This window comes from Dendrobium catenatum, unplaced genomic scaffold, assembly GCF_001605985.2.
Source record: "Dendrobium catenatum unplaced genomic scaffold, ASM160598v2 fragScaff_scaffold_915, whole genome shotgun sequence".
Lineage (NCBI taxonomy): Eukaryota > Viridiplantae > Streptophyta > Magnoliopsida > Asparagales > Orchidaceae > Dendrobium > Dendrobium catenatum.
In genome coordinates, this window is record NW_021319377.1 from 396,565 (window position 1) to 468,653 (window position 72,089).

Below are 72,089 nucleotides of genomic sequence, written 5' to 3' on the forward strand. Positions count from 1 at the left end.
TTTTAAGCTAAAAATGTACATCATTCAAATGGTACAAATCCTCAATTTTGGAGAACCACTATAGAGCATCCCAATTGCATATAACTAATTTCTTTGAGATTGGAGCAACATTCATGTATAATGGGGTTTTTGATGATGCTATTAGACTTATAAGATTTTTCATTCTTATTAAGGGATACAACTAAGATGTGGTTGAACTTTTTAGCTCCAAGTTTGATTACCATATTGAATGATTTAGCTCATAAGTTCCTAGCCAAATACTTCTCTCCATCCAAAACTATAAAACTTAGGAATATCATCACTTTATTCACTTAATTAGATGGAGAATCAATATATGAAGCTTGGGAGAGATTTAAGAAATTCTTAAGAAATGTCCACATCATGTCTTGTCTGATTGGCTTATTATCCAAACCTTCTATAATAGACTCATAGGATCTCTCAATTCAATTATTAAAGCTGCTATTGTAGATTCTTTGATGAACAAACCGTTCGATGAAGCATAGACTTTGATTAAAGAAATGAACACTAATAATTTCCAATGTCCTTTGAAGAGATTGAACCCTAAAAAAGTTGCTAGCATATATGAATCTAATTCTTTATCAAATAATAATAATAATAATAATAATAATAATTTAACTATTTTAACTAGTCAAGTAGTTGCAATATCAAGGAAATTACATAATATTTGTATTAGTAAATCCCAAAGAACACCCATGTCATTAGAGGAGAGTGTTTATAAACATCTACTGACTAAAATGCCTTGAGGATATAATCTTTAAATGTCATTAATAATAGAAAAAACAACTTTATTCCAACACTTATAATCTAAGTTAGAATAGTCATTCCAACTTTCAATATAATAATAATCCTAATAGGGGAATCATTGGAATCTTAACCAAACCATCCTTACAGGAAATTTTAGCCCACTTTAATAGAATTATAGAAACCTAAAGCCTAATTAACCTCCTGAATTTAAAATAAAAAATAAAATTAAAAATAAGAAAACTTTTGTATAAGACCTAGTTTTACGAATGATAACCCAATTACAAAGTAATGCTAATGGAATAAGGAGAATGGAAAATCAATTATGGCAATTTGATAGTTCTTTCCTAGCAATTGTGAGGTAAACCCCAAGGAAAAAGGTAAGGAGCATTACAAAGCTATTCGAGGTTTCTGTGAGAGTTAGAAGAAATGATTAGTAATAAGGATCAATCTGAGGAGGAGACACCTGTAGAACCCACCAAGCTTGAAGAACAATCTCAACTTGATATAGTAGTAAGGAAACCCATTATAAAGATTATTGAGAATTGCCACCATCATTTCCCTAAAGGTTGTTGAAGTAGAATTTAGATACACAATTCTCTTGATTTTTGAAAGTGTTTAAAAAGTTGATTAGTAATATTCCATTTATTAAAGCCCTAAAGTAGATGTATACCTATGCTAAGTACATGAAAGACATCTTGAGCACGAAGGGAAAGATAAGAGACTTTGAAACTATTGCCTTGATTGAGAAATGTAGTGTGATTGTATAAAAGAAACTCCAATAAAATCTTAAGGATCTTCATAATTTTACTATTCTTATTTCTTCAAAGGATAAACTTTATAGGAAAGCATTATGTGACTTAAGAGTTAGCATAAATTTCATTCACTTGTCCATATTTAAGAGACTTAACCTAGGAAAAGTCCAACTCACCATTGTTACCCTTTAATTAGTAGAATGTTCATTCACTTATCTAAGGGGGCTGTTAGATAATATGTTAGTCAAGGTAAACAATTTATTTTCTTAGTTGACTTCATTATCTTAGACATAGAAGAAAATAGAAAGATACATATTATCTTAGATAGACCTTTCTTATCCAATTGTAGGGCTATGATTGAGGTGTAGAAGGGAGAGTTAACTATGAGGGTTTAGGACTAGAAAGTGACCTTTAATATTCTAAAGTATATGAAGATTCCTAAGGATCATAATGAGGAATTTCATAGATTAGATTTAGTTGATGTTTGTAATAGCCTAAACTCTTAACAATCAAGATATTATCTATTTTGGCCTAAGAGATTCATGATTTTATCTTGTTGGTGTAACTTCCCAAGAGGTCATCCATATCAAGATTTCTTTGGGATGAACATGCTTAACTGTGGTGTTTCTTAATAAAATTTCAACAATTACACCAAAAGGCATATCAATATTTAAGAGTTTAGTCTCCTTTTACTTCATAAGGTTCAAGAGCTGGCTACCATAATGTAGCACTTTGTCTTGTATGGTACTTAATTCTCATCTTTTGGGTGGCATATTGCTCTATTACCATTTGTAAAAGTCCAAACTCTTAACTATTGAGATATTGTATGCTTTAGCCTAAGGGCGTCACAATTTTTTCCTTTTGGTATAACTTCCCAGGAGGTCACCCATCTTAAGATTTCTTTGGGATGATCACGCTTTGTTACAGAGTTTTTAAATAAAATTTCAACCATTACACAAAAATATGCCTCGATTTTTAAGAGTTTAGCTTCTTTTTACTTAAGTGATTTTGCAATGAGATGTAGAGTATCTTATGGAAGAAGTGTTAATTGATTATTCTTCAAAGAGTTTATTATGCAAGGATGATATAGGGGAAGTAGAAGAAGATTCTATTCATATGGTTAGTGAAGCCTCTAAATTATTTAGGAAGAGATATAAAGTTCTAGATTCATCATCTCTAGGGAAACCATAAAACCATTATTATAGTTGTACCTATTTTAGAGTTAAAATCATTACTTGCCCACTTAAAGTATGACTTTTTAGGAGAAGAGTTAATCTTACCTATCATTATTTTTATTAAGTTAAGATAATATTAAGTTAAGTTGATCAGGATCTCAACATATATAAGAAAGCTTTTGGTTGGACCATTATTAATATTAAGGGAATCAATTAATCCTTATGCATATAAGATTATAATGGTAGAGAACACTCCTCTAAAAGTTAACCCAAAAAAAAGAGTTTACCCTATAATGAAGGAAGTTGCGAAGAAGGATATTTTAAAATGGTTGAATGCATGTATCATTTATCCTGTTTTAGATAGTGCTTGGGTGAGTCCAATTCATTGTGTCACGAAGAAAGGATGCCTAACTATTATGGTTAATGAGATAAATAAGTTGATACCCACTAGGATTTTTACTGGTTGGAGGATATGCATAAATAATAAGAATCTAAATAAAGTTATTATGATGGATCATTTTTCTTTGTCTTTTATTGATTATATTTTAGATAGGTTAGCAGGGCACCCCTTTTACTAATTTTTAGATGGATATTATGGTTACCACCAGATTCTTATAGCACTTGAAGACCAAAAAAGAACTACATTCACTAGTCATTACGGTACATTTGCATTTAGGAGGATGTATTTTATATTGTTTAATATCCCTCTAAAATTTCAACAATGTGTGATGTTTATCATCTTGATTTAAAAGAGAAGGGCATTAAAATCTTTATGGATGACTTTTCTATCTTTGGAACAACATTTGAAGTGTGTTTAAAATAATTTGAATTTATTTTGAAAAGATGCAAGAAAACTAAAATTGTGCTTAATTTGGAAAAATGCTAGTTTAGGGTTAAGGAAGGCATTATCCTTGAACTTAAAATCTTTGAAAGGGGCATGGAGGTTGATATGGAAAAGATCCAAGTGATTAAGAATTTTCCACCTTCTATTCTTGTAAAGGAGTCTGTAGTTAAATTTTATTAAAGATTTTTAAATGATTTTTTTTTTAAATTATAAAGCTCTTGTGCCATTTACTTGAAAAGGATATTCTATTTGAATTCAATTCATATTATTTAAATGCATTTAAAAAACTTAAGAGGTGCTTAGTTATTGTACCTATCATCATCTCACCTCAATGGTATTTAAATTTTGAATTGATGTGTGATGCTCGTGACTATTTAATTGGAGAAGTTCGAGGACAAAGGCTAGATAAAAAATTTTATGCTATAAATTATGCTAATAAAATATTGAATGAAACATAAATTAATTATACATCTACTGAGAAATAGTTGCTTGTGATAGTTTTTTGCATTTGATAAATTTAAATCATGCTTACTTGGCACCAAAGTTATTATTCTCTCTGATCACTCAACTTTTAAACACCTTTTAACCAAAAAAAGATGCTAAACATTGATTGATTAGATGAATTTTATTACTCTAGGAGTTTGATGTATAGATATTAAATAACAAAGGTTCTAAGAATCAAATGGCTGATCATTTGTCAAGATTAGATAAGGGGGAATTTGTGCATAATGATGTTATCATTAATATTTTTTTCCCCTGATGAAAAGTTGTTCACATTATATTCATTGTGTGTGCCTTGGTATGCTAACATTGTTAACTACATTATGAGTGGAGTGATCCCATTTTATTTGACATATACTTAAAGAAACAAATTTATCTTTTGCCAAATTCTATTTTTCGAATGAGTCATATTTATTTTGGATATGCAAATATCAAATTACTAGAAGATGTATCTTAGAAGAGGAGTTTGAAATCATTAAATAATGTTGTGATTTAGAGGATGTAGAACTACTTCTAAGATCCTTCAATCAAGATTTTACAAGTTTAGTATATTTATGAATGTGAATGAATACATAAAAAATATGATAAGTATTAGAGGGTAGGTAATATGTCAAAAAGACATGAAATTCTCCGAAATTACATGTTAGAATTTAAGATATTTGATGATTGGTGACTTGACTTCATGGGTCCTCATATTTATTCTTTGGGGAATCAATATATATTAATAGCAGTTGACTATATATTCAAGTAGATTGAGAGGGTTAAACACCCAAAATTGATGCTCAAATAGTGACTAATTAAAAAAAATCAAGATTTTGAGTACCTCGAGTCATTATTGATGAGGGAAGTTATTTTTGTAATAAAAGAGCGGATAATCTAATTCCAAAACAGGAAATAAAAATGTCCAACCTAGACTGCTTAAGGAATAATCTAACCATATGGTTGAAGTATTCATCAAAGTATAAACAGACCTATTATTCAAGCCAATAATTTTTAATTCAAAACCTTATATAATTCAAATGGTGCAAAACTATTAATTAGGGGGACACATTTAGAAGATCCTAATTTATACATAGCTAGTTTCCTGACCATTTATGCAACCTTTAAATATAATAGTATTAGTGATGATGCTATTAGACTTAAGTTGTTTCTATTTTCTCTTAGAGATAAAGCTAAAATATTGTTAAATTACTTTCTTCCAAGCTCAATCACCACTTGGAATGATCTTGTAAATAAATAATTAGCCAAATACTTCTCGACATCTAAAATTGTCAAACTTAGAAATAACACCACTTAAATTACCCACCAATTTAGTTGGGGAATTTATCTTAGAATCGTGAGAAATATTTAAGGAACTACTTAAAAAATATCCTCATAATGCTCTTCCTGATTAATTAATAGTTCAAACTTTTTATGATAGCCTTATTGGCTCCCTTCGATAAATTTCTATCTATTTATTAATTTTAAATATCATACATGAATGATTTATAGATGCAAAATCGTAATGTGAATTTAATATATTATTTATGATTATATGAAAATTTAAAGTGATAACATAAATTAACAATAATTTATATTAAATTTAACATAAATTAGTAAGAATTTATATTAAATTTAAAATGTATATAAACTAAATTTTTAAGCCACAAATTTATATTATTATATAATTATTATATTTTTTATTTTTATTTAAATAATCATAATATTTATTATATCATCTAATTCAACCTTTTGCTCAACCCAAGTCAAATCATTGAAATTTGAACCTCATATTTTTGGTTTGATGTTTGATTAAATTTAAACAACTTTGCTCTTTTCTTTTGGGTAAAGTTGGTGGCAATGCGCAATTTTTTACTCTATGAAAATATAATTACAACAAAGCTAAAACTAAAATTTACAACTCAATACTATAACAAATAAAAAAAAATAGTAATGCTCAATTAAAAGACCAATTTGACAAATGAAATTTGAAGGTATCTCAAAATGTGGATTAATAATAATATAGAATATCATAACCCAACATACATAATCCTAATCATTCCAAAGAATAGTCCAACATCCCTTGGCTAACTAGGGACCTCCCTTGGGGATGAGTGAGGAAACAATATATTCATTATAGTCCACCAAAACTCCATATAGAAGCAAGAAAGAAATCCAAACAATTTGGAATCAGTAAAGCCCATAAAAAAACATGAACAAGCCACCCAAATAGGCATCAACACGAAGAATAAATGTATCAAGAGAACCATAACCAAAATTAGGAAATAAGCTGTTGAATAGCTCTAGAATTGTTTTAGGAGTGTCTTATAAAATAGTACTTTTTATATTTTAGTACCAGTAGTATATTAGCTTTCAATAATACCACCATACCTCCTAGCATTTTTTTCTCTCCAAATATAGTAAAGATAACAAGAACTAATAAAAAATATTAATTATTTTTCATCCTTCTCATATTGCACCATTTCAGATATGCTAGTTCACTGTTGAAGTATAGTGGGCCTAAAAAGAAAATTTAATGCCCATGGGAGAAAGTAGCAAATAATGCTAAAAGAATGGTGACTTTAAGAAAATAAGTGATATGATGATTCTTGAAACTCCAAGCATAATGAACATAAAGTCTTAGAAGGTATATGTTTAAGCAAAACATCAGCTATTTTTAATGCCCCTAACCAAGGACAATCATGAATTTGAAGAAAATCTATGCAAAAACTTTCTGTGCTAAATAAACGTATGCCTGGAGTTGAATTGGCATGATAGTAATCCTCTAGAAACTTTTTAATATTAGGGTTTGGATTATCTTTCAAGGCAATAACACTTTCATTATTATCAATTATGGCATTTTAAGAAATTATTGCTTTGATGTCTTAGGGAAGATCATAAGGAAGACACTAGTGTGGACAAGATAAATGATTATTGTACCACTAATTTTACTTTTAGTGTTTCTTTAAATAAATCTACAAAGTCAACATTAGCTACCTTGAAAGATAGACTAATGCCGCATAATTAACTTGAGAAGAAACAATTTATTTTCATAATCAAATTCAACATAAGGAATGTGGAATTCATTTCAAACGATAAAATTCATATTCACCTATCATTTTAATTATGAATTAACCAAGGGATAAGATTTAATCTACACCAAGAAGATTTTTCCCCTATCATAGCGAACTAAGATAGATTTTATTTTATACTTGAATTATAAGTTCCTGTAGAGGAAAGACCCTATATTCAATTACATCTCTATAGAGACAACTTTTGATTAAAGGGGATATTAGACTCATTTGAGTTTTAAATAGATAAAAGTTTCCTTATGTACTTTAAAAATACCAATCATTCCCTAAAAAATATTATTAAATTATATAGAAAATACAATTGAATTCCTTATACTTTTTCTACAAGGAATGTGAGGTGTGCAAATACCTTTAGGCTTAAGCTTAGTTGGAAGGCACTTCCAGCTAACAACCTAATACACAATTAATCATCTTAGATGTAGTGTATGATACGGTCAGCTCTATCCTAAAAGATCGAAGGATTAAATCCGACAATGAATTGATGTCTCATACTAAATAATTTACATTATATGCTTAAATTACACTAATGAGATGACTCACTAAAAATTATATACTTTATCTTATCTAATTGTCTTAACTAAATTTTCTAACTCCAAAAAATTCTTAGAAATTTTGGTTGTATAATGGACCTATACTAATAGAAAAAGTGTAGCATCCTCGAACATAATTGGGATGCTGCTACTTTACCAAAGATGGGAATAAAAGCCCTAGTATCTAACGTGCATAGCAAACATAAAAATAAATATGTATGAATTTATGAATAAGTATAGCGGTTGGTGTCTACAATACCTAACACTTTATCATCCTAGAACTAGTATACATGTTCCTTCAAAGTCCTGAACATGCACACTAAAAAAAATCTAGGAAAATAGCTACCCACTAATGTAAGTTACTACCCATATGAAAGTAATGTATGAAATTATATAAATAAAAGAGACTGTGTATGTAAAGTAAATTTTATTCATTTATTAATTTGAATGCTTATTGTTGCGAATCTATGGTTTATGATTTTGATGATAGCAAATATTCCTTATTTCTCTACGATTACCTTATGTGCTAACGTTTCAGGTCCACACGATCAGACTACAATTTGGAACCAGCTCAAGATTGGGTAGACGAGGTCTGTGTCAGTTTGTAATATTTTTCCTTTCTTGAGTCTGTTGTATTTGATGTGGCATCTAATGGTTTGTAACTTGGAAGATTTTCTATTATGCCCTAAAAGATTTCTATTTTTGGTAACATCGTCCGGGACGATATTTATATCGTCCTGGACGATCTGACAAAAGTAGAAACCCTAATTAGGGCATCCTCATTAAAGCAGCTGTCATTATGCAAAACACATCATCCTGGATGATTTTGTATCAGCCAGGACGATAGGCTCAATTCATCAAGAATCTGCCGCCAGATCTATTTAAAAATAACCTATTTTTGGACATCGTCTAGAGGATCGTCCAGGACTATAAAATATCGTCTAGGATGATCCAGGTCAATTTTTCCAAAATTTCTCTGGAATTTAAGGAAAGCAATTACATGGTCAAATCTTCCTGGATGATATCCAGATCATCCGGGCCGATTAGACATCGTCCAGCTTCATTTCAGGATGATTTTTCTAATATTTGAACTAATCGGCCAAGACGATATGCCTATCGTCCTGGACGATAATGTCGGAAACTTGCATTAATGAGCTCGTTTTGAGAGCTTCTATTTAAGCTATAGCATGGCAACTTTTGTAAGAGTCTTTGGCAGCCATTGTAGCTTTGTTCTTGTGGGGGAAACTTGAAGAGAGAGCTTGAAAGGGAGAGAGAAAAGGTTGGAGTTTAAGAGAGAGAAGATCCTGTGAGGGGGGGAACTCAAGGGAGTATGGAGGGGATTCCACACGGTTGCTCCGGCGAACTCGCACCTTAGTACCATCGGATTCAAGGCTTGTCTCGAGGTAAGTTCACCAAAGAAGAAGATCTCCTTGGTGTCAAAGGACCCGGCGACTCCGCCGCACCGGGGAAGGTGGAAGTGATTTTGTAAGGGCTTCTCCGCCTAGCTGTGGGGGCTAAAGGAGAGTCACGATTTTAGTGCAATACTTGGAGGGTGCCTCCAAGGAGTGGACGTAGGTCAAGGTTTGACCGAACCACTATAAATCTGGTGTATTCTTTCTTTATTACTTACGCACTTTAATTTCTGCATCATTGATTTTCTATGTGGTGATATTGGTTTTTAGCTTGAGTTTTGGTTTAAAGATTCTTCTTTTCGAATTCACTTCTCTCTTTGTTAGCCTTGGGCCAGTTCTATAGGGCTTAACATCCCTAACGAACTTTCAAGTGGTATAAGAGCAGAATTCATAAAATAAGTTTTTAAAAGCTTTTGAATTTTTCAATCCATGGCTAATCGTAATGTTGCGGAAGGTTATTCAATCACCAGACCTCCTTTATTTGAAAATATGTCATTTGATTTTTGGAAAACTAGCATGTCTATTTTCTTGCAATCGATAGATTTTCGTATGTGGCATATGATTTTAATTGGTTATTCATCACCATCACGTATTGTTAATGGAATTAAAATTGACATTTCTTTTAGTCAATGGATTAGAGAAGAAGAATTGATGCTCAATTGAATGCAAAATCTTTAAATTGCTTTTTCTGTGCTTTAAATTCCGAAGATTTTATGTTAGTATCCACGTGCACTACTGGTAAGGAAATTTGGGATAAACTACACACCATATACGAAGGCACTAGGGAAATCAAGCAATCCAAGTTGAATATGTTAATGCATGATTTTGAACTATTTTCCATGAAACCTTATGAGACGATCTTAGACATGTATACTAGGTTTATTCAAATTGTGACACCATTGCACGCTTTAGGAAAGACTTTTCAAATTTTGAAAAAGTTAATAAAATTCTTCGTTGTTTACTTGAAAGATTTACTTGCATACCTCACCCCAGCTTTTGTACCAAGCACCTTTTAGACAACTGACGTACCTAAGGATGACATTATTGTGGAGGAATATTATGTGTTACATGAAAGTCCTCTCTGACCACCGCAGCATTACACTCTCAACAATGATGCATTGCCCTAGATGCCACATAGGTCACGTTAGCTAAGAATGTGATTATACTACATATGATGTATTTCATTATGCTTTTGTTATGGATCATGAATTTAATTGTGCTTTTATTATGGATGACTGTCATGAATCATGTATTTCATTATGCTTTTGTTATGCTATGGACTTTAGGTTTTAAATTTTAATTGATAAAAATCTAACTTTAAAGTCAATGCAACATAAATAAAACTTACTAACAATACCATACAAATATGTATACAAATCTCCATAGGAGAACTTTTACAACACATAATAAAAACAAACGGTAATAATAATAAAATAAGGTTTTAACAATTGCAGATAAAACAAACCTAAAGAATTAAAAAAACATCATTACAAAAACATTTAGTTAGACATTTCATATTATCATACGTAGGTGAGATTAGAGTTATGTCTAAGTTGGATAGCATTTGAAGTTGAACTCAAACTCTTGCTGAATATACTACCAGTCTGCTGCATTCAAAAACTCCTTTTCTTTGAACACGAGAACTCCCATTAGGGTCTTGCATGACTCTAACAGGAATTGATCCTCTCTATGACACCACGTGTGATAAAGAATATAGTGATATTCATCGATAGTTGACATTTTAATGATCACCTCAACACAACCTTCTATGTCGCATCTGATCTCACGAATAAGGCCCTTGAGGAAGTGCAACGGAGCCCAATACTGACTATTCTCCTCGAACATCTATTTTAGATATCTCCGTCCCACATCTCTGAGATCATCGGCCGTCCTGTACAGCTTAATTTTATAATCTCATCATGCACATGCTACAATGCGCAATCTTCATCTTTGCTCCAAAAATACATACAACACCAAAAGTATTCATTAGCTTTGGCCTTCGCTTCAAGAATTTAATTAGTAGGTAGCTCCAAACTCTCTTTCAAATGAATGCATCCATATTGAATCATCTGCTTCATGGGAGTTATCCAAATCAAACCCATAACTAATGAATACAATGTGAAGTGTTGTATAAGAAGTTGCATAAAATATTTTCAAACTACTTTAACCCTTGGGGGGGGGGGGGGGGGGGGGCTTGCACTACATTTTATATTGAAATAAAACATTACTGAGTAACATATCAGAAATGTCATAAATGTAATGACAAAAAATAATAAAGATGACGCTGACAAGACTACCTGATGGAACAACACATCTTTATAACTCAAGTCACATGCCTTCAATTATACCTGGTACATATACTTAAGTATCCAATGGCACCAAAATGCCATTTTCTCCATTTTTTTTAAAAAGATCATTGAGGTAAGTCGTCCTTTTAACATGCGACTTACTTCAGTAACAAATGTTACAAAATAATTAGGTTTTTTTTCCTTTTTTTTAAGATAATAGATGTAAGTCACAAGTTCAACGGGCGGCTTATATAAGTTGCCAGTTAATCTGATGACTTCTTGTTGGTCCTAATTTTCTCTATGGATAATGGCTAGCTGACTTAGGTATGCCTAGTCAGCATAAGTCACCCTTCAAAGGGGCGGCTTTGCCCAGTTTTAATTTTTTTTTAAATCATACTTATACGTATAATATAATCATTAAACATGCTCAAACCAAAACATTTTCATGTCACTCATTTTACTTGTATAATTTAATTTAGTTGATAAAATTTTCACCTTGTTCATTTTACTCCTAGCCAAATTTAAAGATTGGAAAGGGCGATGATCTAAGCTAGGGTTTTTCCTTCCTACTGTGCTTGCACTGCCCTTACTTCTCTTCCTGCTTCGGCTCTGCCAGAGGTCCTCATCTCCTCATAAACTTATTTCTCTTCTTTCCCCTATGGATCATTTCCCCCTCTCAGATTTCCCCCCTTTGGTGCCTGCTGGCAGGGTTTCTCCTCCTCCAGCTCGCAACTGGAAGTCTATTTTTGGTCTGGAGGAATTTGACTCTTCTGCTCTTCATCTTTCTCATTTTCCCCTTGAACCAAACGTTGTTCCCTTTTCCGGGGAAAAACTCTCTCTTGGAGCTGGAGACTGGTGCCATTTCTTGGTAGGTTACTCTATCGATCGACGGCCATTTTATGAAGCTTTGCTTGCAACTGTCAACAAAACGTGGAACCTAAAAGGTGCACTGCAAATGTTATCCCTTAGTGAAGGCTTTTTTCTATTTTGCTTTGCCTGTGCCGAAGACCTGGAAGCAGTTTGGTCTAGAGGAGTTTGGTTTTTATTGGGTAAACCGTTTATACTTCAAAAGTGGTATCCTAAATTCAAACCAAAGAGGGAACATTTCTCCTCTGTCCCAATATGGATAAAAATCCATGACCTTCCCTTGGCTTGCTGGAACTCTGAAGGCATTTCTAGGATTGCTAGTAAGGTCGGTATTCCTATTGCAGCTGATGCCCTTACTACCAAGAAAACTTGCCTCACATATGCTCGCATTTGTATGTTGGTTGATAACAATGCTAAATACCCAGAGGAAATTTTTGTTTCCTTGGACGGGAAGTTGTCAGCTTGAAGGTTCAGTACAAATGGAGGCCCACTCCATGTGATCATTGTAAGTCTCTTGTGCACTTATCTTCTTTTTGCCCTTCAAGCCTCCTTTGACTGAACTCGCTTCTACGGCTCCTAATCCTCTGAGGGGACGTAGTCGCAGTCGTTTTAGGATGCAAAAGCCCTCTTCCCAACCTGTAAGACCCTCCCCTCCCTCATCTTCTTCCTTCAAAGCCTAATCGGGAGTCCCTTCCCACTCTATGCATTCCTCCTTCCTCCTATCCTATCACTTCCCCACTAGCCCCTGCTACCAATTGCATTGGTACGCCCCTTCACTACGAGCCCCATTCTCCTTCTCCACTGATCTACTCTCATAACCTAAACCAAAACCCTCCTTTATCATACAAACCTATTCAACCCTTACCATCCGACATCCCAGATCTTTCCGATGCTCTGGAACCAGCCCAATCCAACATCCCTAACCTTAACTCTCCTATGGATGAGGCTTCAACATCCACTTCTAGCTCCTCCCGTGTCCCCTCTACTATAGTTGTTGCTTCACCAGTTGGAGTCATTTCTCCTAACAGGTTCGATATTTTACAATCTCAGGAGGAGGTGGTCAGACCTCCTGACAGCAAAGCCAACATTGAAATAAATAATAAATTGAGTGAGGCTAAGGATCAGTCTTCATTTTCAATAGTGACAAAAAAATCTACTCGGGGTAAGCAGAACAAAAAGGCCCTGTGAAAGCCTTCGTTTTTCTTTTCTTTTATGTTTTTGTTTAATTTGAGATTTCCTTCCAGGTTTGTTCGGATGAAGTTGGGATCGTCCGGGACGGATAGTTGAAACATTGGCAACCCGAGAGCATTATCCCAGGATGAAAATAATTATAGTTTGTACAAAGGCAACCCAAGGGCACTGTCCAGGGACAAAATTAATTATTGTCTGTAAGATCAGCCTACCGAGGAGATCATCCCAGGACGAACCATGGAAATCATCCGGATGAATCGAGTTCTTTAAGGATCTGAAAATAGAGTTCTTTAAGTATCCGAAAGAAGAAATTTTGAAGAGAGAGAAAGGGCAGGAAGGAGAAAATGAAGGAAGAGGAAGAAAAGTTGGATTTTAGGTGACTTTGGTTTGTTTTCGTCCGTCGTCGCAGTTGGGGAAGTTAATTGAGGTAAGGCACATTATGCCTTTCTCAATTTTCATAAATATGATTTTTGACGGATTTTCTGTTTATGATTTTGTTTCCGTTAGTGAAAAACGAGTATAACTTTGCACCGGAAAAACTTTTACCACGCAACTTTTGGTATGTTGTATAGATGATATTTTTGCACATTTTGAGTATTTTCTGGAAGTTTTTCACCAGGTATTTTGAATTTTGTGGAGTTTTTATCGAATAGAAAATTATCAGGATGTTGGAAAATATTGCTTCAGTATAATGGAAGTCTTAAAATGATATTTTACACTATCTATGCTAATTTGGTAATTTTCTGAAACTGTGATATTTTGATCCGTTGAATTTCTGTTGTCTGCCGTTATACTCTCTGACGATTTTTGATACGAATCTGATTTCTCTGAAACTGATATGATTTGATGTTTGATGTGATTTGAATGATATCAAAAGGGAGTTATAATGGGCTAGAATTCTTTGAGCTTCTGTCTGTGTCAGGGAAGGGAGGCATAAGGGTCCAGAATCCTTTGAGATTCTAAGGATTTTGTCTGTGTTAGGGAATATGAAAATGAATTCTGATCTGATAATTCTATATATCTGATATGTTATGGTGTTGTAAGCACAAAGGGAGGCATAAGGGGCCAAAATCCTTTGAGATTCTATCTGTGTCAGGGAAGGGAGGCATAATAGGCCAGAATCCTTTGAGATTCTGTTTGTGTCAGGGATTTGTGAGCTGATACATGATTCGATATATGACTTGCAATCTGATTTGAATATGTGCTTTGATATATGATATGTATATGTTATTTGATTTTCATCTGCTTATCTAAAGTCTGTTTGTTTATCTGTTATGTACGAATATCTGCATTCTGTCTAATTATATGATTTCTATATGATTATTTGAATTTTGTACGGCTATTTGAATAAACTATTTTTAAAGTTTTTTTATGAGTATTTTGATATGAGAGTTTCTGGAGATTTTGATTGGCTAGTGTAGTCTTGCTGTGCTGTTAGCTCATTGTGGTTATCCTCATAGTTTTCAGGTTTTGGGAAAGGGAAGGAGGATTTGAACTAGCAATTCAGTATCTGATCTAAGATTAGGTATTTTTGTACTTTTGATTTTTTATACAGTCATGGCTTTTCTATTATGTTATGCACTTTCTATTTAGAGCCATGCAAATTAATGTACATGATTATTTTGATGAAAGAAAGAAGAAAATGTTGGATGAGCTTTTCTGTATATTTGGACGTTTATAGTAGCTCTGTAATTTTTCTGTATGTCTGATTATTGGAAGAAAGTCTGAAAATAAATTTCAAAGCTAGATCTTGGATTCATCCATCACGACTCAACGCGATGGGATTCGTCCCAGTCGGGTTGGGTCATGAAAGGCCCCTTATCACCAATTTTCTTGATGTCTTTGCCGAGCATTACAGCTTGGAATGTTAGAGGTTTCAACCGTTTGGACAAAGTCTTATGTTGTAAATGTCTAATTAGTTCTTTCAAGCTGGATATGATCTGTATTCTGGAAACTAGGATTCATCAACCATCTTTAAAAAATCCTTTTTTTTGAAAAGGCTCATGAGGTTTTTTCAAATGAACACAACTGCAATAATTTTGACCTTACTTCTTCGGAATGCATTTGGGTCAAATGGAATGCTAATAAGGTTCAATTCACTCCTCATCACATCTCCTCGTAACTCATCTCTGGCTCCATTGATGTTGGCTCTACTAATCTTTTCCAGCTCTCTGTTATATACACCTCCAATTTCAGTTTTGAGAGAAAGGATCTGTGGACCCTCATTTCACATACTGCACCTCCACCAAACACCCCTTGGGTTCTTATGGGGGACTTCAACTATTGTAGGTTTGAATCTGAAAAGCTGGGAGGCTCTACTCTAAATAATGGATCACTTGTGGAATTTAATAACATGATTTTTGACAATTGCCTTAGTGATCTAAATTCTGTGGGCTCTTTCTATACTTGGTTCAATCAGCGAACTAACCACCCTATTCATATCAAGCTTGATATGGCTTTTATCAACAATGCTTGGATGAATGCCTTCCCCAGATCATTCTACTCTATCCAAAGTCCCTCATGCTCTGACCACTATCCTCTCATATTGCAAGATGGAATCGTTCTCAATTCTCATCACAGATTTTTATTTAAAAATTACTGGACCAAGTTTGATAAGTATTGGTTCATTCTTCTGAAGGCCTTTTCCAATCCTATTTATGGTAACCCTCTGTCCTTTTTATGCCACTCTCTTAAGCAGGTTAAACTTTATATTAAGCAGGAATCTTAGGCAAGTTCTTCAACAATCAACTCTTATCTTGATGAGCTTCTGCAGCAACAAAAGATTATCTTGGATTTGATTCATGGTAATCCAACTGATACTTCTCTTAATGCCACTCTCAAAGAAGTTAATCAAAAAGTCTCTCAATTCTCCACTATTCTGGCTTCTTGGGTCATTCAACGTGCTAAAGTAAACTGGCTCAAGCATGGTGAGGAAGACCTCAAATTTCTATATGCTAAAATTAGGAGTCGGCAAAGCAATTCTAGAACTGCTGTTAATCTCTTTGCTTCCAACCCGAACTCTGATAGGGAGATATTATTAAAGGAATCAACCAACATTACCAAGCTTTGTACAATCCGCCCCCACCCACCTCTCTGGATGTCGAGTCTTTTCCTGTTGGCATCACTGTTCCGGATTTCTATTTAGAGGTTATCACTCAACCTGTTTCTGATTTGGAGATTCATAAGGCTGTGTTTAAAGGGAAATCTAATTCTGCTTCGGGGCCAGATGGTTTTAACTCGCATTTTTATAAAACTGGCTGGCATATTGTTGGTCCTTTAGTATGCACAGCTGTCAAATCCTTTTTCTCTAAAGGTTACCTCCCCCCTGGTATAAAGGCTACAGCCCTTGCTCTTATTCCTAAGCACAAAAATGCTGAAAATATTTCTGATTTCAGACCTATTGCTCTCTGTAACTCTCTTTTTAAAATTATTGCAAAAATTATATCCAATAGGCTTATGCCTGTCATGCCCTTGATTGTTAAACAAAATCAATCTGGTTTTGTTAAGTCAAGGGTCTCAACAGATAACATCCTTCTTGCTAATGAGGTTCTTGCTCTTGCTAAGAAAAGAGGTAGCACCAAGTATTTCTGTGCTAAGCTAGATATACGAAAAACTTTTGACACTGTTTCCAGAGATTTTTTTATTACTAGGATGCTACAGAAGGGATTTCCCCCTCCTTTTGTTAGCTGGATTAAAGCTTGCATCTTTGATGTCAACTTTTCTATGGTTATTAATGGTGCTCTTGAGGGGTATTTTTCATCATCTGCTAGCTTAAGGCCAGGTTGCCCTCTGAGCCCTTTTTTGTTTTGTCTGGTGATGGATGCACTCTCCTCTTTGCTTGATGATGGTGGCTTCAAAGGGATTTGCTTAGATGGCTTTACTTTATCTCATCTCTTATATGCTGATGATGTGCTCATTTTTTGTGAGCTACTATAGATAACTACAACGCCCTATCTAATATCCTCACAACTTTTGCCAAATTTTTTGGGCTACATGTGAACCTAGATAAAAGCTATGTTATGTTCCCTAGGAATGTGCTTAACTAGTACGACCTTTGTCAAGCTTTATCTATTCACAATACCAGTCTTAAGATAATCTACTTGGGGATTCCTCTATCTTTTAATAGGATAAAGTTGGCTGATTTCTTGCCCCTCACTAACAATATTACAAAAAAACTTTCTGGATGGAAAGCCAACCTCCTCTCTTTTGTTGGCCGTCTATAATTTTTAAAATTCACTATTTTAAATTCTATTGTCTACTGGATACGGGGAGCCATATTACCTAAGATAGTCTTCAAACTTCTTAAAAAAGTATGCTCAAAATTTCTATTTTTTGGGGATCCTGGGATCTCCAAGAAAATTCACATGGTTTCTTGGGACAAAGTATGTAGGCCAAAGCAATTTGGAGGATTGGGTTTCCCCTCTCTGAGTGGTATTCGTTTTGCTTTCAATTGTTCAGTTATCATGAGGATGTATAACCTGAACTCCCCTCTTTCCTCTTGGCTCAGTTCTCGGTATTTATCCCCTTAGTGCCCTCCCCCGTCCATTGTTACTAAATTCTGGAAGTTGGTATGTGCCACTACTGCTACAATTAGGTATAAATTTACCTTTCAAATCACTGCCAATGCTCCTATCTCCCTCCACTGGGATCATTGGTGTTATAATGGAAGGTTAAATGATTTCTCTGATGGACATTATGTCCTACAAGCCACTCCCCTCAACTCATTCATAAGGGATTTCATTTTGAGCTCTAATTGGGCTATGCCTACCTCTATTCCTGACCCTGTTCGTGAAGCCATACAAGGTATTACCATTTTAGATGGTTCTAATCATTACTTATTATGGGGGAATCATATCAATAGTAAATTTGCTGATTATATTTATGAGTATTATACAAATTTGCCATCTTGCTCATGGTCCAATCTGGTTTGGCACCAGAAATATGCTTTAAGGTACTCCAGCTTTGCTTGGCTGGCCTTAGTTGGTGGCATGAAAACCGCGGATGCGTTGCATAAAAGGAATATCTTGGTCCCACTAACTTGTAGTTTATGTCATGTTTTTTCTTGAATCAGATTCTCATTATTTTTTGAATGTTCTTATTCTTTTGACATCATTTTGGAGGTCATTCCCACTACGAAGCATCTTCTTTTAAGACATAATATTCTTCAACTTCTTGAATGGATTGATGAGGATAATTGCTTATCCCAACCAGTTAAAAGGTTCTATTTTGTTATTACTTGATGCTGCAATTATTATATATGGAAAGAAAGAAATCGTAGGAGATTTGGGAACTCTTACTCCAGCAGTCTAGCTAATGTTTCCATCATTAAAAAAAATTGTTTTTGAGAAAGTTGTCAATTGGAAGAATGCTTCCAAACTCTTGGACTTGCTATGACTGCATATATGGGCTTTTTGTTTGGACCGGTTGCTGCTGGATTGCCTCACGGTTGGCTTCTTTTTGCTCTATTCTGCCTGGTATTCTTTGGTTACCAGAGTTTTGGCTGAGACATCTTGGTGGCTGATAGATCCATTTGGTTACAAGATTTTGATGGACAATGATGAGCTATGGATTACTCCACCCTTACCTTGGATGGTCTTTATGGCAACCAAGGCAAACTGGGCTTTAATCTCTTCACTCGATTCTGGGAAGCTGTGATGGCCCTGCTTTTTGGTGCTGTGACAACCTGCTTCTCTTTTGCTGCAAGATATCTTTATGTCAAACTGATAATTTTGATGTTTTGACTGGTGTAGTCCTGTATTCTGAGTCCTTTTATTTATTTTGTTACTTTTGTTACCTTTTGTTACATTTCTTCCTTCCTTTCTTGATTTTGGGGGTATAGGTTTACATGTAACTTCTTTCTTTACCTGTAACTCATTTTGATATATATATATATATATGGGCTTGGGCTCTAATTGTACCAAAAAAAAAAAAAAAAAAAAATTAAAGATTCCCATTAACATTATTCTTAAAATCGGCATGCTCAAATCTGGTATGTGCACGCATAAATGGCTCACACGTCAGCATCATATAATTTGTATTCATATATTTCATACATTTGAGTGTTTTACCCTACTTGATTTATTGGTATCTTAATTGTGATGCAGCTTCCGAAATATCAGGAACTTTTTTTTCTCGGAAAATATATCAGGAACTTAGCTCTGATGCTTTTCCACTGCTAAAAACCCAATACACCATCCCTTCCTGCAATGCCCAAGTCGACCGCCGCCTGAAGCAGTGAGCTCAGCTCAGTTTGCCCCCTTAAAACGATCGCTGGAGCTTATCTTTCAAGATGGACTCATCGCCTCTGCTTCCCTTCACCTCTCCCCCTTCCCCTTCTGCCGCCGTCGACTTGGTAGGCGTCGTCGACCACCGCGGCCGCCCCGCCTCCCGATCCTCGTCCGGCAAGTGGACCGCTGCTCTCTTCATCATCGGTAGGAGATATTCAATCCATTTACCTAACTTCCTCTCATCGCAGCCGACCTTTGGGTTTCTCTGATTCTTGTGACCTCGTCGCAGGGGTGGAGATTGCAGAAAGGTTTGCGTATTATGGGATTTCTTCCAACCTTATTACCTATCTCACTGGGCCGCTCCAGGAATCGACGGCGGCGGCGGCAGCCGGTGTGAATACTTGGTCTGGAGTGGCGATGATGCTGCCGCTTGCAGGCGCGTTCATCGCAGATTCGTATCTTGGACGTTACAGGACAGTTTTGTTCGCTTCTCTGCTCTACATTTTGGTCGGTTCTTCTCGTTTCGTAACATCAACCCTCCTTTTTTTTTTTCCTTCCTTTTTTTTTGTTAAACTTCTAATTTTGTAGGTGGAGCTCAACAATTTCTTTCTCCAACTTCACATTCTTCTCATTAGTAACTTCTCCAGTCGTCTTTGCTGTTATAGTTGAGTGTTGCTCTCATAAAGCTCATATAACAAATATTGGTTCTACTCCAAGGCATCCTTTAAATTCAACGCAGGCATGCTTATCAATTAGCTTGTCTAGATCCTTTTCAAAATTGATCATTGGCTGTGTCAAATTCTGTATCTTTTCAGTATTCTTCTGCAGCTCTTTCATAACTTTATGGAGTTTGTTCTTATTGATTCTAAATTTGCTACTTACATTAAGAGGGGCCTTCGTTACTCCCAATAGTTAATTGCCAAATAATTCTAGTGCGAAAGAATCCTCAAGTTTCTTCAACATATTTCAGTTGGGGTCCGAACGATTGACGTCAGCAATATTCACTTCGATCAGACAGATTGAAATTCATAAGGAAATCCATGCGGCATTTAGATCATGTCATGTTGGTTCTACTCCAAGGCATCCTTTCCAAACAGCCCCTTAGAGTCAAACAGCCCCTGAGAGTCAGCACCTATATACTTATTGATGTGGAACAGGTTCAATCACAGGTTCCAGGTTGACCCATTACCACAGCTATCTCCTCTGCTGCCTAACAAACTACAGCCTCCACTACCTTTTTTTCTGTTATTTCTGCAATCATTACTTACTGCCTTTACACATGTGCTGCTTAGTGGCACTATTTTAGTCTTTTTACTGTTTTAGACTAAACTATAGTATTATACTAGTATGAGGGGCTGTAGAGGACGGGGTATTGAATCATTACAGTAGAAAATTATACTCCTTCTTCCGGAACCCCTTCTTCTTCCCCGTCTCCGTTCCTATCTGTTTCTCTGTTTCTCTGTTTCCTTTTCTTATTTGTTGCAGGTTCAGTGTGTTCCATACACCACTTATCCATTAGATTAACTTGTTCCTTTTAAAAAATAATCACTATCTATGTCAAATTTATCATCTTTTCAACTATCTTCTACAACTCTTCAGTATCTTTCGGATTTTGTTCTTATTGATTTTAATTTTTCTACCAACATCGTGAGAGGTATTCAGTATTTCCGAAAGTTAATTGTGAAGTTATTCCAGCATTAAAGAATTCTCAAGTTTGTTCAACATATTTTAGTTTGAGTCTGAATGAATGGCATCTACAATATTTATACTATTAGGATTGAGATACATGAAGGAAATCTGATGAGTTGTTTGGATTGTGGCATTCAATCAGTACTACATCCCTACATGTCAATAACTCAAAATGATACTCGCAATGGCACATAGAGTAGTGTGGCACACCCCCAACGTCATTATTTGGCTCAACACACTATTTCAAAATGACGTGCACTATTTGCCTTATGTAGGAGCAATAATATTGATGCCGAGCACATTAACTTCGGATGGTAGCAGAACAATTTAAACATCCTTAATCAACTCTCACATTCTCCATTAAACAATTTAGACAACTTTTGATTATCATGAATACAGAAAAATATAGAACTTCTTGCTCCAGGTATTTTGGTGTCCTGTTTTCCTTTGAATTCTATTGTCTTGCAAGTTGCTCTCGCTGTATTGTTGCAAGGTGCCATCTGCTGCTGCAAAGGTTCTATCAGGTTGATATCAGAGCCAGCAGAAGGAGAAGTTGGCGGATCTTGGCATGGAACCAGTGACCGAAGGAGCTCTAAGCCTTGAGGCGCTTTGGGCAAAACAAAACAATGTGAATCGTCGGCTAGATGAGTTGGCTACAGATTTGCAATGATCGACGGTGGAGCTATGTCATGAGTTCAAGCTCAACAGGACGAGGCAACCTCACCAGCAACTACGAGGAGAAGAGATGCCCGTAAACAGGCCGTTACCGAATCATGGATTAGCTAACAACAAAGACTTCAATCGCATTCATGCAAACCCCCTAGATGTGTCGGATTCCGAGGACGACAGACAAGCTTACCAGCGAACGGACTTCATGGAGTCAGGCGAAGACGAGGATTTAGGCAACGCATACCCACTGCATTACCGAAGGTACAAACGGCCGACACATTATAAACACCATCTGGAGAATTCAAAGTTAAGTTAGACACCCCTTTTTTTGACGGACATATGCATATTGAAGATTATTTGGATTGGGAAAAAGTTGTTGAATTTTTTTTTTTTTGAATACATGGAAATCGATCCAGAAAAATCAGTGAAGTATGTGGCGTGCAGGTTGAAGGGTGGTGTGAGTGCTTGGTGGGAAATAAATTATACAAATGCGCCAGTGAGAAGTTATGGGGAAGGTTCGAAGTTGGGGTAGAATGAAACAACTGTTAAGAGCTCAATTTTTGCCTACGGATTTTAAACAAATATTGTACATGAGACATGAGGTACCAGCATTGTGTTGAAGGGACAAGATCTGTAAGCGACTATACAGAAGAATTCAACTGTTTGATTGCTAGAAATAACCTCAATGAATCCGCAAATCAACTGGTGGCATGCTATATTGGAGGTTTAAAGGATAACATTCAAGACCGACTTGAGTTGAATTTGTTTGGTCGATGGCTCAAGCGGTGAATTTCGCCTTGAAGATCGAAATGCAACAAATCAGGCAGTCCAAAGTCATTTATAACAGGCGTCATTGGCAAGAGCCTATTGCTTCAAACAACAAAAGCAATGCACCACCAACGAAGTCATCTAAGAACCTCAGTCCCGTGACTGTGCCCAATGCACCTTGCAATGCTAATGTTGAACCCAGGAATATGCAAAAATAAAAACCAATGGCCAAGGAAAATCCTTATGCAAAGCTAACTACATTGAAGTGCTTTTGTTGCTTCCAACCTGAGCATAAATCAAACGAATGTTCGCAAAGACAACAAGAATACATTGCATAATGTGAGGAAGGCAGTGAGCATGCCGAGGCTGAAATCGACAAGGACTGTGATACCGAAGACCTCCAAGCTGATGAAGGGGAATCATTGATCTGTGTCATGGAGAAATTACTATTAGCCTCGCGGCAAAACATAAGGTCTCAATGCCACGGTATTTTCAAAACTCGCTGCACTTTCACCAGCAAGGTGTGTAACATCTTAATTGATAATGGATGTACTGAAAATATAATTGACCGCTCCGTCGTTCAAGCCCTAAACTTAAAAACCACTAAAAATTTACACCCTTATAAAATAAGCTTGGTCAAGAAATGCATGGAAATCGTAGTTTCCGAGTCATGCCGAGTAACCTTTTCTATAGGCAAACACTATGTATGCGAGGTTTTGTGTGATGTCTTGAATATGGATGTTTGTCACCTAATACTTGGATGACCGTGGCAGTTCGATGTAGGTGCCATTTATGACTATCGGGCCAATGCTTATTCCTTTGAGTGGAAGGGTTGTCGCCTCTATTTGCTACCTAGCTCAGCTGAACTGAAATCACAGACTCCTGGATCACCCAAACAAGCTGCTATGCATGTAGTAATCGATCCTGGGTTACTTCATTGCTGGAGAGAACCTGCCCCCTTATTCACATTGTATGTAACAGAGCCCAATCCGAATTCAATATTGAAGAAGAGACACACTGAGGTTGATAGACTGTTAAGGCAATACAAATACATCACATCAAAGGAGCTGCCTGAAGAACTCCCGCCGTCCGAGCCATTCAGCATCAAATAGATTTGATGCTGGGTGCTTCCCTGCCAAACATGCCTCACTACAGGCTTAATCCCAAGGAGCAACTCATATTGCAAGAATTGGTTGACAATTTACTCAGGAAGCAATTTATTCAGACTAGTTTGAATCCGTGTGCCGTGCCTGCGATGTTAGTGCCTAAGAAAGATGACAATTGGAGGATGTGCATTGATAGCCGAGCTATCAATAAAATAACAGTAAAATATTAATTTTCGGTACCTCGCATGGAAGAATTGCTTGATACACTTTCAAGTTCCTCTATTTCTCCAAACTAGATTTGGGATGTAGGTATCATCAGATTCGCATAAGGCCTAGAGATGAATGAAAAATAGCATTCAAGACACCACATGGGCTGTATAAGTGTAAAGTCATGCCATTTGGGCTATGCAACGCTTCCTCCACCTTCATGAGGATGATGTCTGAAGTTTTGTATCCATTCATAGGAAAATTCTGCATTGTGTACTTTGATGACATTTTAGTCTTTAGCAATGATTGACACCAGCACATACAACATTTAGCAACTCTTTTTGAGGTATTAAGACAACAAAAACTGTTCATTAAACTTCCCAAGTGTGAGATTACTACTTCCATGGTCCATTTCCTGAGATTTGTCATATCCGCAGAAGGTGTACACATGGACCGTTAAATGTTGTTCTTGATTGGCCGCCACCCAAATCATTCTTCGAAGTTCGGAGTTTTCACGGGCAAGCAAATTTTTACCGCAAATTCATAAAAAAATTTAGCATTCTTATGGCACCAGTGACCGATTGCTTGAAATCTAAACTATTTCAATGGGGCTAAGATCAACAACAAAGCTTTGAGGCAATCAAAAGAGTGATAAGCTCCGTTCCTGTGCTAGCCCTTCCAAACTTTAACAAGGTATTCACTGTTGAAACCGATGCTTCTGCTATTGGAATCGAAGCAGTCCTATTGCAAGAAGGAAGACCAATAGCATTTTTCAGTGAGAAATTGTGCGTCACTCGTCAGAAGTGGTCATCATATGAACAAGAGCTCTATGCCGCCATCTGTGCCCTTAAGCAGTGGGAGTCATACTTATTGCATCAAGATTTTGTTATATGTAGTGATAACAAAGCTTTTCAATATATCAACAACCAACAATCCATAAACCATATGCATGCACGCTGGCTCATGTTCTTATAAAGGTTCTCTTTTACAATTAAGCACAAACCGGAACAAGACAACAAGGTGGCGGATGCTGTCAACAGAAAAACTGCATTGCTCACTAGACTCCAAACCAAAACAGCCGGCTTAGAATGCCTTAAGGAATTGTATGAAGCTGATCCTTATTTCGGATAGCTCTAGAAGTTATGTAAAGAAGGACAATGTGATGATGGATATTTGATCAAACATGGGTACCTGTTTAAGATGAACTTGTTGTGTATTCTGGTCTCCTCTTGGAGACAATAACTCACAAGGGAAGCAAACAGTGGAGGTCTTGCAGCACACGTCGGACGTGACAACACTCTCTGTCACTTACAGACGCGCTTCTTCTGGCCGCGGCTAGGACGAGATGTCTTTCAACTAGTGGATAGCTGCATGGTTTGTCAAATGTACAAGGGAGGAGCCCAGAATATGAGCCTCTATATGCCGATGCCAGTACTTGAATCCATTTGGGAAGACCTTAGCTTGGATTTCGTCCTGGGTTTATCACGAACCAAACATGGAAATGATTCCATTATGGTGGTTGTGGACAGATTTTCCAAGATGACTCATTTTATCTCATGTAAGAAAACTTCAAATGCCATGAACATTACAAACCTTGCATTTTCATGGCTTTGCACAAGCATTCGGTCATGAGTTGTGTGGTGGAATTAAGTGTTTGAAGGCTATGTTGGCATAGCAACGAGTAAAAAATATCGCGCATTCTTTCTGCCCCATGATGAATTTGACCTCTCGTGATGGATTTGAGCAAATTGCATCTCCTCTCCATAAGGCGACAATAGCTTTGAGATGTGATGAGCAGGCCGATTGTGAGTTTCCCTCTCTCTCAGTGGCAGTGGCTTCAAACCCTTTGGGGTTGATCGTGTTGGCATGCATCTATCGATATCGACGATGGTGGTTTCAAACAATGAAAAAGTTTTTTCGCGTCTTCCTCTCCCACTCCATGTCTACAAAGAGTGAACAACATGCTGAGACAATCAATAGGTTTCATTGTGAAAAATAAGTATGCCTTAATTTAAAAAAAAAAAGGCAATAATTTATTTGTTAAATATCTTTTATGATTCATCAATTGAAATGATGGAACATTTGTGTTATTTGATATTCATTCCATTCACACATCTAATAACAAGTAAAATTGTTTGAATGCATGCTTGCTTATAACTATTCAACAAAATTTTGAATCTAGTTTTAACTACAAAAAAGGATCTTGCATGGATATATGCAATATTGGCAAATGAAGATAATAACAATTGTTTGACGTGTATTTTCTTGGGACAATAACAAAAGGATGGAATTGCTTGTCACATGCAACATTTGGTTTAGGGTTTTATAAATTATTATAATTCTCATAAACTTCTGAAAGATGAGATATAGGTTCCTTACGAAATTGAAAAGAGTTAAAAGAACAAATTAATATTTACGTAAGTGATGAGTTTGATGTGATGGTGGATAATGATATTCTAGGTATTGGACCATCCAAAAGATATTGGACAACAAACTTTAATGCATCAAATCAAAGTTTAACATCAACATTTTTGCTTAAAACAGTAAGGGCTAAAGGACCATTAGATACATATCTTATCACAAATCCTGATGATGTGGTGAACCAGAGAAGTGGTCAAGTCTGAAAAGAGAAGGATGCTTCTACAAAAGAAATGTCAGGAAGGGCAATTTAAATATTTTGTAGATGATTGTATGATGTTGGGATATAAGTCAATGCTATTAAATATGATAGCTTCCTTGTTGCAGTTGAGGCATTCCGATATTTTTGTCCTTGAATGAGACCTCTTATAGCAATTACGAGGTATGGATCATTTGCTTGAAAAAAGAGGTTTGACTCACAAGAATTAGTATAACACCATAAAGAATAATGTTCTAGATGTGGTTGTTCTTTTATGGCATATGGGTGGACATCCCATGATGAATAAATTTTAGGTAATTTTTTGGTGAATTTTCCGAGATCAACTGCATTCATAAGTGAATTTATGTCATATATTTCTAAAAGAATGAGTGAAGATGTTGGAATTATTGACCAATTTTATTGAGGAGATTGAGGCACATAGTCTAATTCAAGCGGTTATTGATAAGGCTTCTTCGAATGTCCTTGTGTCACTCATTATAAATTTCCATTTCCTTCTACTTGTATACTATTTTAAGTTATTAAATTATTCTCATGACATTTAATATTATTGTTGTAAATTTATCGATGGAAAACTATCCACACATATATTGAACTTCTTTGTGCTGCTTACTATTTTAATTTAATGATTGAATATATTTTTAGAATTCAAAGATTAAGATGATCCTTTGAGAAAGTGGAAGCGGTATATAGTTTCTTATATTCAAGACCTCAGTTGCTTGACTTAATGAGAAGATGTACAAATCAATGATTATTCGTCAAGTTTGCTGAGGCTCTTTTCACTTCTACTTTCTTGAAGTTACAACAATTTTCATCAACACTAATTGAATTTGAAGAAAATATTTGTGTATGAGATAATTTTTTTTGGGTCTTCATGCAAAAGAAGCAAAGTCAAAGCACACTCAACAAACCATCTTACAACAATCATTCTCAAATGTTATTTTATATTCCCTAAATGTAGGTGGCCTTTTATTGATGTTCCTTAGATTGGTTGATGGAGAAAGTAAGCCTTCCAACGAGTTATATATAAGAATCAATGGATAGGGTGAAAGCACAAGTTGCTGCAATCTTTAACAACAACGATAAATATGAGCAAAAATTTTAAATTATTTATAGAAGATGAGAAGTGCATTTCTATCAACCTTTACATGAGAATTTACATTTTTTAATTCTAAAATTTTTTAGGAGCTCTAACATTACAAAGGATAAGGAAATAGCTGATGAACTTTATGCATGTATTGGAAGATTGGCTGAGAATGTAGATGAAGAAGACAAAATTAGCAATGACTTAAATGTATATAATAGAGGTGAAGAGCTATTTGATACTCTAGTTGTGAGACAAAGGAATACTTGGTCACCAAATAATATAATTTGAGTAAACTTATAATTAATGCGAGTAAATTTTTATATTTAATTAACAAGAAATTAATTATTTCATTATTTCCAACTAATTGGTGACTAGTGTATGGCCAAGGAGCTTTACACTTATAAAGTTTTGAGATTGAATCCCTTGCCTGACCTATAGTTCATCTGAATGTGAACGTAATTGGAATATATTTGAACTTGTAAGTACAATAACATAGTATGCACTGATTTTTTTTTCATTAATGTTTCTAATTTTGTAATTTTAGTGTTTTTTCAATTGCAACTTCATTGAAAAAAAAGAAGTAAAATGGATCATGGTCGCCTCAAATATTTATTTTATATAAAATATAATAGGGTATGTGTTTGCAGATACAACCATCATTATCTGATGAAATCCTATTTCTTTGAATAATATAGATGATGCAAGTGAGGGTTTGATATGAAAAATAGATATTGAGTTAGATTAAGAGAATGAATTAATTGTTAGTAAAGAAGATTTGACATGAGTATTGTTGTAAAAGCTATTGGTTTTTATGCAAAAACTACAATATTCGAGAGCTATTAAAGGCAAAGAGAAGAAATCTTTATCTAGGCTTCACATTGCTGCAACTGAAAATAAGAATGATGAGGGTGACGAAGAGGATGAGTGATTGAGGTACTGGGAACTTAAGCATCACTTTAGTTGTTTTTATTATTACGATGATTTATCTTTCAACTTAATGGTATTTCATATTAATATACATTTTTATTCATAATTATTTAATATTGTGCGTCATTCATCTTTGACAAGTATGACTGTGACAACCTATTTGCAGGTATACCTCTTGAATATTTTTCGTCAAAAGTTGTTCTCATTTTTCGAAGAATTTTTTCACCTTGTTCAAAAGCAACGACTAAGATATTTGCACCGGAACCATTAATGGATGTGATTTTTGAGTTGCTCACATCCAAAACTATTGTCTTTGCTCTTTTATCATCTTCCTCTTTTAATAAAGATTCTAACTTTGCAATTTGAGCTACATTCTCACCAAAATCTTATACCTATGTCAACCTACACGCTTTGTGGCCGCTCAATAGAGGAAAGTCTTATATGGGATGTTTATTAAATAAGGAACGTTAATCAGTTCGAAAATTAGTATTTTAATATTCTTTTGCTTGTTTCCATACGAAGAAACTAGATTACCAAAGTTTTTACCGGGACATGTTAAGCTTTGTTCAAAAAGTACATCTACTTAGAGTCAGAGTCGATGCATATATGTATTTATTTATCTGCACATAGAGATTGGCAAAACCTTTAGTATTGAATTTTCTTGATGACGAGGGGTGAAGAAGTTGAAAGCATTGAACATACTGATCTAAAACAAGCTCATAAAATTCTTGATGGTCAGAGTACAACCAACAAACAAGAGAATGCATTTGGAATGAACTCTATGGGCACCATCTAGAAACTTCTGTAGATATTGACAAACTCTTTAAGTCAGTAATACGGACAATCCGTTCTTAAAATAATTAGCGAAGAAAGAGAGTTCACTCTCCAGAAAGGTGTTCAACATCTCTTCTTCCTTTGATAATATCTGAGTATACTTCTTCAGAATTTTGTATTGCTTACAAATTTTTTGCAATTCCACCCTCATTGTGTTCTTAAAAAAGATTTGCTGCCATAAAATCTGTTGTGTTGCTGAAGAGTGCAATTGTAACAGAGGACACCATTGTTAGGTTTCCAGAGTAAGAAGTGAAGAGGAAGTGAAGAGGTGAGATTGTAAGGAGCTCTAACGAAAGAGCGTTACTTTATTATGAGCTTGACAAATAGTTCATCTTGCTATCCTAAAATGTGTTTTCACAAAAATCAAGGAGTCTATTTACCATCCAAATGTCATGATGTGTAGCATTCCATCAAATCATTGTGAATTTCAGTTGTTCAATCATTGCATTTTGGTTGGGTTATCAACAATCTTTTTGAAATTTCTACAATCACCGCATTGTTGACCCCTACATTGAAATACCAGTGAAAAAGAGGCAAATCCGATGATTTTAGCGACGCGAGCATCGGCACGATGCGTCACTTGAATGTTTAAACAACATTCAATCGCTTAACGGATAGAGCCGTTGTGATCAAAACATCTATTTTCCTTGCCCCTCGTAGAAGAGCCTTGCATTGGGTACCCATAACCACACCAGCCCACATACCCCACCCATACCTAATGGGTATGGGTATGCCTATGCCTTATGGGTGGGTATGGGTGGGTACTCAACATCGGAGGATAAATTGATTTACATTGCTAATCACCGTATATTGTATATTACCGTAATTTTCACTATGCAGTGAGTAACACTGAACCGCACTGCAACCATGATAAATTTTGATATGTGGCATGAAAGTTTGCAATCAGATCAAAGCGCAACAAGCCTCAAGGCAATCAGTCTGTGGAGGATTGCATTCAAAAAGTGTTGAAAGTTGGTGGGTACGACATCTCGAAAGTCACCATGGGTGGGCATGGGTGTGAGAAGCCCGCTCGTGCAAAGCTTGTGTACTGGTTACGGCATCTCAAAAGTCACCGTGAGTGGGTGTGGGTGTGAGAAGCCTGCCCATGCAGAGCATGGGTACCCAACCAGGACTCAATGTAGGGCTTTGCCTCGTAGTCGAATCGGACGAGACTGGTCAAAATCGGCCATCAACACCCAAAAATGACGTGCGACGATGCCAAAATGACGTCTAATCACATAACAGACTTCGCTGTTGCGTTCGAAACGTCCAAGTCATCTAAAAATGACTATAATTTCGCTCAAAAAAATGCGTGACAAAATTGGCTCAGTTTCCAAGGTGACTGCGAACAAATTTCAAGAAAAATCACATAAAAATTGAGGCAAAGAGCACATTTTTTATCCCCGTCATTTTAATAATAATAATAATAATTATTCGGTAATAATAATAATATTTATTATTATTATTATTATTATTATTATTATTATTATTAATTAAAAATCAAAGGATTAAATCTCACATTACCTGAGTACCGTTCGGGTCCTTACTCTCCATAAAAATTCATAGCATCTCCTAGACTTTCTAGTATTTTTTCATTTCCTAATAAAACATAAATAGTTTACTTAATGCACCCAAAACAAATTCAAGTCTAAGCCCATTGCTTGAACTAACACAAAATAAGCATAAACAAAACCCATACGTAGCGTAAAGCTCCACAACATTGGTCAAACCAACCTTTCCTTTCCTTGACCACTTGTTGATCTGTATACGAAAAACAAAAAAAAATCACGCTTATGTACCTGTTCGGATGTCCGACGAAGCTCTCGGTACGCCGAGCTTTGTATGACGCATGTCGATGCCATTCCAGTCATGCTTGACACGATGCTCTCTACATGACCCCTGCAACCTGCCTCGTCGTTAAATAGAGAACGGAACGAAGTTCTTATTCATTCTATTCTTCCACTCGCAATCTTCCTGATGTAAGTTTTTCACGCTCGTCTTCACTCTTGTCAATCCAGACTCGATTGCACCTTACCTGCAGCCTTCACTGTGCCGTCTTTTCCTCATTGCTGATAGCACCTCACCAACCCTCAACCTCCTCATGTCTCTGAACTAGCCGAATACCATCACTTGACATGGCTACTGTGTCGATCTGCTTGTGTAGTTTCTACCATCCTTCATTCTCTCGATAGATTGTAGCTGAACTTCCCTCGAATGTTCCTTGAGTTGCCGTCACTGGGCATGAAATCTCTCACACCTGTCCTATCTCCCCTCACTTCCTCCTTAGCTGAGACCTCTTCACCCATCAACGTAGCCAACTCGACCGAACCCTGCCCGATTACTAATCGAACCCCTCCTCAAATTGCCGCAAGCTGATCATCCCGTAAGCTCGATTTTGCCTGCCTTTGTCCGATTCCCCACTATGCCGAAGCTCTTCCTCATCACCTCACCTGTAAGCCAATCCAGCCGAATCCCCTTCACCTGACCCAAGTCTCTCTCTGTAGAGGTAATCCCTAATTATCATTAATTATAATGAATTACTATTAATTATAATTAATTGTAATTAAATATGATTAGTTCTAATTGATTATCATTAATTATATTTAATCATAATTAATTATAATTAGTCATCATTAGTTATGAGTAATTACTATTAATTACCATTAATTATATTTAATTATAATTAATGGTAAGTAATTATAATTAACTACTATTAATTATAATTAATTATCATTAATCATAATTCATTATAATTAATTATAATTGGTTACCATTAATTATAATTAATCATAATCCATTGCTGTCAATTATGATTAATTATAATTAATCATAATTAATTATTATTAATTTTAATTATCATCAACTATAATTAATTATCATTAATTATGGTTAATTATGAGTAATTATAATTAATAATAATAATGAAAATGAGAAAAATGTTTGTATGCTTCGATCGTCGTTGCCCTCGACGCCAATGGTATCACCCATATCACCTCGCCAAGGTATAATCCATCAAAGCCCAAACCTTGCCCTCAGCGCTTGCAGCAAGGAGAGCAATCACCCACTCATGCACATTTTTCTTTGTGCGGTCGGAGGAAACTCATCACAGTGCTTGTAATGAGACAGGTAAGACTTGTGTACGCTTTTGTTATCATGACAGGGTAAAAATTAAGTACCCATGCATGTGTCTCAGTGCCTGCGAGGAAACAATTATGCATTTTTAAATAGGTACCCTTAAAGACCAATGTGTATGCCTTTTTTGGCGTGGCATGATTGAAGACTACAGCTGAGGTGTCACACAATGCTGACTGTGCACATATTTTTTGATGTGATAGGAAGGCCATGACTCCCAAAATTTTCCTAAATGGGAGATACGTCAAAATTCTACCGAAATTCAGATTAAAATGCATAAGGACTGAATGGACAACAGGGGACCTAATTCAAGCTGAATGATAGGGAACATGACCTTCAAACTGAATAATAGAGAATTGAACTTTAAATTCTAAAATGCGCAATCAAATTTAAAAAAAAAAAATACAGAGGTCAAATAATAATTCACCGCCTTCAAATAAATATAAATTAACAAGCTGGGGATCTACAGTGGATACATTAGCTTGCAAATGAACATTAACAAAGAGTCTGTAAATGAGCGTGATAACTCACTCACAGGTAAGGGACTTATGTTAAACAAAACTCCTAGCAATGATCAACCTCCTGCAACTTATGCTAAATAAAATACACTAGCTTTTAGCAAACAAGAGAGGTTTGCAAGTGATGAATGCAATGACTTGACTTGTTAACCAAGATATGTTACACGAGTTCAAAGCAAAATACAGTTTACACGTGATCAATGTAGCCTAATTGCTAAGAGATATGTTAGCCTCCGTATAGGCAATTTACAAAAACGATAATAATACAGTGATTCATTAACGATCACATATGAAGAATGCAACAATGTCTTGCAGGCAACATCAACATCTTGCATTCAACTTGTCACTGTTGATAAGTACATTAGGCCACCTATATTTTATGATGGTGGACATGATGCAAATCATCTGCAAGTTGAAATCAAGAGTCTGCCGCAAAAATAAACATTTGCAAGCAACTATAAGAAGCCTAGCAGGCTGCAATAGGTCATCTAAAGATAATAATGAATAACATGCAACAATGCCCTACAGTTAGCACTAGCATCTTGCATACAACTAGTGTTACTGCAAATGAATACATTAGGCCACCTATGAATTGTGTGGGTGGACATGATGTAAATATAGTGGCTTCCCTATAAGTATATTTAGAGAACTGTGGTGGATCTACAAGCAAGGAATCCATAATGTGGCAATACATATTCAAGTTGAAATCTAGAGTCCATCGTGAACATGGACACCTGCAAGCGACTGTAGGAGACCCATCAAGCTACAACAACCCATCTATGGGTGGAAGCGAACGTGTAGCGAATGCTAGATCATTCCTACATCCAATAATTATTTGATGACAAAAATATGCACTGATCCCCCCTCGTAAGCAATGATCATGTGATCAAGGTACAATGCCTACATCAATAGCACCTTGCAAGTAGAGAGGATAAATATGCATTGAATAACAACTTGCCAACCAACATGCATAAGAAAGTTGGTGATGAGTATAACTTAGCTGGCACCCAACATCAAAGTATAGATAAATGCACTGATTTGAATACAAGCAAAGACGGTTGATATGACCTATTTGTTGATAACAATAGTTGATAGGTTGATATATTGCAAGTATGACGAATCTCTAGTGGATACAAATATATATACCACTTACAAATAATAGTAGATGACGCATTGTGCTATAACAACCTACTTATGGATGTCAATAGAAGATATGTGCTTAGTGCAGCTTACTTGCAGGTGGCAATGAAAGGCTTCCAATGCATACAACAGTGTTCCCTATGGACACGTACAAGAAGCGATGATAGAGATGTTGCGAGTGTAGGAGATCCCCTATGAACATAGAAGGGCGCTCATCTCATATTGGAGTTGAATATTTTGTTGATTAAGTATAACTAAATCCTTCAAGTGATAGTTCCAGGTATCCTGATAATGACAGTTGGGTATAAGTGCAACTTGATGTTTAGAGAAAGCCTGCTGGTAAGTTATCAAAGGAGGGTCCCAACTATGATACTAAGCATGATAAATTTAATGATTATATGAATGATTTGGTAGAGTCAAAGAATGAGCTGTTGAAAAAAAAATATCTTATTCTAACATCTCTTAAAAAATACTAAGACTCCTAGAAAAATGCTGTATCGTTTGAATGGAGAGCAAATATCTGGAGATCAAGTCTGACAACTTAGCGTCATATATGCACATCAAGACATATACAATTAAATGTCACAACAGTGGACTGGAAGGAGCCATTCTTGATTTCTATATAAAGGGCTACAAAAGAAGCTCATATGTGCATATCAGATATAAGAATGTTATTAAAACATTGGAGATGATCTTGCATTTTATTATGCCCTTACTTCGAGGAGCTACCTCTCGTCATAAGCCAAAGAAGCCTAACGATGCATCATTCTAGCATTTGGTTTCACCAGATTATAATACCTCATCTATCAAAAAAAATCTTCATGCAATTTGAGTGTCCTTATCTAGTCTAAGCAAGTACTTGATGACTTGTAGATCTAATCTCCTGAAGAATGAGAAAATGGAGCCTATATCAAAACAATGAGATATTCTATGGCTATTATGGATGATAGAAAGGTTTTAAATGTGGCCTGAATCAAAATTTTCTTGGAAGTCGAACATTTCGTTGGCAAAGGTAATTATGAGATTACTCATTATACCTATGGGCTTTAATGACCCAGAAAGTGGGGTAATTCAAGCCATGCAAAAGTCCCCAAGCCTTCTCAATGTATCATCTTCCCAGTTCAACGGCTGTTTCAAACCTTCCTATAAATACAAAATCTTGCAAGTGAAGCTGAATGAAAGTTCACTACAAGACCATGCCCTCGGATCCGCAACACTCATACAAGTGGAAAGAAGGCGTTTGGAGATTCCTAAATAAAAAATTGTGCATTTATCAACAGTGGTTTTTTTTATAATTGATAATCACAAAAATACCCATTGCACTGCTGCAAATATTTAAAAAAAAGCCCTCATACATACATCGAAAGATGCATTTTATTGTAACAGTGCATTGCTTTTACGTGCCAGTATGATGCACATGCATGTATCGTAACTTGCAGAATAAATTATGCGAGTATGTCATTCGACATTGCTATGGCATTCCAAAAAGACCTCTCACCTTCATTTGTATGTTGCAGAGAAATTTATTCAAGCATATTGTTTGACATTACAACTACATTTTAAATGACCTCTCGAGTGCGGAGGATATCATTCAAGCATGTGCAAAATACATCATATGAAATTGCCCATAAATACCCTGATGATAGGCGTGTTGACAGAAAATTCCAATCGGAGTGGAGCTCAAATGTTTAAAAATGCCTCCCAAATGTTCATGAAAATTCAAAATTCCAATACCAAAATCTAAAATATTTAAAATTGAAACAAATTATCAAACACTTAAAGCACAAATAACCATCCACCCTCTGCAACAATTTGTCAAGGTGGACAAATATGAAAACTACTTCAGCTTACAAAGAGCTAATGTCTAGTTGAGAATATCACTATGATTCATTCTCAATCTATCTTTTGCCATCAAGGACGTGGTACGTGTCCTCTAATTGGTGGTTTCACTATCAAATGGCACCACACTGATGGTTTTGCCGCTAAATGGCACCGCAGGTAAATGGCTATCACCGAGACCCTCTGATCGGGTGGTTTTGCCGACAAATGACACTATTATATTACGGTCATAGTTAGAGCTCATATGTCTCCAACGGCTTCAATTCATTGAGTAATGAATCAATATAATATATTCTATAGGGCACAAAGCCCTCTTTTAGCTAAGGTGGATTCAAATTTATCTCCTTAGACAAATATCCACTCCAGGTCTATTAGGTACCCTTGGACGAAGCAACCCATGGTTGTCGACAAGGATTCTTTTATTAGGTTGGGCCAACTATCTCCTCTAACTAAGTAGGCTAGTGACCATGATGGCTCGGGATGACGGAACCATGGGATCTTGATTGGGCTTATCACCATTCCCCTTACCATCTGCTTTAAGTGTAAGATGGTGAAATTTTCAATCTTAAATATTGAATTCTCAAATACCCAAACCTGCTGCTACTATACGCCAGATACTTCGTATTTTTTTGAAGATTAGCCTTAATCGAAAGTTATCTCTTGTTATCAGGAGGGGTAATTAACTATAAGGTTTTGCGCCTATAGGTAACCATAACTCATATCATAAAGTCCTTGCAAAATGAGGACGAAATCTCTAGGTAATGACTTATCGACAAACTCAATATCCCTTCTAAAAATTTGTCTCATAACTTAATTGTTAAAACTCTTCTCGACGACCCGATAAAAAAAATGAAGGGGCAGAGAGGCGGGGGCAAGAATTTTTGGAGCCCACACACATTTTTTCCTAATATCCATGCAGCTCTATTATGAACTGCAGGTAATGTAGTGCAGCTCTTTGTAGGGAGTTAGTAGACTAACTATTTGATTCTTGTTAATTTTTTTATTTAATTATTCGTATTTCTTGAATTTATTCCATCATATTGCGATATGATTTCGAATTTTCTACGAATTTATTTAGGAGTGATAGTTTCAATCTTCTTGCTGCTAAGCAGGATTAGTTCCTATCAGTTAAGGTTAGCAAATGGTTTGAATTCTACTAACAAAGCAGAGGTAGTTCCTCTGGTTTAAAGTTCACTATTGCACATAACAATTCTTATCAATGAAATAAGTATAATAAAAATGATAAGATGGCAAAAATCTATTTTATTTCATTAATTTTGTAATTACATAAAAAACCAATAGAAATCACTACAGTAATCCTAATGGCCTTGGGTAGTTGGTCCACTATCATGCTTACCCGGATCAACTTTGCTACATGTCAGATCATCTTGCGAACCTCTTGGCGTAGCAGGTTTATGTAATTCATCTCTCTGATGAAAGATATCTTGACCATGTTAATCAATTGACTCATGCTGATAAAGGATTAATCATCTTCTTTGATGAGGTTCAACTATGTTCCTTGTTAGAGATATGTGATCATCCAATTTGGCTTGGCACAAAAATATGAAGGAAGGATCATCCATTGTAGTCAATTATAGATCATCTAGCGTAGTTAATCCCAGCTTTATTTCATCATTCCTGACATTCAATCAGTAGTTAGGAGCTTCAAGGGATGTTGGTGAATAACTTATTCAATGCAATTGACTCTGAAAGCCTGTCCAATCAACCAAGGCACCATTTATGGATGCTTATATTTCTCAAATCTTATTTTGTTTTCACCCACTGTAGGCGGTTGTAGATTTCCTTCTCATCGTCCTTTCAGAGCATGTTCAATAAAAGCTTTCAGGATTGTAGGAAATTTAAAGTTTTTTTTCCATCTCAGTCTGTCGATTCTTTTCAACCAAAGGAACCTTTTTAGTTAAAGAAGTTGCTTTGAGAATCAACTTGCTTCTTTTATCAAATTTTTTTAGGAGGGCTGATACATACTTTGTAATAAAATTTAAGAAAAAAAAAGAAACAAGGAAACTTCATTGGACATGGCTTCAATGTTTGTCTCCATTATCTTCAAACAATGCTCTTGAAAAAAAAAAAAAAAAAATTCAAGAATAAGATTATTATGACTTGAGCTATCAAAGGTGCAATTAGCTGGAGTGCCATTTGCTAGATTTTCCTTAATTTAATCTTCTCTCTTCTTCCAATTGTGTTTCATTGCCAATAATATTTAATTATGAATGAAAAAGACTTTCATTGTCACAAAATATAGATTGTTAGTTTGGTATAAATCTTGCTAGATTTTATTTGATTCTGATTCCTCTCATAATTTGATTCGATATATCATTTAGCCCAAATTGTATTGTTCTGTTAACATCACACCAAATTTTCAAAGTAAGTTTGCTTGATTATGTAACTCTCTGCACGTTGAATACATGATTATAGTTCAACATAAAGATATGATTGTTTTCAGTCGTAGCCACTGCTGAAATGAAACTTCCGGCATAGAAAGGTCCAATTATTCAATCTTCATCTAACTATAACATGCTTTATTGAGACTATAAAATGGAACGGAAGGAAATTTATGAATCTCTTTTCTTGGATCTTCTATTTATCTTGGATATATCTCTTCTTTTTGGTTTTTTACTGCTTCTAGATCTTCTTCAAGAACCTTTTTTGGGATTTTGAGACTCACATGCTTTTGTTCTTTATCAAAACCTAATAAAAACTTCCTCCCTTTCTACTCAATGAATGTAGGTCACATTACCGAACAATTTAAATTTATATGATGTCTCCATGTAACCTCCTTGGATGTTTATCTCTACTTGTGTATTAATAATAAATCAGCTTGATTATCTTTAATTTCTTTCTAAACTTTAAATGGACATTTTCGATCATTTTGATGGCTCATTGTAGATTTGGTCTATTCTTAACTCAGAAACTCCCAAAAGCTAATTGATTAATAATTGTCAAAGTTTAGAATGATTTAGGACTCTTCGCGGTTTATTATTTATAGCCAGAATGGAGATGTGGGCTTCAGCCATTTCTATAGGTTGTTATAGAGCAATACGGTTCTTTAGAAGTAGTTCTTTAACGTCATTGTGGTGTTAAGAATGAATTGATTAACACGGTCTTTATAATTTTGTGATAATGCTGCATGCCTGCTTTACTAAAAATGGTGGGAAGAGACGTGTTGCCTTTGACATGTTGAAGGTGAGTGACCAACATGACTTCTACTTAAACTGGAGCACTAAGTGCCGCCACAATATTATTGGATCTTTGCAACACTAATCTGATGACTGAGTTGTTATGAGGATGGCATAAAGCCAGTGCTATGCTCTTGCATTAATGCCTTGCGTTAGCCTACAACTAATTATCTCTCTCTCACTATTTTCCTTTTGCATTTTCTTTTTAAGTCATATTATTCAGCTAGTGATGAAGCCTTCTGTTAATAATATGTGTTCACAGATATCAAGGTGGGACATTCAAAGTGGGACATACTAGTATGGTGATAGGAAATAGTTGAGTTCGCAAGTAACCCTAAGGGAAATACTTGAGTTTGCAAGCAAACATATTACTAATTGGTGAAAACAGCAAGAATAATGCTAAAACCGGGCGAAATTAGCCCCAAAATGATGGATTGCAATAAGAGAATCAAAGCCAAACAAAGACGAATCAAGGTACAAGTGATCCTCAATTCGAGTGGAGGATCGTTCTCTCCCAAATCTCTAGACAAAACAAGCTAGAGCCAAAATACTCAAGAACTCCAAGAGAAACTCAAATCATGCATAAACCTAACCCTAAAACAAACCCTCCTATTAATACAATTAATTTCCTAATTCAAACATCCCTTAACCAAATTTTCCCTCTCACCCTAGCCGCCCAAATCCCCCTCCCCAATTGCTCCAAGTGGGGCCCACATATGTGGGCAACAACATTAAAGGAGGCAGACCCCTTTCCGCCTCCTGTTGACGTGAGCCGCTGGGCCGGCTCCTGGGCCGGCTCAGGGTGAATCAGCCTATCAATACCACCCTCCCAAAGAATCACCTTGTTCTTATGATGAAAACTAGGAAATTGCTATTTCACCCTCTCGTATGGTTCTCATGTGGCATCATAGTCAGGCAGATTCTTCCACTTGATTAGCACTTCTTTAGCTCCATCTTCTTTCTGACAAACCCCCATCAACTCTAAGGGTTCCAGAATCACCTACAAATTCTCAGTAAGTGTTGCTGGTAACTCCGCTGTATAATCTCCAATGGATCTTCTCAGTTGTGGCACATGGAAAACCATATGAATAGACGCTGTGGGTGGTAGTTTCGGCCGATATGCTACCGCTCCAATTTTGTCCAATATTATATAAGGTCCAAAGTATCTTGGAGCGAGCTTTTCATTTCTCCTGTTGGCAATTGTCTTCTGTCCGTATGGTCGAAGCTTCAAGAACACCCTCTCTCCTACTTCGAACTGGATGTCCTTCTTATGCCCATCAGCTTGTTTCTTCATAATCTGTTGAGCTCTCAGTTGATGTTTCTTCAATTCCTCTAGCACTCGATCTCTCTCCTCCAAGTACTCCACTAAAGAAATTGGAGTACTGCTACTCTCAAAGTGCACCAAGTGAGGAGGGTCCCTTCCGTATAGCACCTTGAATAGAGTTATCCATGAAGTTGACTGAAACTAGGTGTTGTACCAGTACTCTGCCCATGATAGCCACTTGGCCCATAGCTTGGGTGTCTCCAACACAAAGCATCTCAAGTAGGTTTCCAAGTTCCTATTTACCAATTGTGTTTGGCTATCTGTCCGTGGGTGGTAAGCGGTGCTCATCTTCAGAACTATCCCCTGTAACCTAAACAACTCCCTCCAAAAATGACTGAGGAATTCCTTATCTCTATCTGACACGATTGCCTCTGGTACCTCATGCAATCTGACTACCTCTTTGATGAAAGCTTAAGCCACTTTCATCATGGTGTAAGGATGTCGGAGGGGAATAAAATGAGCATACTTGCTCAAACTATTCACCACTACCAAAATCACCGTGAAGCCTTCTTAATGGGGCAGCCTGTCTATGAAGTTCATGGATATCTCCTCCCATACCCGTCTTGGTAACGCCAACGGCTGTAATAGTCTTCCTAGTGACATAGCTAGGTATTTGTCCCTCCGACAGATCTCACACCTTGCCACCATCTCCTCTACATCTCTATGCATTCCCTTCCAGTAAAGCTCGGCAGCTAACATCCTGTAGGTCTTCTGCACTCCTGAATGGCCCCCAACCGCGCTTCCATGAAATTCCTGGAGTAAGTTTGGGATGTGGATTGAGGTCCTGTGCATCACAAACCTCCCCTGATACAACAGTCCGCCCCACCCCCCCGCCCCCTCTACTGAGTACCCTTGGTGACTACCACATTCCCTCAATAAATCCGCCTTGATCTTCCCCAACTCCTCATCTATATAGCTCTCCTCCTTAATGGCCTCCCAATCTAGCATCAAAGGAACAGACACTGCCACTGTCTGTAGCTCCCCCATGCATCTGGATAAGGCATCTGCCTCCTTATTCTCCCCTCTTGGTCTGTATTGAATTTCAAAATCATACCCCAACAATTTTGACAGTCATCTCTAATGCTCTTCATTCACCATCCACTATTCCAACAAGTATTTCAGGCTCCTCTGATATGTTATGACAATGAAATATCTACCTAGCAGGTATGGTCATCACTTCTGGATGGCTAAAAAGATAGCCATCAACTCCCTCTCATAGATTGATTTCAGTCTGGCTCTAGCTGCCAACACCTGGTTGAAGTAGGCAATGGTCGCCGATCCTGCATGAGTACTTCCCCCAATCTATATCCTGAAGCATTTGTCTCCACTATGAAGGCTTGAGTGAAGTCTGGTAGAGCTAAGACGGGTACCGTAGTCATAGCCTTCTTTAGTTTCTCAAATGCTGTTATGGCTTGTTGGAGAATTTTTGTATCATCGAACGGATCCCATCTGCCTTCCAAAATTTACCTCGGAACTTAGTTCGTTAAAACTCTCTCGCCGAATAAGAAAAGCGAGTGGAGGCCGAGGCCGAATTTTCGGAGCCCACAACACTTTATGATTGAGTATGGCATAAGAATGATGATATATTACCCCGAAGGGTAAAAATATCATTTCCTTATGGACTCAATGATAAAATTTACAATTTGAAACAGAGATTCCCCCACTGGATGTTTGATCGAGTAGGGTTTATTTTATTTCTGGGGTACAGACGTCCCACAGGGGCAAGCCCCTTGGTTAATTACATCCCAAGCTTTGGCTTGGGATGACTTTTGATTAAACTAGTGATTTTCTTGTTTGAAAGTCATTTAAATGTTGGCTAAATTTGATTTTTGAAAGTCCATGAAAGTCTTAGCTAAAAGGTTTTGGCCTTTAGGAGATTCAAGGAAAAAAGAGGTTAACTTAGAATTAGATTTCTTGGAATGAGGGCCAATGGAGGTGAAGTAGGAGCACTTGATTCTGAGGGAAACTCAGAGGTGCTAAAACTATCTTATGTTGGGCTTTACATTTTAAGAATCTAATTTTGATTTAAGTTGATATTTTTATTAGAAAGTTGGGGCTTACATTCCAACAATACTTGTTGAAGGAACTGCCCGAAAGGTGATGGCTTATAGGGTGATTTGGAATCAACCAATGCCTCAGATCCTAAAGTTAAGGTGTGGACTACTAAGGGGTAGTGCCTCGAACCTAAGTCTAAAGAAATGCAAAAGAGACTTATAAGCTACACCTCACATGAGGCATAGCCTGCCCGACTTCTGAATTTACTGTCCCGCCTAGAAGGGACTACTAGCTAGACCCTCCTAATCGCTTTTAAAACTATGTATCTTGGTCTCAATGCTAATGTAGAGTGGAATGCTATTTTTGTTTAAGAAGTAGGGCTTATAACTTGGCTTTGAGGCCAAGGTGCCTAATTATGATTGGTATGCAGATGCTGACTCACAAAAAAAGAAAGATTTTTATTATCTAGTCCTTAAGTGAGGGCTTTTTTACATGAGACACTTGTTAGGCTATGCATGTTTATTTTCAATTTTGGAAAACTTAGGCTCCTTGAAAGAGAACCATGCAAGTTTCTTATTTAGAAAATATGAAGCCTAATTTCAATTTTTTTAGATTATTTACATGTTAAGAGGTAGAATATTTATTTTATCCTAAGAGCCTACCGCAACAAAGTCCAGGCCATACCCAAACAAAGCAATAGAAGAAACTTAGAAAAAATACATGCTGTTTTAATGTGCACCCATTAAACAATTAACACATGCTTGTATATAAATCAAAACACAAGTGTAAATAATGTACAAATTATTATAAACATGTTTGGCAGCTGAGTTTCCTGTCATTATACAACCCAGTTAAATTTACAGACTCTACTTGTGGGGTATTCAAGCTTTTCAAAAAGATCTTTGGGCTCCATCTCCAAAAAGGCACATCCCTCATATTCCACTCCCTTCTTTTGCTCCAAACCCCATAAGTTTTACATCCTACTTCTATCAAATACATTTGAAAAATATAAAAGACTCAATCCTGCAAAATAAAGTTAGAAACAATTTATATAATAATTGCATATCATCCCAAAATTGGCTTAGCACTTTGAGTGCTAAGCACCTGCTTCTACCCTATTGGCTATGACTCTTGGGGGGTTTTAAGCAGCGTCTGCAAGCAAACAATATTATGATAATCATGATTTAACTTGCCCCCTTCTTGGACATGGCCACTTGCACAAAAAGCATGTATATATTTCTAAATTAACCACTTAAAGGCAAGTGCTCACAACGCAGACAATTCAAAAGGTAATCACTCCACAACATCAATCACATGCGCACACAAAGAAAAAAAATTCTAATCCTAGTATGCCTAAGGGGTTGTGCACCTAAGTGGGTGAGGCTTGTGTGGTATGTCATAGTAAGGGTCATCCTAGAATTTGGATATAAGGAAGAAATGTCCAACTTGTAGCTTTTGAGCTCAATGTTGGAGGAATTTCCCCTAACTTTTGGAGCTAAAAAAGGAATGAATGTTTCTTTTAGCTTCGAATCTATAAAAAAAGGAGAAAGGGAATCCAACACATAGCTTTTGGGCTATATGTTGAAGAATTCTCCTTAGCTTTGGAGCTAAGAAGAGAAAGTGAGAATCCAATATTTAGCTTTTGGGCTAAATGTTGGAGAATTCTCTCTAGCTTTTGGAGCTAAAGAGAGGGAGAATCTCCTATAATTTGGAAGTTGGAGGAGAGTTGAAAGAATATGCAACTTATGAGTTGCAAATTCATTAAATTCTTTGAACACTTTGATGTTCAAAGAGAGGGTTGCACCCTTCCAACTTGAGTTAGTTGGAAGGATGGAGGGAGATATGACTTTTGAATCCTATGTTTGGGATGAAACTACTTGTTACTTTTGATTCAATAAGTAAGTTGATTTGGAACATGATTGAATCTTGTAGGAATGTGAGAATTTCTCTACAATTTTTGGGTTTGTAGAGAAGAAAGAGGGGATAAAATGCAGCTTGAAAGTTGCAAGGTGGAAAGATTTCTTTAAAAATTTTAGTGTTCAAAAGAAAGGAACATTTACCCCTCAAACTTGAGTTAGTGGGATGAGAGGGGTCTCTACAATTTCTTTTTAATTGTAGAAAGAGAAAGGAAGGTGCAAACTTATGGGTTGCAAACTTTTGAATGCCCCTTTGAACATTTGGTGTTCAAAGAGAGGGGTACACTCTCCTAACTTGGGTTTAGAATAGTAGAAGGGAAGAGAATAAGATGCAACTTGGGTTGCAAACTCTTAAAAGTTCTTTGAACATTTAATCATTCAAAGAAGAAAGTACACTCTTCTACACTCTTCTAATTCAAGTTGGGAGAATGAGACTGCCTTCCTACAATATTTGAATTGTAGAAAGAGAGAGACAACAAACAACTTATGAGTTGCAAGTTGAAGGGAAATCCCTTGAACGTTTGATATTCAAGTGGAAGATGTAAATTCTCTCAATTTTGAGTTTGGGAGGGTGAGTAAGGACTTTACTATTTCCTACAATCTTGGCTTGTAAGAAAGAGGGAAGAATTTGGAGAATTCCCACAACCTTAGCTTGTTGGAAAGGAGAGACATACACATATTCACCCATTTTTAAGCTTGGTGAAGGGAGAGATTTTCTCCACTTTTTGTTTGGTAGAGAAGGGAAAGAATGTGCAACTTAGAGATTACACATTCTCGAGTGCCCTTGAACATTTGGTGTTCAAAATGGGATAATTATTCCCCTAAATTTGGATTTAGGAGAATGAGAAGGCAATTCATATGCTCTCCCATAATTTCTGTTTATAGGAAAAGATGGAGGAAATGTAACTTAGGGGTTGCAACATGGGAGGAAATTCTTTGAATAATTGGTGTTCAAAAAGGGAGGATATCTACCCAATTTGTGTTGGACAAATATGAGAATGAGACACATAGATTTGCACTACGCATCGTGAGAGTTCATTGGGCTTTTAGGTGCCCTAAGAAAGGGGTTCACTCACTTAACATGGGTTAGTAGAATGAGGAGGATATGAGAATAATATCCCTATATTAGAAATACAGAGATATGAGTTATTTTTACCCAAAAAGAGGATTTTGTTGGATGCAAACTCTCCCATAAGGCCATAACTTGAGGATAAGGGAAGGAGATGTAATTTGAGAGTTATAAAATTTCTTGAATGTCTCTTTGAATACTTGGTATCTAAAGAGAGGATCATTCACCTAATTGAAGCCAAGTGAATGAAGAGGATCGCTCATTTGTTGACTTTGTGACTCAACAAATGAAGGATGTAGCTTAGGATTCGGCCCTAAGCTCCAAGTGATTCATACAATGTTATATTTGGAGACTTGAGAGGTCCCAAATAATCATGCATGAAATATCGAGATTATTTTGTTGATTTTGTCTCAACAAACAAGAGATAAAACACCTAGGATTTTGATCCTAAGGTTATGAGATTCATGCAATCCAATATTTAGAGCTTTGGGAATGCTCTAAGTATCATGCATGAAGAATATGGAGGCAAACGTTTGTTGGTTTTGGGTCTCAACAAACAAGGTCAAATAAACCTAAGATTTTGATCTTAGAATTACATGATTCATATGATGATTTTATTTATAACCCTTGAAAGTTTCAAATCATCATATATGCATGAAGAAAAAAAGTTTATTTGCTAGTTTTGTATTCTAACAAATAAAAAGAGAAGAAAACCTTAGAATTTGATTCTAGGTTTAAATGATACACTTAGTGATGTATTTAGAGACTTGAGGAGTCTCAAACCACTATGCATGAGAGGGCATTTGTTTGTTTCATGTTCCAACAAAAGAGGTAAAAGAATTTGGCAGTTGGTTCCAAATTTCCTCCCATTCATGGAAAGATGTGTTTGGGCCTAAGAGGAAGCTCCAAACAATCACGAATGAGAGGTACAATATGTAGTTTTGGGACTACAAATTGAGAAGGTCATCTACCTATATAGATTAGGCAAATGAGATAGGCTAGATTTAAACTCCTAAGCCTAAGAAGGGTATTCTCTTGTTGATCTTTGTGTCTCAAACGAAAGAAAGAAGTAGCTTAGATTTTGGCTCTAAGCTCCAAGATTTTCATATAATGATAAGTTGGAATTTTAGGGGATTCCAAATCATTCTATATGAGAGGAGAAATGCTCATTTGCTAACTTTGTGTTGTTAGTAAACGGAATGGGGACTTAGGATTTGATCCTAGAGTCTCGATTCATGCACTACAATAATTGGGGCTAGAGAACACCCAAACAACCATGCATGAGGGACATATACATAAGGAAGAGAACCTCCTATTCTCCCACAAATGTTTTAGGTTCGTTTGAAGGAGAGAAGATTAACACTAATACGTTGGGGAGTTTTCCCAAATCAAATTTGATATGATTTTGGGGATTTGGGAGTTTCTAGGAAAATCGTAATGATCCGTCTTGGCAAGATCTAGGGGAAACCTAAAAGTAGATATGTAATGATTTGTAGCTTCTAGGGTAGAGCTAGAATTAACACAATCTAACATTTGGAGCCTTGAGGGGGCTCCAAACATCATGCATGAAGAGGAATTACATAGGGAAGAGGGTTCCCTAAAGTTTTGAATGAACGTTTTGGGTTCATTAGGAGAGGAGAGAATTGATCTCCTATGATTTCTAAGAGGTCTCACAATCGAGTTTAACATCATCTAAGAAACCTAGAAACGCGAATGAAGTTTGTATGTTAAGGGGGACAAACATATGCTAAGTTCGATTATCATTATATTTGAATCCCTCAATTTATAAATTCAACTAATCATGCGTAAGTAATTTCAATGCATGATGGAGTATGATCCCTAGACCTTTGAATGTCATGGAATACACTACCTTTGCTTCAAAAGCATTCGAAAATTAAACGAGCATGCTTATGAATTTGTAAATTTAGGATAAAAAGGAAAAGCGAACAAACAACCCTTGACAAATACATGCATTTCAAACATTTCGTTCCAAACCTCTAATTTGGAATTTCCAAAAATAGGATTAGATAATTCCAAACATAGGCACTCATGAGCTTATGAAGGCCCATGTAACCTCAAAGTTGTTTAAAATTAAATGAGCCTATATGATCGTCTTCCAAATCTTTAGAGGTTGGGGGTTGTTCTAGGCAAGTGATAATCACCATTTTGAACAAATTTAAACTTGATGAAAAGGGTTGTCACGAATTTGTTTGATCATGCATGTTGTGGGGTTTACAACATAAGTCTCTAAAGACTTATGGTAAACCTCCTAACAAACTTAATATCATATAAGCTTATGTTAAATCAAACACCTCTATTAAAACCTTCACCAAGCTTGTAAGGTAAAGAATTTTAGCATATGTAAGATACCCTAAACACATGTCAATTTTGTCGTGACAGTTCGAATCAGATAACTACACATGTAAATCTCATGTTTGAATCCCACTTATGCATATATAGGAAATGCACATACAAAGTTTGGAATAGATCCCAATCAATTTTGGGTGTGATTGGGGGATAGAGACAAGAATGAAACCCCTCAAATTTTGAGGGATTTCAAGAGTTAGGGAAAGGATGAGCCATCATCATTTCCCTAGACTTCCCTAAGTGTAAGTTCCTACACTTGCATGTCAATTTTGTCATAACATGTCAATCTAAGGAATGTAACATGCTATGATGCACGGACACAGCGACGCGGACACGACACGACACGGACACGACTTTTTTTGAAAATATAGGACACGGGTACGGCGCGGACATGGCAATATATTTTTTTATATAGTGTATATATATTAATGTAATATCATATTAAAAATGACAAACAATAATAAATGAATGACATGATAACTTGTCTAGCTTATAATATAAAATATTTAGTAAAAATATAAGTAAATAATCACTTACTACAACATCAAGCATTCAAGCTTCAACTACTAGGATTAGCTTTAGAGGTTTGTTTTTGGCCTTCAATATCATCATCATTGAATATCACTACTTTCAACTCTGATTCAACAAGAGAAAGATTTGTAATTGTGCAAAAAGAGAGGAGATGAAAATACCTTCATTGCCAAAGAGAAATGAAAATGAGAATATTCGATGAATGGGTATTAAATGCAGACGTTTATATGATGTTGTGGATATGAAATAAGAAATTTAGTTTAAATCTCGTCAAATATAAGAAATTATATTTTAAAATAATTATAAAATATTTAAGATACATGTGTCCAATTTGTTTTTAATATTTTTTTAATCGGACACGTTTTCGGCGTGTCCGACACGTCTCGGAGGAGTGTCGGACGAGTGTCGTGTCGGACACGGTGTCGGACACTGCACGCGTCTTTGAGGAGAAGCGTCGGTGCATCATAGGTAACATGGCATGCAACGTTGTAAACAAAAATTTACACCTTAACATTTAGTTTCTATGTCAAATGAAATGTCCTAGCCTATTGTTCAATCATAGGTGATAGATAAGATGCATGAATGTGAAATCATACAACTTGGAAGGTGTTGGACACCAATCCAACACATCCATACGCATTGAAATCCTCTCCGGACTCTCACATGAGTGCCAACAAATGGAAATCACCAAATTTTCATAGTTTTGCGAAGTGGACAGCCAACAAAGGGATTTTGGGGGATCAAAAAATCAAAGTTTCTAGGGACCTAAGGCTTTGGATCGTGAATCACATTGCCATTGGCTAGGGAGCCTTAAGGTTTTGCCTAAGTTTTAGTGTTATATCTATCCCGGTTTGTCCTAGCGCTCCTATCCAAGCTCCAGCACGCTGTCCAAGCTTCAAAGTCGCTGTCCAAGTCGCTCTGGAACTCGCCGCTGCTGTCCAAGTCGCTCCGGAAGCCTTCTTTGCTGTCCAAGGTGCTCCCAAGCCTCCTAATTGCTGTTTGGGAGGTTTAGGAAGCTTCCCTTGCTGTTTGAAGCCTTCCAATAGCCTTCAAATCACTACGAACTCGTCGGAGTTGGAGGAGGGGGGAGAAGCCACTGACTTTACTAATTTTTGAGAAAGGAAGCAAATGGAGGGCTTAACTTTTTATTTTCTTCCTTGGAATGAGGAAAAGATCTCAAACCCTTAAACTCCCTTTCTCCCTTTGCCGCCTGGAGGAGTCGCACGAAGGGGGAGTTCGGCTGGACACGGTAGAGCCGCACGCAAAGGCCCAGGTTTCGCCTGGTGGAGTTGCGTGGAGGGGGAGATTCTCCTGGTGGAGTCGCACGAAGGGGAAGAATCGCCTCTCCTCACTCTCTCTGGCTCTCTTAATCAGGGCGGACCGAACGAAAACAACAAGGGAGTCGAATGCGGCTCCCCTCTCCCTCTCACGCTCTTTGTTCTGCTCGGGGTTTGGACGGACAACACAAGGGGTAGTTTCACCGCCTCTAACACCCAATCCAGCTTTCTCTATGTGAGAAACGAGGGAATTTGCACTTCGAGTACATTCCCTACATGATTGGACACAAATTTGGGTGAGATTTGAGAGAATATCTCATCCCTAGGTTTCAAATTTTGGTTTGACAACCAAATTCAGCCCAAATTGATTGATTTGGGTTGAAATTGAGTTCGAATCGAACCCGACTTGGATCGATTTGGGTCCGATCGACTTAATTGCATGAAATTAAACTCAAATTGGCGTTGAATTTCGTCGAATTGGGCTCGACCAATGATTAAAAAGGCGGAAGAGGCGTACGCACTAAGGCGCGACTCAAGGCGAGGCGAAGCATTTGCGCGTTGAGGCTTACGCCTCGTTGGATTCGGCGGAGCGTGCGCTTATTTCGCACGGGGCGTAGGCTTCGGTTCGTAATGCCTCGAAGCGAAACGAGGCACCGCTTCAATTTGTAAGTATATAGACCGAGCGGTGAGAGTCGTATAAGAGTCGAGTATTAGGGTAACATACCTGCTTCTGCTTTGGGTGAGAACTGAAAGGCGAACTCCGCCGACTTCGACGACCACAGTTCGGTCGAGTTCGAACATAGCTGGAGGCGATCGAAGGTAACGATTTATTTCTTATTCTTCTCTTACTTCCCGTAATCTTCCCGTCATTTGCTTCATGTCTCGCTTCTTCTTCTCCAGCTTCCTATAATCGAAGGTTCTTTTTTCACGGCTAAGTAATGATCTTTCTTCCCGTTATTTGCTTCATGTCTCGCTTCATCAGATTGTGCATGCTCGGTACCGCTCAGTACCAAGCCAGTGCCTTTCCCTCCAAACATAGTCATGTCGCTATCAGCTTCTCTTCCTCTGTCAGCCTGTTGACCATCCCACCTTGTAGATCTAACCATGGCCATCCTCGCCCTCGAAGATATGCATCTTCAGCTTTATCACCATCGGGTCACCCCAATTGCTCATGGATCCTCCATATCCTCCTATGCCACGAACAGGAGGTGCTCCCCAACTGTCACGATCTTCCCTCCAGCAATCAAAACCGTATACATCAACTTCCCCTATCCTCCTTTCAGATTCGATCCCTCGGTGGTGGAAATCTCTCATTCTTCCCACAAGATCAACACCCCTCTTTTCATAGCCCATACTCATCTAGAAAGTTGTTCTAGAGGTGGCATGCCATCCTCTCCCTCAAGGATCTCCACTTCCAGATTTTTCCTCCCCCTAAAAGGGTTCGAATTTCATCCTATACCATGGCCTCCGGTGGTCTCCCTTTCTTCCGATGTCGTTGGATTGGTCTTTACCTCTTGTAATTTCTTCAACATCTCTTCCATCAAAGTGAACTTCCCTTTCAACCTTTCATTGTTGGAGGAGATTTAATTTTGAAAATAAAAAAAATTCTCTCCAAATCTGATTTTAATTGCCCAATTTCACCTTCCAACACTTCAACTTTCTTCCAGTCATCTTTCTTCCCAAGGATCTCAAGAGAGCTTCTTCCGGATGCGAAGAAACCACTGGAATTTTAGAATTTCAGCCTCCGTTGGTCCCAAGATAATTCTCTGATACCAATTTGATAGGAAATACTTGAGTTCGCAAGTAACCCTGAGGGAAATACTTGAGTTTGCAAGCAAACCTATCACTAATTGGTGAAAACAGCGAGAATAATACAAAAACTGGGTGAAATCCGGTCCAAAATGATGGATTGCAATAAGAGAATAAAAGCCAAACAAAGATGAAGCAAGATACAAGTGATCCTCAATTCGAGAGGATGATCGTTCTCTCCCAAATCTCTAGACAAAATAAGCTAGAGCCAAAATACTCAAGAACTCCAAGAGAAACTCAAATCATGCATAAACTTAACCCTAAACAAACCCTCCTATTAATACAATTAATTTCCTAATTCAAACATCCCTTATTCAAATTTTCCCTCTCACCCTAGCCGCCCAAATCCCCCTCCCCCAATTGCTCCAAGTGGAGCCCACACATGTGGGCGGCAGCATTAAAGGAGGCGGACCCCTTTCCACCTCCTGTAGACGTGAGTTGGCCGCTGGGATCATATGGGCAAGAGATATGTGGAAAAATGATGACTCTTTAGCACTGAATAGCTCTATTTGGTTACTTCCATATAATTCAATTTAATGATTTCTTTGAGTCACTTAGTGATCTTTGCATGATCTAAGTTGGCTTACTTGAGGATGCAGCATGCATCTGATTCTGTGCTTTTTTTATAGGAGCCTTTGATGAACCTGACATCTTTATTTAATTATTGCCTTGTATAACTTAAGGTGATTTTTTTTCCTTTCATTTCTATTCTCACCTTAAAGTTTCATTGTTCAATGAAAAACAACTTTTGGATTTTAGGGGTGCTATAATTGCTTTTGCATTGCTCAATGAAAATCAACTTTCGGGTTCTTAGGGAAACTTTAATTTGTTTTTGTATTAAAATGCATTTGACAAATGTCACAGCACTTGAATACAGAAGAGATTGATCATTCAAACTTTTTGAATTGCACTTCACTTTGAAGTTGTAAAATTGTCCAGTCATAAACGTCGTCACTCTGTTGCTGAAAAATGCAAAAGAAAAACTTGATCATCTTTTTTACGTTCTGAATATATGAATCATATATATATATATAGCTGTCGGGTAGCAACTATGATCATTCAAACTTTTTGAATTGCACTTCACTTTGAAGTTGTAAAATTGTCTAGTCATAAACGTCGTCACTCTTTTGCTGAAAAATGCAAAAGAAAAACTTGATCATCTTTTTTACGTTCTGAATATATGAATCATATATATATATATATATATATAGCTGTCGGGTAGCAACTATGATCATTCCTACATTTGTAGCCTTTTGCGTCTGTATGGATAATCTAGAACAGAAACTCTCTTAAATCAAATTTTGCATAAAAGTTAATCGCTGCCTTGCTGGTGCATGTGGCTATAGACTATTTGAAACATATGCAATTTTTTTTTTCTTTTTCATACAACATACAACATTTGTCACAATCGCATAGTTTGAAACGTCAGAACATATATGGAATACAAAAGTCCCCTTTCCTAGATATGCACCATCATCTGTTCCAATACAGCATTTTACGAGGAAAGGAGCAATACACAATTAATACCAGCATTATTCTTTTCTGATTTATTTCAAAATTTTAGCGGCAAATAGAAAATCTGTTGTGATTTACATATTGTTTAAATGTATTGCATTCAGCCAACTAAAATGAATAGCGTTTCAGGGCTTAGGTCTCCTGACTCTTTCCTCTGTGCTGCCAATCCTTCATCCAACCAAATGTTCCATCACTGATGGCAAGGCGTGTAGTCCAAATCATTTCCAAATAGGCTTCTTCTACTTTGCTTTATACCTTGTTGCACTTGCTCAAGGTGGCCACAAACCTTGCGCACAGGCTTTTGGCGCTGATCAGTTTGATGAGAAAGACCCTGTCGAGAGCATCTCACGGAGCTCGTTTTTCAACTGGTGGTATTGTGGCTTGTGCCTTGGTGGAACAGTAACGATTATAATCTTGAGTTACGTGCAAGATAATATCAGCTGGGCCCTTGGATTTGGGATACCGTTTATTGCCATGGGACTTGCGCTCATCTTGTTCTTGCTTGGGACCAAGACATATCGCTTCTATCAAATGGAAGGTGAAAGTCCTTTTCGTAGAATCGGGAAGTCATTGGTTGCTTTAGTTAAAAGTAGGATGGTGTCTTCTCATGCATCATCTGTTGAAGGGGCAGACCCTCATCGTTACAAGTAAGAGAGGTTCTGTTTAAATGATTTATTCATACATCGTAATTTCATAACTTTTCTCGTTTTTATTTCATCCGAGAAAAGTTTAGATTGACCAAATTCAATCTAAGTTAGATCTCTTCTTAGAATCATAACCCATCTTCCCCTGCCTAATCTGGGATGTGAATCATGTAATGCTTATCTTTACAATTACCTTTTTTCTCTATTTTATTACAGCGCTTGTCTGATGCATCCTAATTTCATGTGATATCCTACAACATGACAATATATATATAAATAAAAAGTTTATATGAATCCATTTGTATAGATTTGCGAAGGATGAAGCAGCAAATGGAATGCAAATAGAAGAAGCTGAGGGAGTGCTTCAATTGGTGCCAATATGGGCGACATGCTTGATATATGCTGTAGTATTTGCTCAGTCATCCACCTTTTTCACCAAGCAAGGAAGCACCTTGGACCGTAGAATCGGTTCAAGCTTCCAAGTTCCACCTGCAGCCTTGCAGAGCTTCATCAGCATCACCATCGTCGCTTTCATTCCAATCTATGATCGAATCCTAGTTCCCATATCCAGAAAATTTTCCAGGATTCCCACGGGAATCACACAGCTCCAAAGGATTGGCATTGGAATGATCCTCTCAATAATATCCATGGCAATAGCAGCCATAGTTGAGGTCAGAAGATTGAAAACTGCAAAAGAATATGGATTGATCGATCAACCGAAGACAACAATTCCAATGAGTCTGTGGTGGTTGGTTCCTCAATACATTCTCTATGGCATCACAGAGGTATTTATCATGGTCGGCTTACAAGAGTTCTTCTACGACCAGGTTCCTGATGCATTGAGGAGCCTTGGACTCGCTCTCTATCTGACCATCTTTGGTATTGGAAATTTCATCAGCAGCTTCGCCATTGCTGTTATTGACGAGGCAACGAGTAAGAGTGGAGAGAGCTGGTTCTCTGATAATCTCAACCGTGCTCATCTTGATTATTTCTACTGGCTTCTTGCTGGTCTCAGCACTGTAGGACTGATCATTTACCTCTACTCTGCACGATCTTATTCATACAAGAAGAAACAAAATATTGCTGCCTAGAATAGCAAACTGGTTTGAACAAAAGCATGCACAATCCATGATCTCGATCAGGAATAAATACTCTGAAGGATTTATTGTAGAACAATTGGGGTACGTTTGGTTTGAAGGAATCGAGATAAAAGGTAAATGTATATTATATTTGATTCCAGTATAATTAGTACATCATTAAATTTAGTTGAGAAATTTAAATAAATATATTTTTTATGTCGATATTTTTTCTTATAAATAGTTTGGACCATTGTTATAATGATTTCAGGTTAGAAAAGAGAATTGAGAGTGCGAGGCTAATCAGATATATAATCCTTCAAGTTTTACTATTTTTTTTTCTTTTAATTATTCTTTTATGCTTAAGGAGTAGGAAGGCATTTTGTAATATTTGTATGACTCCTGACATTATATATGATTTTTTAAGTATTGATTATAGATGTATATTGTTATTTTGATCGATATATTCTTTTTTTGCTAGTATTTTATTATTGAAAGAAATGAGATAACTTTATTTATTATTTTTAAACATGAAAGATACAATTATTTTCAAATTAGATCTTGGGATATGATAAACTTGGTATCAGAATATTGTTGTTAAAAGAATTAAATTATTACCAAAGTTACGAATCATGTAAGGTTAGATAGATTAAGATTCATTATTTTGCATACATAATTGATTGTATGTGTGAATTATTCAAACAAGATCAAGCAAGTGAACAATTGAAATGGCAACTAGAATAAAGTATACCAAATGAATAATACAGTGTAGCTCCAGTACTGTTAGATAGTGTTATACATCTAGCTAGTATTATAGCACAGTTAATGAGAGATACACAGAGCAAGGCAGTAGAGAGCAAGGAAGAAGAGAGGGATACATATTTACAGATATTTCATAAATTAAAACCCCCACTATTTAAAAGAGTTATAGAACCTAAAGCTATAAAAGATTGGTTATTGAGAATAGAAAAGATTTTCAATAGTGTGTAGTGCTTAGAGAATAAGAAGCTACTTCTAGTTATTTTTCTATTTGAAGGTGAAGTAGAGAGAAGGTGAGTAGGACAACAATGGGAGAAGTTTTAGGAGAAAACTAATGTAGTGATTATTTGGAAAGATTTTAATGCAATGTTTAGAATGTTGCTTGTACGTCCCATATCTTGATGAATGATGCAGAAAGCTTTCATAAGATTGGAACAAAGACTTAAGACAGTGATGTAATATGAAGCCAAGTTTACTGCACTGGCTATGTACACTCCTCATTTGATCCACACTACTAAAGAAAATGTTAAAAATTTCTACAAGGATTGAATTTGGAGTTGAGACATCTGTTAGTACCCTACAGATACAAGAGATTTTTGAGTTAGTGGAAAGGGATAGACTCATAGAGATTGTTTTAGAAGTACGTTGCATTTAGGTATGATGTGAGCGGGAGCATGCATGATGTAAGAGAGAAGAGGATAAGAGATGAATTAAGCAAGAATAGAGAAAGTGTCAATGATAAGAGAAGCATATCAGGTGATTCGAGGAGAGGATCAATAGAGCCTACCAACAACTATAGTGATTGTATCCCTTGTGAAAAGTGACATTCAAGTTAGGGCTATCTTCTGATAGGATGATGTTTTCGATGTTGATAACAAGGACTCAAGGTGGCAGATTGTTCATAGAGAGGATTTGAAGGAAGAACTTATTTTGGAGTAGAACAATTTAGGTAGACTAAAAGATAGAGAATTACAAGATTGAAGGCATACAATAAATTATTGCCAAACATATTTGATGACAGAGCTTTCAGTGGCAGTTAGTGAGAGGCTGTTGTACTAGGACCAATAATACCTACCCTAGTCATGGTACGAGTGTACAATTTAATTACAATTCCTAAAGACCTGCTACCACCTAAGGGTTTGAGTGGTGAGAAATTATATTTTGAGTGATTGATTTACATATCATTTTATTACGTAATGAATGATGTGTGATTGAAAGAACTGCATGATTGTATGATATAAATCAATTGTTGGTTTGATTTGGATTCTCTAAAAGATTTTTATTTGATTTGATATGATTTAAAATTTTGTTGTACTAATTTATTTTGAAATGAATATATTTTGTATTTCTTTTTGTTACTTGAATTCTTAGTAGAAATACTGGGGATAATATTTTTCTAAGGATGGTAGATTGTAACAACCTAAAAATCTAAAAACTATTAAAAAAAATGTGATAAATCTAAAATTTTTGAACTTGATCGCTATGGCGCTAGGTATTGTGGTGCCTCGGTGCCAAGCTCTCTGGAATTTTATAATTAATTATGTGTGATGGTGCTTGGGGGCAGCGTGATGGCGCAGTGTTGTATTACCTGCAGCACTGTTGGGTTGGGCCTCATGAGCGTCATGGCACCAAGCACTAAATTAAGTTTTTTTATAATATTTAATCTTTTTTTCTTTTTTCATTTAATCTAAATATCACTGTTGTCACTCCATCTCCCCTCCACTTTAGCTTCTTGTTGAGAAAGAAAAAGTAGGAGGAGAGAGGAAAGAGAGAGAAATGGAGCTTTATACGTTTTTTTTTTTAATCATTGTAGGTGACTTCTAACCTACACCTATTTAAAATTTTTTAAATTCTATTGTTTGATTTCTTCCAAATTGATTTTAATTTTCTATTTTTGAATTTAATAAATTGATACCATATAAGTTTTTATATATTACACTATTGTTTATTTTGGTCCTTTTGATTGGATAGTTTTGTATTTTCACTAGTTAAAATTGTAATTATTATTTTTTGTATGATTTATATAGAAATAAAAATTTTAGCATTTTGATACAAGTATAGTGTTAATGCAAGCATTATGAGTAAATACATGCATTTAAATGAGTAATAACTAGTCATTATTATTTTTGTAATATTGTGTGTGAAAATAAGAAAGGTTGTTATTTAGTAAGGTTGGCTGGAAACTATTTATACCTATATAAGATGATGGGTCGACAGACTTTCCTTTAAATATCAGAGTTTGTGATGTTATGCTTTACTAATTTGCATGATTTACTAATGGGAGTTATAAGCGTTTAATACTATACTGATGGCTAGGCATGACAAATCCATTTACTAAAAGCCAACTATTATTGACTTGCTAATATAAATTTATTGTTATTAGAAAAACACCACATAAGCTAGAATTCCTTACTTATTTAATATGATTGCTTGGACATGCATATATGATACTGATTTATAGTACTGATTTACTAGTATTGAGTCACTATTATTGATTTATTATTCCTAAGCACATCATTAAGATACTAATTTAATACTAATATGACTTAACTAAGAATAATGTGTATACGTATATATGATTCCTTGATACTAATTTATGCATAATTATAAATTTCTAACAATTTTAATAAATACATCTTCTTTACTGATGGATATGATTTTCTTACTATTTGGATAACACTGCTACAATGTTTGGTTTAAGATGATCATTTATAGGTTAATTATTTTGATATTTGTATTGTATTATGTCATATTTTTTGCTACTATAGCATGTATTTGCTATTTTTGCATATTTATGATAATATCGACTATTACTATTATAAACTCATTGATTTCATGCATATTGTTCATTTCATGTGCTTTAAGTTTAGTAGTAGAGTTCTAGTGATTTGTTGGGCATTATAAGCTCAATATATTTAGTTTAATGATTTTAGGTCAGGAAAGAGAATTAGAAGTGTGTGGCTGATTGAATATAGGATTCTTTAAGTTTCACTATTATTTTATCTTTTAGTATTATTTTATACTTAAGAGTGGGCATGAAGTATGTAATATTTATATGATTCTTTGTATTATATATGATTTTTGGAGTAATGAACATAAATGTATATTAATATTTTGGTCGATATATTCATTTATGATGGTATTTTATTATTGAAAGAAATGAAATAGCTCTAATTATTATTATTAGAAGATAAAAGATACAATTACTTAGAAATTAGATCTTGGGGTGTGATAATAACAAATCAAAAATTTCTCGCACTATTAGAAACAATGACATTTTAAACATAATACATAATGTCAAAGTCCTTATAGGGTTTCACTGAGTATTATAGTAACTGTCACACAATAAAAAATTTGAGAGAAATTAAGCTACACATATAAAGTTTTATTTTTTAAAAATTCACTAGATTACCACACATTATTCATAATTACATTTCAAACTTTTATTATACTACAACATTATTTATAGGCATCAAAATATGTTATAAATCAATAAAATGTTGTATTTTTAAAAGTATCTAGTGAAAATTCATAAATAAATTTTCAAAATGTGAAGAAAATTGTCAACCATGATATATCAAAGGTTGTGCGGTGATATTCTATTCAGTAAATATATATACTTAAATTTGCATCAAAATTTTAATCAAAATATCAAAAAACTTTGAATGCAAAATTTAACCTACCTCAACTTGAACAATCTCCCAAATAGCCCTAACTGATGAACTCAACTTGAAGCCACCGTAAAATTTGCTTTCTCTCTGTAAAATCCTCCTCTCTCTCTAACTATTTGGATGCCTTAAGAGGAAAAATGATTTGACATTTTTTAAATTTGAGTGGAATTTATTTTTTAAAAAATATTTGATGCTAGCATCGTAGCACTTAGAGACTTAGAGCTGCAACACAGCCTTTAAATTCCCCGCCAACTTGAGAGTATGGCACTTTTATGGCCAAACCCAACACCATAATGCTCCAAAGGAAAATTTCCAAATTTTAGATTTCATTCACATAAACCCATAATAGAGTTCATGCATTCACATACAAGTAAACCTTCTCAGGTATGTACATAAAGAAACTGTAGAAAATTCTAACATATAAGATTTACTGGATCAAGTCATAACGGATTTAAACACTATTGCAATAGATATTACAACATTATAGCACTAATAAAAGATGGTGCTATGGTGCTAGGTTAACTTTTTTGGAAAATATTAAAATATATTTAATAAAACCAATTAAGTAACCTAAAACCATTTCATTTCATCCATTTGGTTGGGTGAAGGAAGAAGAGAAGGTGGAGAAATTAAGAAGAGGAGTTTAGGGGTCTTCGAGTTGATTTCATCCACCATACCAGTTACAAAAAACTATTTATCTCCTAGTAGTATGCCTACATCGTACCTCTGATTTCAATAATTTTGCTACTTAAGTGATTCCTATATCTTAATTTGGTCATAACTTATACAAGTTATGATATCTTGATACTTAGCAAAATTTTATCATGTAATTTTTTTATGTTGTAGATATGCTCATTCTATACCTATTCACATGATCATATTGGATTTTAAACAAGTATTCTATGATTTGAGGTATATCCCTCAATTTTGAGTGAGATAAATATAGTAGGAAAATGATAATTTATTGTTACATTTGGTCTAGATACAATGAATGACATGCATATCTAATAAGATGAATTGGTATGACTTGCATAGTTGATCTAACTTTATTATTGTATGTACACTTACTATGATTCATATGTTAAGATTATAAGTATGTGAAAATGAGCATATTATATTATCTTATGAACATATTTATTTTTATTTTCATATCATATTAAATGCATAAAAATTTGATAGAATGAATTGGATCTTGAGTACCATATAAAAAATTACTATGTTATGTATATGTTATGTAATGTATGTTTGCAAGAAAGCTGGCTACTATATGATTTAAGTTGGTGGAGACATGATATCTTGTATAGGAGGGTATCATGGGACCAGTGATGTGAACTTGATACATGATGGTAGGCATAAGGTGATATGATATGATTATGATTATCAATGGGTTGGGGGTTATGACTCGTATATATGATGCCACCTAACTATTACACATAATATGATATGATATGATACTATACTTGATTCATATGAATTGTATGGGGGAAACACCATGTGATATGATTATCCAAAATTACAAATATATATATGCTACCATACACAACATGATTATGCAGGAAACTAAACTTACAATATATAATATATTGATGATGTTCTATTATATATAATGATATGAATTAATCGTTATGATTCATATTATGATGAATTATCATTCATGATGATTGTCCTACTGATATGATATGATATCATGTTGTATATAATTAATATCATATGATATGATGCTTGTAATGATATAATAACACATGATACCAAGCATTGTACATATGATATATTAACATTCAAGAGAAAATGATCTAAAAATATCATATTAGTCAGAACACCTAATGTGTCTTTATAATATGAACTTCGTTATGTATAATTTTCATCAATAAATAAATTCTAATACAACATGATACCCTAAAAAATACAGTTTGGTCATGAATGCACAACATATAATACATGTACATGAGCAGCATTAAGGCTTAGTCACTTAGTCCCTATTCAACATTTATGATTCATTGATTGATATCATGCATATTATTTCATTTGCATGTACTGAATACAATTGTAGGTTCCATGTAACCTATTGAGTTATTCACTCATTCTATGTGCTTACTTGTTACAGTAAAAGATAAAGCCCTAATTGAGTGAGATTGGGTCATTGTCAGAGGAATTTTCTTCTAATTTAATAGATGTTTTTTTTAGAAATCATAAATAAAATATATTTTAATGAGATTATTAAAAGAATCATTATTATTGTATAAAATATTTTAATATAAATAAATTTGAGATATGTATATGAGTTGGTTGATCCATTTTATTTTTGCATGTTTATGATTTTAGTAACTCTATTATTGAATTAGATGATAAAATGAAATTATCTCTAATAAAACATCTTGGTCAAATATGTTGTCTCGCAGTTGATGTTATATAAATATTAAGAAAACTAGGTTATATTAGGTTGGGTCATGACTATTTTAGTGTTTACATTCTAAATAATTTAATTTATCACTTGAGTTAGTATTATATAATAAAAAAAATCAAAACATCAAATTAAAATTATTTTTAGATGTATATATTATAAATCATCATTATTATTCAAAAGACATCCACAATTACATTAAAATTTGGGTATAAGCTAATTACTTGTACTTCCAAGTTATTTTCACAAAGAAACCATAACATTATAACAAATAGACAAATTAAATCATTATATAGCAATTTCTAATTATCTATTTCAAAAACATACTCATTAATCCTAATTTCCTTTACCTCTGATAAAACTAATTATTTAAGCAAATATAATATGATATTATGTAAATCCATTAGGCATTCTATGCATGACAAAGAGATAATATGTTTATAAGTCATACTAGAAATTAGACTATGTTATACTATCTCTATTAAACCATTTACATAGATCAATTATGTGTTGGTGAGTGATAAGTGTAATTAATGTTATTTTTATGTGTTAATTTGTTAGTGAAAATATAGTATTTTAGTTATATTTGTGCAAAAAAATACATAAAATAGGAAAGATTTTAATTACTAGTACAACACCAAAGCATCAGTTACAATACTATTACGACGCCATCATTCACATCACTGGAGCACCAAAATGTGGACATGGTGACGCCCAATATTTGTTTGAATAGCGCCATAGTGCCGGAGGAGTCAACACAAAAATGACTAGTCTCTATCTAAATAGCGTCGAAACGCCAAAAGTCAATGCTAACAAGCCAAGGAAGTGCCACATGGGATGTCACGGTGTTCAATCACCAACAGCTTTATAGCACTACAGTTGTAACCATTCAGGACATGTTCTGCCACCAATGTGACGTGTCAATTCATTAAATGGTGGGTCCATATCAGCAAGTGCCGTAGTAGAGGAAACCCTTCAGCGCTTCGGCATTAGTTCATTTTAAGGGCATTGCGGTGTAAGAGGCTTGAGCACCACAGCACCATAATCCATTTTCTATGTTTTTTTCTATAAATAACATGTTTGTAATATTTGTAAGAGAGTTCATTCACCTAGTAAAATTCATACTTCAGAGCATCTCTTTGAAACTTTTTTAAGTGTGGAAACTAAGGAAATTCAAAGAACACTAGATCCACTTCATTAGAGTGGTCGGTCCGTGTTTATGGAAACAATTTTGTAAGTTCAAGGAGTGTAGAGGAGATTATGAATCATTTGGAGATATCTTTTCTTTTGTACTTCCTTTCTTTCATGCATTAATAGAAACGAGTTTGCTTCATTTGTTCTTCATGTCTAGCTAAATTCTATAGTTTTAGATTGATGATGTAAATTAAATATGGAGTACTAATGATTTCTCTTAAACTTCAAAGTAATGATATGATGTTTCCAATATACCAGATCTTTATTTAATTCAAATAGTGGTCATATGTGTAGTTAATATTAGGTATAATATGGAGCTTAGGACTAGGAAAGTAGGAATAAACCAGGTATGTTGGATTAGTATGATGTAAGCATAGGCACAGCGTTTGTTATCTATCAAATTTATAGAGATAGATTATCATGAGGGGATAATTAATAATATATGTTTACTCTTCTAAGATTTTTATAGGATGATAGATTATAGGTGTTTACAGTGGTATTGAGAATGAAATGAGTTAGGTCCTTCCTTTGCCTCTTCACTCTTGAATTAACGATTGATGATAAACATACTTTAAATAATATCACATTAAAAAAACAATCATTAAGAAATATATTAATTTACATTTCATCAATCCAAAATATTTTATTCATATAAGTGTATCCATTGTTTTATGTTAATTTTTACAAAAGTGATTGAATCTCCACCAACCCTTATCCTTATTGAGTGGGATAATTATCATAATTTTATTAGACAATACTAGTGTTGTAAGTAAACATTCTTTCTCGTGGGATCGATATTGTACGCTATCACTATATTGCTTGATTCGGGATGTATACTTTTGTATGTTAAGTGCGGTTTTTATAAATTATTATATCAAAGAAAACTTAAGCATTATTTTGAGATTGATAGAGCCCTAAATCATTTTCATAATCCTTCAGGTTACTCCACCACCCCTGATTAGTGAGCCTAACCTTTATCATAATGCATGTCTGATTATGCAAAATTTATTATGAAATTAATCTAATTTCAATGTGTTGAATAGTATATTAGAATAATATATTAGTTTATGATTATAAAATTAAGGTCAGATGGATGCAACAACAAAATTGTACTAAGAATTATCAATAATTATATATTAATTACATAAGTAAATTTTGAGACAGGTTAATTGAACATAATATTTTATAATTCAAATTTAAATAGAGGTATACATAATTGTATACATAAGTAAAGGACATGCTCGCATGATCTTACATGTATATATAATGGTTGACAAAGAATAATATGCATAACCTAATAAAAAACCATTATCCCTTGAATCTAACATAAATGATAAATAGTTCATTCTATATAGGGATGATATTTGGGAAGTTAAATAATCTTATATAAATTCTATGACTAAGGGAGTGTATTTCCTTGAGATCGTTAATTATTTTAGATTCCACAAATGTTATATCTCTAATATAAAAGGTTTAGCCCTCCTTCGAGCTTTACTATGGTATATCCTTATTATCATTAAAACTAGTGAAATAAGAGTTAATTGGTGGTCTTTCATGCAAAAGCTTTTATTGCTCGCTATGGCCACTTTGAGTTTCTAATCATGCCTTTAAGTGTGACTATACACCAATTGTATATATAGATCTGATGAATTAAGTATTCATAACATATATGGATTAATAGTCATGTGAATCACTTTTATTAGTATTAGAGACATTGAGGTAACATAAATTGTATACAAAATTCTCAAGATGCAAATTCTAACTAAAGAGTGCATCATTCTTGAGGCATGATGATGTGAGTTATCATAACCCAACCCAACTAGGACATGTTCTATTGTGTTGAGCTGTAACAAATAAATCCTAATTACTAGTTTTGGAATATTTTAGATTTTATTTTATTATTCATTTTAAATAAAATACATATTATAGAGCTACACATTCAAATACTAAAAATAAATTCATCCACAAGATTTCTTTCATTTCATCAAAATATATATACACTACGGTACATGGCTACATACAAAAGCTATAAACTAAATAATAAAGTACTCAGGACTGTATAAAATTCAAAATTGAGAAATACCTATAAACTTGGATCTGATCTTGAACTGCTAATCAACAATCTCCTTTCCCTTCCAAGATCTTAAAAACTAGAAGCAAAACCACAGTGAGCTACAACAACTTAACATACCACACAAGTTGATCTAAATTTCTAAATTATTTTTTTTAATATTTTTTAAAATATTTAAATGTAGTAGAATAAATCACTATACTGAGAAATATAATAAAAGCATTATAGTTATTCAATTATTTAAATAATATTACAAAGCAGATAAATAAATTGCAATTCATTTCATGAAGTAGTTCAAGTCAAATTTCCTGAACCTAGGCAAAATCTTAAAGGATTCTGGTCTCTTATGACTTCATTTTATGCTTATAGCACTAGAACATAGCGTATAGCCACCTGAAAATTTCTTATGAACATAAAAGTATTCCCTAACATATACAAAATCTCAAAGGATTCCCTAACACATATAAAATCTCAAAATATTCTGATCTCTTATGACTCCCAGTAGATAATCTTTAATCACGTATGTATATTTTTCATCATATTATATAAGTTAAAGTATAATTGGGCATGTGTTTAATTTGCAAAGTTTTCTATGATGGTAGGTAATAGGATAACCTATAAGGCAAAAATACACATTTTCAGAGAATAACTAATTTATCAGTGATTGTGCAAAATAATATTTAAGACTTTTATTATATTGAATGATTATTTTTTAGAATCTAGATAATTTTCTATCATTAAAAATGCCACAAATTTTAAAACTCCTATTGTAAAATTTATAAAAAAATATTCAAAAAATTTATAATCTTTATCTCTATAACATATAAAAAGTTACAGCAAAAGTTTTATTAGTGTAAAGTTATCTATCTTTTTCACTAATAGAGATAAAATTTTAATTAAAAATTTTGATAAAATTTATGTATTTTTAAAAATTGAGATAGACATAATGTTACATACCTTAAGATGAATATGTTTCCCAACTGTACCGATAGACAAAAATGACTAGAAGTTGCCCAAAATTGGGCTTGTTCTTTCTCTCTCCTCTATTTTTCTCTTCTCTCCCCTTTTTTGTTAGCCTCTATTAAAAAAACTCCAAAAGGCCAAAACATTTTAAGATTTCTTTTAGTGGAATAATATTTTATAATAAAATATTAAAAGGTTATTTAGATAATTATACTAATTATTAAACTATTATCTCAAAATCATTTTATATCTTCAAATCTAGAGATCCACAAATTATACAAACATATTCATAAATTATTTAAGCATGTCTAGAACATTCTGGAGAAATCGGTTTGCAAATGGAAGTCTAATGATCCCAAAATTTTTACTTGTACTGGCAAGTGTCAATTTCTTATGGAATTTCACCTAAGCCCAAAAATTGTAAAAATTTTAGGGAAGCTAAAACACTGTAATAGCTATGTTATGATAAAGAAAATTTGTGATTTGAACTTATAATGACTCCTAAAAATTTTTTTGATTGTCATAGATTGAAAAAAAATTCTTCAAAAAATTAGAAGCCTAAACCTACCCACCTTAAGAAAAATATCATCCTAAATATCTCCAAACTAGAATGAGTTAAAAAAAACTTGCATGTATACTAATCTCAGATTCTTTCTCCTAAGTAGCCTCTCTAACTGTCTTATGCGTCTACTACACCTTGACCATCAAAATCTATTTTCTCCCCAATTTCCTCACTTCATAAGCCTGAATCCTAACAGTTCTTTACTATATTGCAGATTTTGATGAACATCAATATCATCAATAGGTAATCTCTTTCTAGAATCATATATCCACTTTCTCAAAGAAGACACAGAATATATTATGTATATCAAACATATGACCACATAACAATAACATATAAGCAGAACTACAAATCCTTTCAATGATCTCAAAAGATCTAATATACCTTAAACTAAGCTTCTTGATTCTCCCAAATTTACTTACACTTTTAATAGGGCTAACTTTGGCATAAATAAAGCGATCAATCTAAAATTCAACCAACCTATGTTTTTTATTGTAATATTGCTTCTGCCTATCCTTTGTAGATTTCAATCTTTCTCTGATCAAATAGATTGTTGTTGTGCCATTCATAGAGGCTAGTCCTATCACCTATATATCTTCCACCTCTCTTAAAGTTAAAGGAGTCTTGCACTTCCTACTATATAGAGTTTCGTAAGGATTCATACCTATACTAGATTGATAAAAGTTTTTATAAGAAAACTCTATCAGCGGGATATGATTCTCCCAACTATCCATAAAATTCAGTACACATAGTCTCAGAAGATCCTCTTGTACTTGAAAAATACTTTTAGATCGTCGTATGTCTATATATAAAAAACTATACTGATGTGCAACTTTATACTAAATCTCTATTAAATACCTCTTCATAATTTAGAGGTAAACCTATCATCTTGATCAGATACAATCACCTCAGTACACCGTGTGATCTAATAATATCTTTGATTTATATTTGTGTTAACCAATCTACTAGATCATTCTATTAAATTAAAATTAAATGAGTAGACTTCATCAATCGATTTATAATAACCTAGATATCATCCTACCCCTACCTTGATATAGAAAAACCCATAGCAAAATTTATCATTACCTCTTCCTATTTTTACTATGGAATATGTAATGACAGAATACTGCCCAATAGCTAATGCTCTACCTTCAATAACCTGTAGGCCTCACACTTTAAAACAAACTTTTTTATGTCCTTCAATCCAGACCAATAAAATATTCCCTTCAAATCTTTATACATATGCTACTTCTTGGATGAATAATATAGCCTGAATAATGATCCATGTAGAATCTCCCACCCAAGATCTCAAAAAATAGGAACCTAAAGTCTATCCTTGCAAAAAATAATACCATAATCAGAGACTCATTGTTCATATTTCTTACCATATATGATCTGATCAATCAAGTTCGGATATTCTACATCTAACTTTCTTATCTTCCTGAATCTTTCTTTTAAACAAGGTCGAATAATCATATGAACCAATATACCAAAATCCTAATAAGTAAAAGAAATCACCTCCAATTATAATATCTCCATATCGTGTATCAAATACTCATTAGAAGTGAGCTTTATATATGAATTCTAGAAGACTTCATACTCAAAGTGTCTGCTACCACATTAGCTTTACCAAGCTGATATTGAATGGTCCTATTATAGTCTTTTATCACCTGAAGCCATATCCTTTGCCATAGGTTTAGATCCTTCTAAGTAAATATATACTTCAGACTCTTATGATCAGTGAAAATCTCATACCTAACACTGTACAAGTAATGCTGATAAATCTTCAAAGAAAATACAGCAGCAGCAAGTTTTAGATCATCAATCAAATAGTTCCTTTCATGTGGCTTCAACTATCCAGAAGCATAAGCTTTAACATGAATATGTTTAATCAAATCATATCCAAAACCTCTTAGTGAAGCATCATAAAATACCTGAAAATCTTATGTACTAGATGAAAGAGCCAAAATTGGAGTAGAATTCAAACAATCCTTTAATATATATAAACTATCCTCACATCCCAATGTCGATAAAAAAACCTACTAACTTCTAAGTTGGTCTCATTAGAGGTGCAAAAATCTAAGAAAACCCTTCATAAACTTCTTGCAATATCCAACCATACCTATGAAACTGTGTATCTCAAGCATAATAGTAGGCATCAGCCAATCAATGGATGCCTGGACTTTTTGGGTATCTATAGAGATGTCAACACTACTCACTAAATATCCCAAAAAAGTAATACTCTTTAGTCATAACTCATATTTGAAGAATTTTGCATATAGCTGATACCACCTCAAAGTCTCCAAAATAATCTTCAAATGCCTGACATGATCTTCCTCAGAAGCAAAATACACCAAAATGTCATATATAAAAATAATAACAAGCTGATCTAGAAAATCTTTAAACACTATGTTCATCATATTCATAAAAATAACTGGCACATTAGTCACCCTAAAAGGCATGACTAAAACTCATATTTTCATACTGAGTATTGAAAGTTGTCTTTATCATATCAACCTCTCTCACTTTCACCTAATATTATCTAGATTGCATATTAATCTTTGAAAATATATAAGATCCAACAAGTTAATTAAATAGACTGTCAATCCATGGCAGAGAATATGTATTCTTGATATTAACTTTGTTCAACTCCCTATAGTCAGTACAAAAATGTATCATATTATCCTTTTTGTCATAAATAAAATAAGTGATCTCCATGGAGACACACTACGATGAACAATCAACCAACTCTTGAAGCTCCTTAGGTACCATATTATAAAGAGCTTTAGATATTGGGGCCATACCCAAAAATATATCAATCTAGAACTCTATGTCTCTTTCCTGAGGTAAACTAATCAACTCCTTGGGAAACACATCTAAAAGTCTTATATTATCAGGACATTAGAAAGAGAACCAAAATCTATATTCTTGTCCCATACTGATGCTAAAAATAACATGCAATACATCTTCCATAATCTATTTGCTTGCATATCAAAAATCAAATAGAATAAAACTCCTCTAACTTCATAAAATACGTAACTTTTATTATCTAAAAATAAGTTTTGCTTCTTTAAGAAATCACTATGAGCCACATATCAACTCAACCAGTTCATACCAAAAATAATGTCATATGAGAAAATAGGCAATAAAATTAAACTTGATTTCCACTTCTTATAAAAATATCAATATTATAGAAATAAAATCTATTAGCCATCATATCATCTCTAGTTGTTAAGGAAATAAAAAAGGAAACATGTAGTACAACTAAATACAAGTGCAGTAAACTGAAGAAATGCTAAAAAATAAATGAATGAATAGTTCCAAATTGAATAAAATATGACATGAATGCTCAAAAATGTAAAATGTACCTATCACAACATTAGAAGCATCATAAGTCTCCTACTGAGTCAAACTATGTACACACGGATGATTTGGAGCTAAAGAAATATAACTATTAGGCTCTCACTGACCACTACCAGATGGCCTTCTTACCATAAAACTAGAACCACCAGCTCTACTGGATGGTCCCTCAAAAAAGTATAGAGTGAAATGGTCTTTGATCTCCCTACCGGTTGCAAAACTCTCAAATCTGGGTTCAGAACATCAGTCAAATCCTTCTTATTGACACTCTGCTACTCGATGCCCTATATGTCTACATCTGAAGCACGGTCCAGTCATCCTATTATACTGGCCAAAATGACATTCTACAACTCTAACAAATAAGTGCCCCACTAATAAAATTAGAACTGGCTGCACTGTTACTAGTAGAGACTAATGTAAATATTTTCTCCTAGAATCTCTAGGTATAAATTTACTCTTTTTATAAAAAAAAAAACCACAAGAAGTTTCTCTACTAAACCTCTTCCTACTAGCAGTATAACAGTGTTGAGTAGCCATCAAATCATTCTCTATCACACAAGCTCTCTTCACAAGCTCAAAAAAATAAAAAATGTGAAATGGCACAGGTGGTTGTCTCAAACTATTTGTAGTCCCTTCATAAATTTACAGCAATTCTCTACTAGAGTGCTAACTAACTATGGAGTATATTTTGCCAAAGTAGTGAACTCTACCTCGTACTATATAATTATCCTGCTCCCTTGCACTAGACTCAAAAAAGTCTCATGCATTTACTGTCATACAGAAAGTGGTACAAACCAAGCTCAAAGCACATTTGAGAACTCCTCCCAGCTAATTAGAGAATTCAATCTTAAGTATATTCCTCTTAGAAGGACATTACATACCATAAAATATCTTCTTTAGCCTCCTTAATTAGGCATTTACTATTCTAGGATCAATAGTACCCTCAAACCTCAAAGGTTTCAATCATAGAAATAATAGGAACTCTACTCTATGCTTCACCCATCATCTGGGCTATCAAACTAAAAAACTATAAAACTCTATCCAAACAACTGTCAGAGCAATACTATATATAGGAGATGCCTGACTATCACTCTACCTATTTGTCATACATGGGTTTGACAGATCCATAATAATATGGACTATGCAACTAAACATACGTACAAATGAAACAAAAATAATGAACACCCAGACAAACTTGAAACTGCCCCACTAGACTTATAAATTAACTCATACAGCTTTATCTTATGACTAAATTCTAAAACTATTGCTTCGATACATAAATGCTTATCATAATTCAACCTAACTAGAAAAAATCTTATTGTATTGAGTTGTGACAAGCAAATCCTAAGATTTAGTTTTAGAATATTTTAGATTATCTTTTAATATTTATTTTAAAAATCTACAAATTGTAGAACTACTAAAGCATCCAAATATTAAAATTAAACTCATGCACAAGGTTTCTTTCATTTCATTAAAATGTATATACACTACAGTACATGACTACATGGAAAGCTATAGAACTGAATAATAAATTAATTATAATCGTACAAAAATCAAAATAGAGAAATACCCAACAACTCAAATCTACCAATGAAATGCTAATCAATAGTCACCTTCCTCCTTTCAAATTCTAAAAATTAGAATCAAAATTATAGTGAGTTACAATAGCTCAACAAACCACACAAATCAATCTAAAATTTCAAAATCTTTTATTAAATATTTTACTGAATATTTAAAAGTAATTAATGTAATTGAAGAAATCACTGTACTAAAAAATGTAATAAGAGTATAATAGTTATTCAATTATTTAAATAACATTAATGAGATGATAAATAAATTATAATTTATATCATAGAGTAGTTCATATCATATTCCCCATATCCAATTAACAAAATCTTAAAATATTCTGGTTTCTTATGATTCTCTTTTATGCTTATAACACCAGAACATGCAATAGGCACTAGAATATGGCTTATAGCTACTAGAATATTCCTTATATACACTAGAGTATTCTCTGATATAAAAATAATCTTAAAAGATTATGATACCTTATCTCCCAACATATATTTTTTAATTACATATGCACATTTTTTATCATACTATATCAATTAAAGTATAATTCAATGAGTGTCAAAATTATACAATTTTCTTTAATGGTTGGCAATAAAAATTTTTACTAGAAAAAAAAAAGAGATATATATATATAGCTCGAAC

At 34.8% G+C, this 72,089-nt stretch overlaps 1 protein-coding gene and 1 non-coding gene across 2 annotated transcripts; one reads left to right on the forward strand and one right to left on the reverse strand.

The window, feature by feature from the left end:
- Positions 1 to 282: 282 nt before the first annotated feature.
- On the reverse strand, positions 283 to 388 carry LOC114580279. Its single transcript, XR_003701638.1, has one exon. It is a non-coding gene; the product is annotated as a small nucleolar RNA R71 (small nucleolar RNA).
- Positions 389 to 19,481: 19,093 nt separating this feature from the next.
- LOC110104160 (protein NRT1/ PTR FAMILY 5.10-like) lies at positions 19,482 to 55,119 on the forward strand. The gene is made up of 4 exons (XM_020833146.2): positions 19,482 to 19,827; positions 19,913 to 20,130; positions 53,304 to 53,821; positions 54,126 to 55,119. Exons 1-4 carry the CDS (start codon positions 19,686 to 19,688, stop codon positions 54,907 to 54,909), a joined length of 1,662 nt encoding a protein of 553 aa, XP_020688805.1. The 5' UTR covers positions 19,482 to 19,685; the 3' UTR covers positions 54,910 to 55,119.
- Positions 55,120 to 72,089: the final 16,970 nt, after the last annotated feature.

Excerpts from the sequence above, each read along its gene's own strand:
- LOC110104160 (XM_020833146.2), top strand. The coding sequence starts at position 19,686 with ATGGACTCATCGCCTCTGCTTCCCTTCACCTCTCCCCCTTCCCCTTCT. Across the intron at positions 19,828-19,912 it reads CGCTGCTCTCTTCATCATCG|GGGTGGAGATTGCAGAAAGG; the intron begins GTAGGAGATATT and ends ACCTCGTCGCAG. Across the intron at positions 53,822-54,125 it reads GCAGACCCTCATCGTTACAA|ATTTGCGAAGGATGAAGCAG; the intron begins GTAAGAGAGGTT and ends CCATTTGTATAG.